Genomic DNA, 72,089 nt, shown 5'->3' with positions numbered 1-72,089 from the left:
CCAATGTCCATTTTTACGTACTCACGAGTCACGACTAATAATTAAGTGTATACGTACAAGTGTATCACCGTAACTTATTGACAATTAGTTCAACCTTTTGAGGGTGATGTTGACGGTAGTTATATTAGTGAAAGCAAATGGCACATGTAAACAATATTTATGTTGTTGAAATCATACGACGCTAATTGATATGGGGAAATTCAACATCAGAGTTGATATGATATTTATCACATAGTTTGTTTGATTGTTAAAGTCGACATTCTGGTAATAAATGTTGCATATACATACAAATTAAGATGTCGACTTGTGTTTTTGTGTATGTGTAAATAGCCCTTAGTTATTTTACTTGTTCCATATTTGTTACGTTACTATAAATTCTATACTAACTTTACTCATTTTGATATTCTGTATGATATCGGAGACCATACGAATGTACATTTTACATTCATATGGTATCCGGTTATCTGCAACTCTATCTCAATTTTCAATGCAACTTTCAGAGCACCCACAATGGGTGACTCAAGACTAAAGATAGTATTAGGTCGGGCTGGTCCAAAGCTCGGCACGGGCTAATAAGAAAAAAGCACGACACGGGCACGAAAAAGCACGGCATGACACAGTTCTGTTCGTGTAGGTCATGAGTTGGGCTTGAGCCATCTTTATATGGGAGAAACACGATAAGGCACGGCACAATAAAACATGCTAAAATAAATACAATTTCACTTAGGTACACAAGCCTGTCACGATGGCACGTGGGCTCTTGTGTGCCTGGGCCGTGCACGGGCTAACCTTTTGAAAACTTCGGCCTATCACATTGTGGCACGAAACTTGTTGGCTAAACCATGGGCCAGGCCTAACTAACCCCGAATCTTGTTTTTTTAACTAAAGTTGTCTTTTACGCTATGTTTGGATAAAAAGAAATGGAAGGAAAGGAAGGGAAAAGAAAAGGAGGAAGCATCATCCATTGTTTGGATATTAAATTCAAAGAGTGAAGGGGAGAGAATTAAAAGAATAATACATTTTCCTTTTTCTTTTAAAAAACGAGGTTTTGAAGGAAAATAGGTCTCCTTCTCCCTTTACTATTATTATCCAAACATAGTGTTAATTTAAGGAAAAGACAGGAGTCTAGCTTGTGAAATGCATATATAGAGTAATTACAGTTTCTTTCACTTCCTCTGTTCCTAAACGTATGTTTCATTTGCTTTTGGCATAATCTTTTACGAAGGTGAATATATATATATATATATATATATATATATATATATATATATATATATATATATATATATATATATATATATATATATATATATATATATATATATATATATATATATATATATATATATATATGGAGGGAGATGAAGTAGAGCATTCCATGGTTCAAAAATGTCAAATCCTGCCTCATAGCTGCTCATGACTCAATCCCTTGTTACTTTGAAGAGGAGGTATAAATGGCTAATATAAAAAAGTCCAATGATAAGAAGGCCAGGTATACAACTTAGAAAAAGCGTAAGAGACGGTGCACTTAAATTTGTACTAAAGAATATTTCCGATTGTCTTGCAAAATTTGCTAAGTTATTAAAAGGGACTAATTTTTTCATAAAAAGCCAAAACAATGACAATAAGGCAGAGAAAAATGAATAAGCCAAGATTTGCTAATGACATATAATGTAGCTGGGATTTGATCTTAGATAGCCGAGTGGTAGGTATTACCCTAATCTTTGATCAATTAAACTATTAGTTGACATCTTCTAAAAAAGGATAATCAGTATACCCCAAAACAGGATCATGAGAATAAAATGTAGTCCTATCATACTTATTCTCAATGGTGCGTCAATCTTCAATCTATGCACTAAATCAGGATTAGAGATAAAAAGACGTCCAAATGCAACCAAATCAGCATCCCCTTGAGCCACAGCTTCCATCCCAAGGTCCTTAGTATACCCACCACTACTCACAAAACTCCCTTCATATGCATCCCTTAATTTCCTCAACAATTGAGCATCAGCTTCGGCTTCTTCAGCTGGCTTATCAACCACGCCTTGGGCCGTGAACCTGGGTTGGGTTACATGGAGGTAGGTGAGCTTTGATCCCAAGTCGGATTGTAGCTTGTTGAGTCCATTGACAACGGCTAGGCCTAATGCTAGCGGGTTGGAATCAAGGGCGTCGAAGTGATCTATGGCTGGTGAGATTCTTACGGCTACTTTCTCGGCTCCTATGGCTTCTACAACGGCTTGTACTACTTGCATTAGGAACCTAATTCTGTTTTCCAATGGACCACCATATTCATCGGTTCGATCGTTGATTGCATCCTTGAGAAATTGGTCTATTAGGTAACCATGTGCTCCATGTATCTCCACTCCATTAAAACCTGTAATAAATATTCAAAACACAATTAATGTTAAGACAGAACCTAACTACCTAACTATGTACCAAATAAGGTCTTGTTCACTTCACCTTATCTTTGCTGAATTGAAACTGTTTTGTTAATTGATTTTTTATTTTTTTTATTTTTATTGAACTTGATTATATTTACTGAAATCGGAATATAATTTTACGGAAAATTTGCAAATTGCAGTCATTTAAAGTTCGTATTTTGCAAATTGCAGCCATTTAAATAAAAAATTGCAAATTGCAGCCCAAAAGTTCATATAAATTGTAAATTGCAGCCCGATTCAACTTTTTCATCGGTTTACAAGTTGAAAAATCTTCGATTAAGGTTTAAGGGCCATTTTAGCCCTTAGGGAATCGAATTGACCTCGGAATTAGCAAAAAAATAACGCAAGTATCTCGTTTTGCGTAACAAAAATGTATCGATTTGCGGGAAACTATAAATATGAGACACTTACGTTATTTTTTTGCTAATTCCGAGCTCAATTCGGGCCCTTAAGGGCTAAAATGACCCCTAAAACCTTAACCGAAGATTTTTCAACATGTAAACCGATGAAAAAATTGAATCAGGCTGCAATTTACAATTTATACGAACTTTAGGGCTGCAATTTGCAAAAAAAAATTTAAATGACTGCAATTTGCAAAATACGAACTTTAAATGGCTGCAATTTGCAAATTTTCCTAATTTTACTGAACATAAATTTTTGAATAGAGTAGTGTATACATACCAGCATGTGTAGCGTTTAGAGCTGCTTGGCGATAGTGTTGGACAACCTCCAATATTTGAGGTTGAGTCAAGGCTTGGGGTTGGGTGCATTTTTCGTGTCAATATACGCCACCTATCCGATAATATTTTGTTTGTTGATGATATTGGCGCTCGTCCCTCAGGTTGGTATACTACATCAAAATCAAACAATCATACAACATGAGAGTGTGAGTCAAAGATGCCCCTATGTCATTTTATACAATTTACAAGGTATGGAGTATTCTTTATACGTAGTATGTTGTCTAAACTATTAATTTATTATTTTCTTATGAGTATTATATATGAAAATTCACACTTGTAGAATGAAGTAATTGACATGCACTTTCTTTCAAAAAAAAAATAAAAAAAAATTGACATGTACTTGACACGTCAAATACGCAAATTAAGGCTTTTTTTATTTTTATTTTTATTTATTTTGGTAAGGAGAAGAGCCCTAGTAAGTTGAAGTTTTTCTCAACCTGAATTAACAGACTAGGTACTCTGGAAGTTGAGAGAAAGGGTAAGGAAATCCTCACCCCAAAGTGCCAGTGCCTTTAATGGGATTTGATTTCACAACCTTAAGGTTGTGAGATACGGAGATGCAATTATGCAAACCTCACCACTAGCATGCTTAGTAAGCTCGTAAATGTTATTGTGTGTGTATAAAATAGGAAAGATTGTAATGTTTAAGTTGCAATGTAGTACAAAGATGTGGTTGTTAGATTGATTGTTAGAGTAATGTAAGCTAATAAAATTCTACATGTTATAATTTTATAGGGTTTTTCTAATCTATGCCCTCAAGGTTATTGAGTTTCTAAGTTGTGCCCATGCTTTTTCAAAATTACAAGTTGTGCCCTCCAACTTAAGTTGTTTAATCAACCGTACCCTCTGACGTAAACTCGACGTTAGAATTGTAAATAAATAGGAAGTAATAAGAAGAGGATGAGAAAAAAGAATTAGAAATACACCGAGAGCTTGACATATCAATGGTTGCTTTTAGAAGAAAGAAGGAAAAACAGATGAGAAAATTTGAAAAAAAAACGTTAAATGTTAACCTACTTATATATCTCTAATCCAATTTGGGCGTGAAATTTCTCTCCAAAGTGTGGTAATGAACCGTTAACACAACTACTAACATTGGATTAACGTTATAGGGTACGGTTGAATAAACACCCTAAGTTGGAGGGTATATCTTATAATTTTAAAAAGTATGGGCACACCTTAGAAACTCAATAACCTTGGGGGCATAGTTTAGAAAAATCCAATTTTATAATTTAAAAAGTACACGAGTACGTATACAGTGATAAACATTTAAAAGTCAATTGAAGAGGATTATAGGTATTTACCTTGATTAGAAACTCGACCAACGTGCCACAATTGAGAGAAGAAGATAGCACCCTTATTACGAACCGAATCTACTATTTTCTTCCAAGCTTCCACTTGTTGTTCTGTGTAGATTCCTGGACAATGTGCGAACCTATGGCACGATTGCAGAATTTTAAGAAGCAGAGTTGTGTTATACAAAGTAATCCTCTTAGGATCAAATGAGAAGAATTAGAAGATAATTTGCGTATTTTTCATAAGAAATTACTCCGTAATGTGTACCTTTTCTAACACAAAGATAATGTGCATTTTTTTTAATTAATTATTTATGTTTTATTTTTATGTAGAATGGGAGTATTTTTACTTCTCTTAAAATTCAAAAATAATATTTCCTCAAAAAAAAAAAAAAAAAATAATAATTAATTTCAACTCAAAAAAAAAAAAAAAAAAAAAAGTACAAAGAATAAGTTCCATCCAATTTTAAAAGTATCCATGACCTCGTTTTAAGAATTATGTTCATCAGATTTTTTAATATATGAGTTGATCTGTAAACTTGTCAAATTATATAATTATATTTTAACAAGTTAAGTTAGGGTTGGCTTTTTATGATGAGAAGACATAGACAATAGCCTATCATGGTATACAATATACATATGTGTATTTCATTATTTAATAATCCTTAGATAAGCTAATAATGTTTGACAAAATTTGTTCAAAATTGTACAAGGATGAAAAGTTATATTTGTAAGGGGATATAATTAATGTATACGGATTACAAATAAGAGTTTAATACCATCTTCGTTACATATTATTGCAACGATTAGACTTTTTTAGTCTCTACTTTATGTCAAATCGTTGCAAATAATATGAAATGGATGTAGTATTATTTTTAAAAATGAATCATAATTGACAAAGCAATAGTATTGGTTTTTTTTTTCCCCCACTTATTTTTCACTTTTAACTTATTGTTTGTTGTATGCAATCTTTAAGGCTTTATATTATTTTCTTATTTTAAAGAGTAAATTAAGAATTATATAAATTGTTATGAATCGAAGTAGTGAAAGCGTGATGATTTTTATAGCAGGATGCATGCCAAGACATGTAAAATCATACAAAGTTAATGATCGTGTTTAGTGAATACCTGAAAGTTGAAAGCTAAAAAATGGTTGTGTTAATCAATTTCGACTAGTAGATTATATTAACTAATTTAATTAACTGGTTACTTTAGCCGATCAAATCAGCTAATTTTGCCCCATTAAACTTACTTAGTCACCCAAAGACTCTCAATGTCTTAAAAGACCACTAACACTTTTTATTAGTCTAATAAAAATCTAATTTGCTCTGTCTTTCTCCTAATTTTAAATTACTTTAATAAATAAAACTCATGTTTATTCAGTTCACACCTAAAAAAGTGTTCCTCGTGCTGAAATAATAGATACATTGAAGGATTTTTAAATAATTTCGTGACAATTAAAGTAAATTAACACAAACCATAAACACTGGGAGAATAAAGCAGATAAATAAGATAGAAAGGGTGATTAGTTGATTACCCTCCGGCAGTTTGCGAGATGAGAGTTCCTTCAGTGATAAGTAAGCCACCGGAAGTAGATCGTTGGTTGTAATACTTCTCTAGTGCTTCATTTGGCATTTCATCTATTGCTCGACATCTTGTCATCGGTGCCAATACTATCCTGTATCAATATTATCGATAAATTACTTGACAATTAGATCATATAATATGATGAAAGTATACATTAAAATGAATCTAATAAGATTTATTTAGTGTTTTTTTAATTAATTAGTTATAAAACGGTCGTTTGAAATATGATTACTTTATTATTTAATGATAAATAATTAATATGAGCGATCTATTTTTTCACACTATAAATTAGACACAATTAGTATTCTATTTTCTACAGTGCAAATATAATTTTTGAAAATTTTAATCCAACATAAAATAAATATTTTTCGAGAAACTATAAAATAAGAGTACAATTTACATAAATAAAACTTAAAATTTGATAAATTAAAAAAAATGTTGATAATAATATTTTATAGCAAAAATAGATTAATATAATTAAGGAAAAAGATATATGCAGCCCTTAGGGGTGCATATAAGAAGCTAAAAATGGAAAGAATTGACCATTAATAAACATTTATTACACGGTTTTAAAAAAAAAACATTTATTACACCGATTTACTCGTGAATTGTCGATAAATTCCCAACTTAATACTAAAAAAGAAGTATATTAAATGCTTATATGCAACCCTAAGGGCTACATATAACATTACCCTATAATTAATTACTTGGATAAAAATACGTTATTTATGAACTATATAATCATTAAAATATTATGATAGTCAGATTTCAAACGACCACTAGACAGATACATACTGCGTGCGCAAGCCAAAATGTTTACTATATATCTGTAAGATAGTACATTTTATAATAGACTCGAAAGGGTACAAGAAACAAACCTGTGAGACAGATTGAAATTACCCAATTGGTAAGGAGTACAAAGATCATCTTTCATACATTTGATGCCCATATTCATACCCATCCTTGCTGCAATCATCTTCTTTAGCTTCCCTCTTTTTTGTTTCTGTTAATTTTTGTTATTTCAATCTAGTTTCTTTAATGAAAGAAACATAAACGAGGACATATATTTATATGTAGAAATTTTAACGTGTTGAAGTGTGAATACTAAGGCACCGACGTTTATGGAGTTGTGGATCAAACTACCATTAAATAATTATTCAATTCACTAAACAATTATTTAATTCACTAAGCAATTATTGATAAAATAATTAATTCCGTGTTTTGTAACGACAATAATGTATGGTACTCCATATTATACTTTTTATTAGACACTAGACAGCACAGTTTAGCTAGTGTAATTTACTAATTTTTGAACATTTTTAACGTTGCTAAATTGAAATCTATTTTTAATCTACTTGATCTTACAATTGATCTCCGTCCAATCAGAAAGCATTATTTTAATCATGTTTTAATCAGAGTGGATGGTCTACTATTCTAACAGTGACACTCTGTAGTCTATATCATTATTTAATTACACTAGTAGTTTAGTTTAGATTTGTTTAACTTTAATTGATTTTTGAAGGTGGTTCTACGAGACTACATACATGTATAACTCAAATTCAATATCATATGGGGTCGAACAACTGAGCAAGTGGCCAAGTGCATGTTATTATGTTAGTTCGTTCCCACAAAGTATTCAAAGTTGGGTTAAACCCGGTAAATGGGTCGTTCAGGTCAAGTGAATTTCAGGTTGGGTATGTTCGGGTCGGGTCGTCATTTTCAAGTCAAGTATGTTTGGGTCATATTCGGGTTAATTGGGTCAACATCTGTAGGTCGGGTCATGTTAGGCTTGTCATTTGTAAATCAAGCTCAAATCGATAATTCAATATTTTGTTATTGCTATAATAAGATCTATTAATTTGGTTTATACGATTGGCTACAATTGAAGATGAACAACTTGAGTTATTTTGGCATTAGACATTTTTAGTTCAATTATAAGGTAATTTTAGTTCTAATCATTTCGAGTATCGGGTCTGTTTGGGTCAAACACTTCAAGTCATTTTTGGGTTGGGTCATTTCGTGTTCGGGTCAAATTCAAATCGAATCAGTTCGAGTATCCGGTCAAGATCGGGTCAACTCCATTTTGGAGTCGGGTTTAGATCGGATCGGGTTAAATTCAGGTCGATGTTTTGGGTCAATTTCGGATTATGGGTCGGGTCATTTGGGTCGGGTCATTAGGTTTGGGTCAAAAATGCTAGGTCTAGTACAGTTCAGAATGTGAAATTATTTGTCAACCCACATCCAATTTTTATACGAGTGTTAGTCTAACTCTAACACCTTGTTCAATGGAGAACAATAATTTTCAAACTATTTAATATTAGACCCTAAACAAAGGAGGTTCTCTCAACAAATGCTACTACAGTACATTTTTTGAGTATTCATATTAAAATCTTTAAGCTTAATACTCACTCATTCAAAAGATTTTGTTTAAGCAAGTTTTATAGAATTAAAAGTCGTGTTGATAGCCTACACCAATAAATTATGATACTATTAACCTTTTGATAAACGTAGGGCTTCTTCACTTCAACTTAATTTCAGTTCAGTTCAATTCACCTCCAATCAATTTAGTTTAGTTCAGTTCAGCAGTGCTCCTAATTTTCTTCTCTCGTAAAATATTCATTTCAGGTCGGTTCAGTTAAGTTCAACTCCAATCAGTTCAGTTCAATTACCCTTATTTCAGTAAATGTGGACAGGCCCGTAATCTACCATTAACAAACTTATTTTCCGTTTTATTTTGTTTCCTATAATTTCCGTACGGAACTTTCATAAATTCTTTCAAATAAGATAAATTTCACTCATAACTAGTTTTGCTTTGAACAGAAATATAGTCCTTATCTAATAAATTTGAAAATGAAAACTATCTATTAATATGTCAAAAAAGAAATTGAAAAATAGAGATTAGTCATTAGATTCCCCAACATTATTATTTTTTGTTCTAATAATATGTAATTGGCAGGAAGAAAACATACAAATTAGAACCACAACACAACCTCTTCTACTTCATAAAGGATTTAAAACTAATTAACAACAATAATGTACTGGTTATACTAAATTTTTTTAGTAGACAGCACAGTTTAGCTAGCTAAGCTAGTGTAAAGTGTAATATACTTGACTTTTTTTTTTTTAAATAAAAGGAGCTTAATTAATTAATTATGAAGATCAAAGTACACCAAAATTGGGTAACTAAACACAAGCACGTTTAGTCCCCTATGCCTATAAAGGCTGCTGATCTTCAGCATCAAGACAACGATCCAACCAATAACCAAATCAAAGAGATACCAGGTTACACTAATCAAGTTCCAATACTGAAAAACCGTAGTAAATCCAACTAACAAGCTGTACTTAAGGCTGAACCTATATGCTACCAGCACAGTCATCCTCATACACATCCTTCGCACAATCAGGGACTTCATCGAAGAACTTTGCACCACAATCGGTTCCCATAGCCGCTGCCATGTTCCCCATATCCATTGCCATTTTGGCAAGGTTATGAGCAACCCTATTAGCTTCTCTGGGCACGTAATGAAAGCTGAAGGAGCACCCTTTGTCAAGAAGCGCCTGCATATCAAGTAAGATCACAGCCAACTCGTGAGTTCCATGCTTAGCCACGCTTTCGATTGCTTCCTTAAGGGAGAGGGCGTCCGTTTCTATCATAACCTCCTTGAGTTGGGCATCAACCGCCATCTGCATTCCTCCTCTGATAGCCATAAGCTCCGCTTGTGAGGAGCTATTAGCAGCCACAGTACAAGCCTTGCCGAAGAACTAGGTACCATCTGCAAGCCTGGCCACTGCTCCAGCACCCGCAATACGGCCATTTTTGCGCCATGCTCCATCAGTGTTCATCTTGATGCAAGCTCCCTTTGGCCTTTGCCACCTAGTCTCACGAATTAACAGCGCAGGAATTTTTCCTTTCCCCTGTAAAATAGAAAGAGTTGCATCCAAGTCCATCTTATATTTATAGAACAGTGTTAGAGGATGATAAATAGCCTGCTGAAAAACCGCATAGTTCCAAGCCTTCCAAAGGTGCCATAATGCAACCGAGAAGGTGACTCTCCAAGTGACACTCATGTTTAGATTGTAGTTTACCCATCCTTCCCAATTAATGTTGAAAAAGGTGTGATAATTAAACTCTTTATCCATTTTTTTTAAGGAAAAAATCCTAGACCACAAAATTCTAGAGTTAATACAATCCCTAAATAAATGTAAGTGAGTTTCCACATCAAGATTACACCTAGTGCAACTAGTCTCAAAATTATCAATTCTAATAGCCAAAACCAAAGCAGTGGGTAAAATTTGATGACCAATGTTCCAAACAAGCATCTTGTATTTATAGGGGATAGGGATATGCCATAGTTTCTTCCAATTAATGGTGGGAAAAGAGTGGTGAGTTTTGAAGTTAGAGGCTAACCTATAGGCACTTCGAATGGTGAATTGGCCATTCGTTTCCATACCCCAGCAAAGGGTATCCTCCACGGAGGTACATGTAGGAAGGGGAGTGCCTTCAATGAGGCTACAAAGCCAATCGGGAATGATATGTTTTATCCTATTGGTATTCCACCTCCCATTTTCTATAATATAATTAACCCCCCAATGAGCCATGTAATTGGGAATAGGTTTGTCAATTACCAAGTCCATGGGTTTTTCCCCCACCCAATGATGATACCAAAGACAAATATCCTTTCCATTACCAATCCTATAAGATATTCCTTGCATAAGTAAGTCTTTCCCTCTTAGAATGTCTTTCCATAAAGGAGAGTCACTACTATTTGGGATACTATTAAGGAAGGAAGATCTTTTAAAATAACGGGCACGAAGGATCCTAACCCAAAGCTTATCTGGTTCATGAATGATTCTCCACCCAAGTTTGGCCATAAAAGCAAGGTTCCAATTCTTTAAATTACGCATACCAAGCCCCCCCAATCCCAACGGAAGACAAACCTTTTCCCAACTAGTCCTAGGGAGATAGTGAGTTTTGTCCACTTTATTCCAAAGAAATCTTCTACAACTTCTCCCTAAGTCATCAAGAATGGCATTAGGAAGAAGAGTAGTTTGCATGGCATAGAGTGGATACGAGTTAAGGACATATTTGATTAAGGTGCATCTCCCAGCCATATTAAGAAGCTTTGCTTGCCAACCCTTTATTCTATTTTTAGTTTTATTAAGGAGCTCGACGTAGTCCGAAATTCTAAGTCTATTGGGGCTAATAGACACCCCTAAATACTGCCAAAAGAGGGAGCTCCCTTAATATTAGAAATACTAAGGATGGTTCTCTTTAGGGACAAGCACATTTTGGGAGGGAAAATGATCTTAGATTTTGTAGGACTAATATAAAGACCGGACTTAGACCCAAAATCATGAAGCACCTCCTTAATAATCTCAACATTTTTAGCCGAGGCTTTAGCAAATAGAAAAACATCATCGACATAGAAAAGATGAGACACACTAACATCATGATCAATTTTTATAGGATCCCATTGCCCCTCCCCCACTCTTTCCTCTATCATTAAGGATAAACGCTCAAGACAAAGAACAAAAATGTACGAGGAGAGGGGGTCTCCTTGTCTAATCCCTCTTGAGGGAGTAAAACTATCCGTTATTTCTCCATTCCACAAGATAGAAATATACGGAGTCGTAATACAACTCAAAATAAGATTAACAAGAGAAGAAGGGAAGTTTTTTATCCGTTGGGACTTGTTATTCATCGCCCGCAAATCTCTACATAAAGCCCACATTTTATAATTTTTTGACAAATTTGCCCTTTTTATAATTTTAACCGAAGATAAATTTTTCGCACTAAAAAAATGTGGAGCAGCACCGGATCGCCGAGGATCACCGGAGAATCGCCGTCGTCATCGGAAAACGAGGTTCGTAACGCATCGTAAGGACGAAATGGTGGCTGGCGCCTAGCCAAAAGGCCATGCCGTGGTTGTGGCGCCTAGCCAGGACGCCGCCACCGTGGTAACGGCGCCTGGTGGAGAAGCCTCGACCATGGTAGTGGCGCGTGGCCAGGACGCCGGAGCCACGGCCAGGGCGCCTGGCCAGGACGCCGCCACCATGGCGGCGGCGTCCTGACCAGGCGCCCCGGCCGTGGCTCCGGCGTCCTGACCAGGCGCCCAGGCCGTGGCTCCGGCGTCCTGGCCAGGCGCCACTAGGGGAATATATATTTTTTTATTTTATTTTTTTATTTTTTAATTTAATCCCTTTTTTTTTTTTGTTTTTTTTTGTTTTGTTTTTGTTTTTTTTTATTTGTTTGTTTGTTTTTATTTTTGTTTGTTTTTCTTTTTTTTTTTTTTTATTTTTTAATTTAATCCCTTTTTTTTTTTTTTTGGTTTTTTTGTTTTGTTTTTGTTTTTTTTTTATTTGTTTGTTTGTTTTTATTTTTGTTTGTTTGTTTTGTTTTTGTTTTTTTTATTTGTTTGTTTGTTTTTTTTTGTTTGTTTGTTTTGTTTTTGTTTTTTTTTTATTTGTTTGTTTGTTTTTTTTTGTTTGGTTTTGTTTTGTTTTTGTTTTTTTTTGATTTGTTTTGTTTTTTTTTTGTTTATTTGTTTTGATTTGTTTTTGATTTTTTTTTGCTTGTGGTGTTTTATTTTGTTTTGTTTTTTTTTTTTGGAATTTTTTTGTTTTTGTTTGCTTGTGTTGTTTTATTTCCTTTTAATTTTTTTTGGAGGGAATTAATTTTTTTTTAAAATTAAGTTTTTTTAATGCATCTTTTATTTTGTGTTTGTTTTTGTTTTATTTTGTTTTATTTTGTTTTGTATTTGTTTATTTTTTTTTATTATGGTTTTTTTTGTTTGTTTATTTATGTTTGATAAATTTGAAATGAAATGTGTGTTATTATTTTGTTTTTTAAATGTATTATGCGTTAAATATAAAAATGATATTTAGAAATTTAAAATTTAGAAATTGCGTTTGTGATAATTTTGTGTTAAGTGTATTAATTTAATCTTAATGTAATTATATTTATACGTTATATGTTATTGTTACAGGATTATGGTGGAGACGGAAATGATTACAGTGGGATTTTTGTAAATGATGGCCTGTTCGAAGATGCTCAACAAGCGATTGATTGGGCAAAACAGGTTGCAATTAGATCAGGCTTTTGTTTAGTAGTAGCAACTCATAAATCTCAACGGGATGGTAGAATGGATCGCATTTTGAGATGCGACCGTTATCGCAAAAGAGAAGAACGAGATTTCAGTAAAGCGATTCGGTTTGACTCAAAGCGGAAAGGTTGTGGGTGTCAGTTCCGAGTTAAGGTTCGACAACATCAAAGGCGTGACGGTTGGGAAGTGAAGGGTTACGGCAAATGGGGATATCACAACCATGAGCTGATAGCATACAAAGTGGGGCATCGGCAGTTAAGCGGCCTAAGTCCAGCTGCGAAACTAGTTGTAAAAGAAATGAGTGATGCTCAAGTGAAGCCCGCTAAAATATTAGCGTCTGTGTTAGACTTGTTCTAGACCAACTTTTATGTCCAACATACTTACATGAATCCTAGAGCAATATACTTCTATTTCTCTGTCTTCATGTTGCTTCTCTGAAACGCTTGTTCTGGAATCTTGTAGTCTTGATATATTCTGGATCTTAGGGTTTGCCCCAACATTACACCGGAACCAGGTCGTTACGACCCGTTGATATGTTCCTGTCAGGAAACACCTTTGCCCCAACATTACACCAGAACCAGGTCATATACAACCCGTGGTATGTTCCTGTCAGGGAACACCTTGAAGTTCTATTTCTGGAACTCTTCTTCTAACTTTACTTGTATCCTCATGGATCTTCTAAAGTTCCTCTGTTTCAGTTCCTTCTTCAACTCTCATAGTTTACTAAACCTGCAAACATCAAAACACTAGAAATCATTATTAAATGGAAGTTTGCTCAATCATAACTATCATCATCAAAACCTCATAAGGGTCAACAAGTTTCCCCTTTTTGATGATGACAAACTGAGCAAACTTCTGAGAATAACAAAGTAAAGCAGAAGGTTAGTTTTTTCATTTATAAAAACAATAAAGAAAACTAAACTAAATTAAAATACTCCTACACATACATGACCTATATATGCATAGGATACTTACCTCGTGAAGCTAACATATGTAAATACCTATTTACATAGTTACGTTCATGGTTCCTTAGCCATCATCATGCTTATAAACCATAACACTTCTCATTGTTCTTGTTCCTTTATTGCTTATCATATATTACTCAAGTTCCTTACATATGTACCTGTCATTACTCAGGTTCCTTGTACCCTGTTCCAAGTATAACTTGTTCTATCTATGCACAACTAAACAAACACATTAAATAGATAATCATCATTAGTTTATAATCATCAAAACCTAATTACTCAACAATTTCCCCTTTTTTTATGATGACAAACTAATGATGCTTATTACATATTAAAGGATAATCGTTGTACATTTATTCCCCCTTAGTTTTTCAAGGAAATAACATTTGAACAAGTTAGGAACATACACAAGAACTTAATATAGTTAGGTACTTAGCAATACACATCATTTATGATCTTTAGACTCACTACTGCATACCATAAGCATCATACATATTCTTCCCCCTTTTGTTATTATCAAAAAGGGTATTGTTCCATACGTTTTCTTTTCGTAAATTATGCACACGTAAAGTCATATGTCACACCTATCACCATATAATAAGTAAATATATAATGGTTAAACACTTGTTGTTCCTAAAAGTCTCAAGGTACTCAATTTTCAAACACGGATACCATTTCCACACTAATTTCCAACTCACAATCCAAAGGCCCAACTTCAAAACCCTTAATTGAACTCAACAAATAAGAAGATAAAAATCAAGTAAAGATCATAGCTAAAAAGTTAGAAATGGATTGCATTAATAGGCAAATGAAAGCGCAAGCTCAAAGGATGTATAGAGAAGCATATGGAACAAAATACGTAGAGGGAACATGAAGTGGAATTTGTGCTCTTCGTTTAGACCTTTTATGATGAGGTTCACTGCATTTGTTCTTCATTTCATACTCTTGAACCTCCTTCTAAACACAACACATTATTCATCTTGCCAATTGATAACCAAGTTCCCTTACCTCAACCACCAACTTCTTTGAGGAACATTCTCCATACTGGAACTTAAATAGATTTCAGTTTCATCATAGTCAAGTTCCTTCATCGTTTATTATTGTTCCTTCACTAGCTCACCAAGTATACGAGTACACGACATCAACATAGTCAACATTCTTCATTTATAGATATCTAGGAAATTAAATATTTGATCACCCTTTTTCCTTTTCTTTCTCCTTTTTTTTTATTTTTTTTTTCACAAAGGGTGTCATTACACAAATTTTGCATGATTTCCTAGTATTACACATTTTAAATTAATGAAGAAAATATTTACTCATACACTTGAGTTCCACAACCAGATCTGAACCATTTTGAATTCTTGGTTCCTACCTTATTCCCCCTGAGTCCCTTACCATTCTTCTTCCTTTTCAAGTACTTACTTATTTCTTTTTCTTCAACTTCCCCCTCAACATGTAATCACCCTTTTTCACGTTTCATTGAACCATAAAAAGATGGTGAACAAACTTAGAGCGCATGGGAATTAAGACTAAGATGTAGGGTGTAGACACCTAAAAATGTCTCCCCAAAACCAAACCCGATGATGAACAACCTTTCACCACCATTATTGGTCGGGTTGATTATTTAATCTTGGAGTGCTTAAATCCATATTTTCATTTCATAAACCAACCCAACTTCTAGTCAATTTCCCCAAACCATAACTTATTTTTCTCTTTTCGTGCCTTTAAACCCAAAATAATTCATTTCGTGTCCTCTTTATAAAAACGTTTAATCCAATTTATTTTGGTCCATAATATGGGTCCAATGATTGAATAGTTGGATGGGTCTTTAAAATAGCTTTACAACGATGTATTATAAGCCCAAATCCGAGTTATAACGAATAAGTTATGGCCAAAATATTAAACTGAGCCCAAACCGAACCTAAGCCCACCTTACCTACGACCCAATGATCATGTAGAGGGTCCAAATTATTTAATCCAATTCCTTAACCAATTAGGATTTATTAGAAGCTTCTATAAGTTTCTAAAAGATCTTGATTATTCTTTTTTAAAAAGATAAGATTAAAGAATTTGAAATTGTATAAAACTCCTTTTTTAGAAAGTCCAAATTTTATCTGAATTGAAAGATATTCAAATATAGACAGATATTAGTTTTGTGCCTCATATTTTATCTTAATTTTATATTTTTGGATAGCCCTTGAAAATATCTTTCCAATGATATATTATAAAATCAATTCCGAGCTATAACGGAAAAGACATAAATAAAATATCAAACTCTATCCAAAACTGACATCGTCTCACTATTTCGACCATATCGTTTATTCTATAAAATATTTTAATCTGATTTTAATTGGGTTAGAAATTATACTTCAAGAGCTTTCCAACCATATCTTATTTATCTTATTCCTATTTCTGGATCAAAAGATATGATAAAAACAAAAATCGCAAAAACTGTTGTCTATCGAGTTTTATTCTGATTTAATTCGGATCTTATCTTAACTTTTCGACCCTTATTTTTTCGCTATAAATAGAGGTCATATCTCCCATTTTCCAATCATCAACAAGCTTGATCATCAAATAATTTTCTTCTCCCTCTTTAGCCTAAACACTAGCCTCCCCATTCTTTCACTATTCCTTCCTTTAAGCACTCCATGGAGTCCATACAATACCTGAAGTTCTATACTTTAACCAAGGCGTGAAAGGTATAAATAACTGAGGGTTTGGACCAAATCAACTCTACATTTATTTAATTTAATTGTTTCAATTTGATTTATATTTTTATTGAAGTTACTAACAGTTTATTCATGATGTAACAATTCAAGATAACGCAGAAAGTGAGTAATTAATCACTTGATTACTCTTATTTTTATTCTTGTTGCTAGAATCATGATTAGATTTATTTATTATTTGATTTGACTAACACTATTATTGTTGAATTTCTTCCAATATTAATGGTAATTCTATTATTTTTATTGATCACCATATTGCATGTTTAAAGGGAATATGTAATTGAAATCACTCGTAATAAGATAATTTAGACAACCGGTTTAGATTCCTTTTTAATCTTATTGTTTAATCAAGTGATCACAATATTTTAAAATTATATGTTGCATTAATATTCAACCAATTTAGCTTAATAATAGTTTGGAGCAAATTGAATTTTATTTGTATGCCTTTGAGATATCAGGAATCACTTTTCACTATAAGAATCGAGTACAGGCCAATACGGGCGAATGTGACTCCATGACTCACTTCGTACCATCATCCCCGATCCTCCTTTCGTGGTTCGAACCATATGGAGTTAGTAATCTCATGGATTATGAATGGGGTGTAACCTTCACGGGTCAATCGTTGTTGCCTTCGTTGTCCCTTTATCGTGGTTTCCTTTTATGATCCGTGAACGGTTTACAAGTTCCTTATAAACTTGTTGGCGGCTCCCTACTTTCCTTGTCCCTAATCGTGTCCCTTACCGTATATGTCAATTCCCGCTTCCTGTGAGTGCCAAGCATATTCACCACATGCTTTTATGTAGGCGCACTTCGAACGACGCCTACAATTTGGCGACTCCACTGGGGAGGATTCTTGGTTATTTATCGATTTGAGTGATCGGTATTTAATTGAGATGAGTGGATGAGACTTGAAAGATTCTTGAATTGTATTCCTGCGATTTAATTGGCATTGTCACATATGCATATGCATTTTAGGTCACCTATTTTGCCACAATAGTACGTGTTCTACGTATGTGGCTAGCCCAGGGGATTTAAGCTCTATCAACCCGAAAACATTCATGACAATAAGGGTTCATCCGAGTTTTTAAATCCACCCAAACCATGGAATCGAGTTCGATTTCATCACGAACTCGCGGAGCCGCCCGTTGGCATACACCCTCAAGGGAGGCTGCCTTGCTAATGCGTCCAAACTCTTAACCATGGCACCCTTTGACACCCAAAAGCTTGACCATAGTGGAACATAGATCTTGACTCTAGGTTGCGAACTTCATTGCATCATTCGTGACGACGTGCTTATATGTGCATTTTTTTTATTGATTTTTTTTTTAATTTTTTTTTTATTAAACCCTTTTTATTTTTTATTTTTTTAGAGTCAAGTCATAGATTTTTTTTATAATTTTTGAGTCACCCGGATTTTTATTCCCGTATACTGCACAAGAGTCAACTTGTTTTGGTCATAGCCGGAGTTCTAGAAAGAGTTACGTGTAGTACAACCTATGGATCTGTATCCCCGAGATTTATCTTTCATTTGGAGCTGGTTTCGTCCTAATCAGAGTCACAGATCAAAAGTTATAACCAATATACTACAACCTGTCCAGTTTAGGTGTCTTTTTAACGTTACCTTTTTATTTTATTTTTTGAAAAAAAAAAATCGTGTCAAGCTAGTTTTAGCCAAATCCTTTAATCCTTGTCAACTCGTATAACATAGGATTATAGATTTTTTATTTATTTATTTATATTTTTTTTATACCCATGAATCATAACTCTTGTAGAATTCTAGTACTCTTCCTAGTTTTTATCGATTTTTGTGCTAACCTTAACATGTGTTCTTTGTCTTTGATTGTGGTTGATCTTATTTATGACTAACGATTGCCAATGGACCGTTTTCACCTAGTAAATAGCATAAACATTAAAATTGGACAAAATTAATCAAGTTAGTTTGTCTTTTAGTCTTCCGTGCTATTTGGTCATTAGGTCCTTTGTTTTTCACAACGTCCTCATGTCTAGCCATGTGATCATACCATGAGTCTTAATAAACTCACCTAATCACACATGTTGAGTCATTGCACACACTTTGTCTTCGAGTAATGCACTATATTGTTTATGATCGTATATTAGGACCATGCATACGTCATTTTCCGTCGTAACAGGAATGAGTGGAGTATTTCCCATCAGATTTCAAAATTGTTTCATATACTCTTCCTTTCCAATCCAAGTATTGAGTGAATGCATTAAGTGAAATCATCCTTATACAGTACTTGAGTCTAAAATCTCTAGGGAATAGTTGGAAGAATAAGGGGAACGTCATTCCTTCCTTCTTTTCTTCTAATCAAATCATCAACAACAACAAATTTCTTGTCCCCCCTAGCGGTAACAAGTAATTCATAAGCAACCATGAAGACGAAGTACAAGACAAGTTTCCATACAAGATTTCATGCTTTTTTTCTTCTTTTGTTTCAACCCTCTCCCCTAATAAGTCTAGCATAGGTTCCCGTTATCCATGTGTACTGTCTATGTGTCATATTTCTTACCTTTTCCATCAATGAGCATTCCTTTCCTTTGCAATTGATCATCGAATTCATTCGCAAAAAAAAAAAAAAAAAAAAAAAAAAAAAAAAAAAAAAAAATTACCGAACTAAACACAAGGTACACCAATGACTTGAGGCACCTTTGCAACCCTGTCATTCCCCATTAACAGCTCAATAACATATTCATTTCTTCGTCAACCAATTTGAGCATCGTCTAACGTTTGGACTTCATTTTTTCAACCCACATTCACTTAACCCTGGGATGGGAAGGTGAGCAATTTGTGTAACAGTCAGAAAGCAAGTTCAAATTAATAAAAAAAAGGGAAAAGAATAAGTAAATAAATAAAAAAAAACAATGTCTAAAGGCAAGTGTTCCAATGTCTTTGATATGAACATGTCTCAAATTGCGTCTCTCATCGAGTGCTTGGTACCGTTCCTGAGAAACATGACTGCTAAGTCAGTGATGGACCGCATGATCTGAGATTGCCTACATTGATTCAAAAGAATGAAAAAAAAAATTAAAGAAAAAATATATGAAAAATAAAACTTGCAAAGTTTAATACACAATTGCATATCTTGGGGGCTTCTCTCGGGTCTTGAGCCTTTTACCCCTTTCTTCCTTAAACCTTCAGCTTAACCACATTACAACCCTTGAAAGACCTCTTTGAGGTGTACGCACACTTGTGCAAAGTTCGGTTAGCGCTACGTTCGGCCTGATTCCTAACGGATACGTAGGCAACCTCACATCGAGGTGCGACCACATTCATATTCATATCTATGCATGATCGAGTCAAAGAATATCCAATGCTTATCTCTATATCCCTACCCATTTAGAGCTAGACTTGGGGGCTTGAACCAACATCATTTAGCCTACCTAGCCTAAAGAGTCATCATCTTTAACTCTTCTCACATATATTTCCATCACCATAACCTTTGCAGCCAGCCTTAGTATCACATTCACACACTTTACTCACACATACATAGTCATATCATCTTTCCCTTAGGAACCCTTTATCATGAAATCTTGTTTCCCTACCGCGCATGCTTGATCATCTATTAAGACAATATTCATTAAAAGAAACATTGTATACTTGCTTAGCATCCTGACCTGAGCAATGTTCATTGTTTCATGCATCGCATAATGTGCTGAGCAACATTTATATATCAATGATTTGTAATCATACAAAGCATATCGTTCTTAGCTCCTTAACCTAAGCAACTTTCATTATGCAATAATCACTTCATCTATATAAGTGCTTAGCTTCAAGACCTAAGTGACGTTCAAGATCATTTCTTTACACCATATATGATGTTTAGCTCCATGAACTAAGTTTATTCATCTATCGTGTCACATGATGTAATTTTCCTTAGCCTCCTAGCCTAAGAACATGCATCATGCATACATTATACTCAAGACGAGAAGTTCAATATGACAAGAAGAAAATCCATGTGATTCATTTCGTCTTGCTCAACAAGGAAGTTCAAGACTTCTTCCCTTTTTTATCATGACTTTTTTTTTGGGAAGTTTAAAAACAAAACCTCATTTTTCACGTCTTTCTTTTTCGGGAGAAAGTCGGTACCCTCCACTCATGACAAAAATGACGGAAATTTTTTTCTTTTTCATTTTTGATTGCTTGTGTCAGTGCACAAACTCACTCAAGACACACACGACCACAAGTTATACACATGTCATGTCATGTCGTGTCAAGTCAAACTTGGTTAAGTCAGTTGGTCAAGTTAATCATAGTCTATATGAGTCCGTTGGCAAATTTTATTTGCAGGTCTCAATTACAGCCCACGTCCGGGGACAAGCGGACCATCTACAACCCACGTCCGGGGACAAGCGGACCATCTACAACCCACGTCCGGGGACAAGCGGACCATCTACAACCCACGTTCGGGGACAAGCGAACCATTTACAGCCCACGTTCGGGGACAAGCGAACCAACTACAGCCCACGTCCGGGGACAAGCGGACCATCTACAACCCACATTCAGGGACAATCGAACCACCATAATTTCATGATGCAAGGTTCTCGATACACAGAGACTTGTAATCTCATCATATGTCGACTTTCCTCAAGCATGGAAAGTATTATCGGTGGATTTCTTCAAGCGTATAAAAACGCCAAAATCATATGTCGACTTTCCTCAAGCATGGAAAGTGTCATCCGGTAGGTTTCTTCAGGCTTAGAAAGCTACCAAACTCAACTATCGGCTTTCCTCAAGCATGGAAAGTGTTTCAAAAAAACGTCATACGGTGGATTCCTTCAAGCATAGGAAAATACCAAACTCATTTTTCACCGATACACTGGTGTCAGATAAGCGTTCTATCCCTTTACTCTTTTATCTGTGGAATTAACATTTTTTGCAGGTATCGGCGTATACAAAGTGATTTAGGATCGCAGAACATCTTAAATCATTCTCCGTCCCAATCGACTACTTTAACTATCGTTTTCGAAACTGACGTTTCTACAAACTCAGTCAAAGTGGGGGCTTCTAAAGACACCTAAAAATGTCTCCCCAAAACCAAACCCGATGATGAACAACCTTTCACCGCCATTATTGGTCGGGTTGAGTATTTAATCTTGGAGTGCTTAATCCATATTTCCATTTCATAAACCAACCCAACTTCTAGTCCATTTCCCCAAACCATAACTTATTTTTCTCTTTTTGTGCCTTTAAACCCAAAATAATTCATTTCGTGTCCTTTTTATAAAAACGTTTAATCCAGTTTATTTTGGTCCATAATATGGGTCCAATGATTGAATAGTTGGATGGGTCTTTAAAAGAGCTTTCCAACGATGTATTATAAGCCCAAATCCGAGTTATAACAATAAGTTATGGCCAAAATATTAAACTGAGCCCAAACCGAACCTAAGCCCACCTTACCTACGACCCAATGATCATGTAGAGGGTCCAAATTATTTAATCCAATTCCTTAACCAATTAGGATTAATTAGAAGCTTCTATAATTTTCTAAAAGATCTTGATTATCCTTTTTAAAAAGATAAGATTAAAGAATTTGAAATTGAATAAAACTCCTTTTTTTGAAAGTCCAAATTTTATCTGAATTGAAAGACATTCAAATATAGACAGATATTATATTTGTGCCTCATAGTTTTTATCTTAATTTTATATGGTTGGATAGACCTTGAAAATATCTTTCCAATGATATATTATAATATCAATTCCGAGCTATAACGGAAAAGATATAAATAAAATATCAAACTCTATCCAAAACTGACATCGTCTCACTATTTCGACCATATCTTTTATTCTATAAAATATTTTAATCTGATTTTAATTGGGTTAGAAATTATACTTCAAGAGATTTCCAACCATATCTTATTTATCTTATTCCGATTTCTGGATCAAAAGATATGATAAAACCAAAAACCGCAAAAACTGCTGTCTATCGAGTTTTATTCCGGTTTAATTCGGATCTTATCTTAACTTTTCGACCCTTATTTTTTCGCTATAAATAGAGGTCATATCTCCCATTTTCCAATCATCAACAAGCTTGATCATCAAATATTTCTCTTCTCCCTCTTTAGCCTAAACACTAGCCTCCCCATTCTTTCACTATTCCTTCCTTTAAGCACTCCATGGAGTCCATACAATACCTGAAGTTCTATACTTTAACCAAGGCGTGAAAGGTATAAATAACTGAGGGTTTGGACCAAATCAACTCTACATTTATTTAATTTAATTTTTTTAATTTGATTTATATTTTTATTGAAGTTACTAACAGTTTATTCATGATGTAACAATTCAAGATAACGCAGAAAGTGAGTAATTAATCACTTGATTACTCTTATTTTTATTCTTGTTGCTAGAATCATGATTAGATTTATTTATTATTTGATTTGACTAACACTATTATTGTTGAATTTCTTCCAATATTAATGGTAATTCTATTATTTTTATTGATCACTGTATTGCATGTTTAAAGGGAATATGTAATTGAAATCACTCGTAATAAGATAATTTGGACAACCGGTTTAGGTTCCTTTTTAATCTTATTGTTTAATCAAGTGATCACAATATTTTAGAATTATATGTTGCATTAATATTCAACCAATTTAGCTTAATAATAGTTTGGAGCAAATTGAATTTTATTTGTATGCCTTTGAGATCTCAGGAATCACTTTTCACTATAAGAATCGAGTAGAGGCCAATACGGGCGAATGTGACTCCATGACTCACTTCGTACCATCATCCCCGATCCTCCTTTCGTGGTTCCGAACCATATGGAGTTAGTATTCTCATGGATTATGAATGGAGTGTAACCTTCACGGGTCAATCGTTGTTGCCTTTGTTGTCCCTTTATCGTGGTTGCCTTTTATGATCCGTGAACGGTTTACACGTTCCTTAAAAACTAGTTGGCGGCTCCCTACTTTCCTTGTCTCTAATCGTGTCCCTTACCGTATATGTCAATTCCCGTTTCCTATGAGTGCCAAGCATATTCACCACATGCTTTTATGTAGGCGCACTTCGAACGACGCCTACATAGGGCTATATGAAAAGATAAGGAAATAGGGTGGATAAGAATCTTCGAATATATGAAGATATGAAATAAGTATAGCGCAACACGGACACACAACTAAAAGCTGTAGAATAATGTTGCATTCGAAGATATATGGCGTGGATGCTTGAAAGTTGGCTAAAATATAGGTTAGTTCCCTTTGAAATTATAACAAGTGAGGTACAAACGGTTTGGGAACTTACCTGTCTTATTCCATCAAAGTTTCTTCTGTTGTTCCTTTGGCAACTTAGGAACTTCGTGTATGACAACATCCATATGAGACCTTTAATACTCTTAGACAAGTGAGTATGTCTTTTACAACACAATAACTAAGTGTGACACATAAACAATAAGCGCACATTCTTTACTTTAAGTTTAACATGCATAGGAACCCCAACTTGATATAATTTAAGGAAAATACTTTATACTCATGTTATGTTTCATTAAGTCTTGTTCCATTAAGCAATAAACAAGAATATGACAAGTCAAGACAAAACCATAAGAGAATCAATTCACAGATTCACATATTGCATTCATACCAAACATATATCAATTCAACTCATCTAATGCAGACATGAGAAAAGGAATTTATATTTTATGTAGTCTTCTACCAGTAAAAATGTAACTTTTTATACATTGGTTGATATGATGGCTTACCTTGGAGTTCTTGAAGTGGCGTGGCTGTTCCTTGATGATCTTGAATCTAATATGAACTTCCACTTCTAACTCAAGTTCCATTGTCAGTGGTTAATGCTTACAAATATATTTTCTTGTTATAGAATCATCAAAACCAATGCACAATGGTTCGTTAGTAGTAACAGAGATATATCAATATAAACAAGTACTACTAATAACTCAGTCCATCTTGAAAACAAAAATTGACACATTTAAAACTCAATTTTCGAGAAGGAACTTGGATAGCAATCTATCCTAGAGTATGTTCCACATAGACATCTATAACAGAAAGTTATACAAAATAAATCCAAGACATCCATGTGGTACAACTCTAATCCCATATAAACAGCAAGAACAAATATTATTCAATTTGCTTCAAGTCTAGCTACACACGCAACAAGTTCCTCAAAGACAATACATACCTTTGTATTGGTTGTTTCTTTTAAGAACCAACCTGGCCTTGTTCCATTCACGTGCCTTACTCAACAAGCTTTTTCCAAACACCCTTTTTAATCTCCGACCCTTTTTAGGTGTTCTAGAATAAGTTCAGAATGTAATAAACATCTTCTTCCTTTCAAGCTCATTGAGTTCCTGTTGCACATCTAATCTTCAAGCTACCTCCTCAAATCCTTCAATATCGTGAGGCTCGGCCTTGGATACATATGCATGAAAGACACTATAGTTCCATAGTATGTTAAGATTTTGCTGGTCGGAACAAATATTATCTCAGCTCTGGGACTTTGTCAGAACTTGCTTTCTTGTATTGAGATTATTGAACTTTGCTGCATGAGTTGGAACTTAACATCTAAAAGTTCCTCATTATATGTAGCTAGCCCTTGTTGTTATCCTTAGTGACATATTTCTTTACTAGGAACTCAATTAGTTCTACAAGAACATGTGAGTTCATCTTTTATAACCTGCTTGATGGGAACAAACCTGTTAGTCTCAAAATATGTTCACTTATTGCACATTAACCATGATAATGTCAACTCTATATGTTTTACTAGTCTAGGAGTTTATGGATAAATCGCCTTGGTACTTCTATCATCAAACATCCCTAAGTAGAACATAGGGTGTCTTGTTCATCAAAGATCTATTGCTTCAGTGTGATGATGTAGCAAGAGACATTGAAAACTATTCCAAAGAACCTGCAAAGACCATTAGTATATAATTTTGTTCTCTTCTTGTCTTTCATGATTCAAAATTGGAAACTCGTTGTCAATCTTGTGTTCCTGCAACAAACACTAAACATGACTGGAACTAGGTTCCATTGTTAGATCTATAATCTCATAAATGATTAATACTTAGCCACATACCCTGTGATAGAAAAGACTTTCAATGATTGTTCATCATCTCTTCTATTAAGAAAAGTAACCAAGTATTCATTTGCTTTCATTACTTATAAACAAGACATCTCTTTCAATTAGTCTCTACATATCACATGGTAAACATATCCATATCACTAAGATCCAATGGATTAGTGTTGCTTACCATCTACCTGATGTTGAAAGAGAATGTAACATGTGTTTCATTCTCACGCTTCTCGATCTTAACCTGTTTGGAACTTACATATACATATACCTATTATCGAGTTCCTACTAGGTTTATCAAGCATGAAAATATTAACATGTTCACAGTTTGAAGCATAGAGGTATCTCATCTTCAATAAAACCTAGAAATGTCAGGTTGTTGTTAGGAATCACCTTGAGATCCACAAATGATGTGTTCCCTTTTTGACTCCCTTCATATGTGACATTTCCACTCTTTATTTATGATGTCATTTTGAAGCCATAAAACAACTAGAGTTACAAGCAATCGAAAACCAGAATGTGCATTAAAAACTCGACAAGAAAAATATTCACAATGGGATAGGAACTTGACTTACTAACTTCCTGTTATGTAGAAATTTTACCTTTCGTGTTAGTATTATAAGTCAAAGTTCTTCCATTGCAGGTTTATAGCAAGAGATACCTTGATTTGGCTATCATCATCTCTTTTGGATCCTCGCTGTCGAGATAATGCGAGTTCCCTCCTATTATAAACCTTCAACTCTTCCATGTTCCTTTTGACATAAAGTTGGAACATGTCCTTTTGGTCCTTTAGACCGTTGTATCTTGGGTAGAGGAACGTGTTGATTTAATCTCAAATTCTTCAACACCTTGTCAAAGTCCCTCATATTATCATTCAAAAGATATAACCTGAAAGTTCACAACCCAAGAGATTCCTTTATGCCTTTAAAATGTCAGTAGGTTAGTCAAAAGAGGTAGATAAAACCTAAAGCATAAAAGTATTTCAGCATAAAGTTCCTGTAAGAAATACTCCCTTTTAGATGTTGCTCCATGAAAGAAATTATGAATCTTCAACACGCAGTCAAAGATAATCATCTTAACCCATCATCCTTCATGAGAGTCTGCTACAGGAATTAATGCTTTGTTCCAGGGAACTTTAACAATAGGAACTTGACTGGAACTTGAACAAGAAGCTGAATAGAAATTTATACTCTAACTCCTATAGAACCTTGATATAGAAGCTTAGTTATTCCTGTATCCCTAATCCGTTTTATCATTTCAAGTTCACCAAGTTCCAACTCCTTTCAGCATTGAGTTCATAAAGGAACAAACTTTTATGCCCCGATTTATCTGTATGGACAAACCTACAAAACAATCAATAATAACTTGCACAAAACTAGAAGAGAAGTTAGTTTGTCATGATATACATTATAACTATCAAAACAACCTCTCTTTACATCCATTCACAAATAACCTTCATAAGAATAGAGAATTGAATTTCAATAGGAATTTGTGAAGGATTAATACATACCAAAAGCACATGACCAATATTTACAGAGAGATGTATAGGCGACTTACACACTTATCCATATTGTCGCTTCACCTACTTCAAACCTCTTATAAAGGCTTTCTAGTGAGAGGAACTTGCACATAATTCCTTATATACAAACCACCAAAGATCATTGTTATTAATAAGTTGTCTCCACTCACATAGCCTGCAAAATCAGTCATCTTTTGGCTTTGGTTTCCCAATATATATTGGGTACCTTCATGTTAGTAATAGACGTCAATAATCCATAATTAAAATAACTACGGTTAAACTAACTATCTTTACTAACAATAAACATCATGTGTCTACATAATAAATATTCAGAATAATACATACACATGATAAGGTCATTCTTTGGCAAATATTCAAAATATACATTCATTACCTTGCCCAAAGAATTAAGTTTCCATACAGGGATAATCCAGGTTCCAAGAGACCAAATATGCATAATTCTACACAATACGTTCCTTGAACTATTTTTAGTAAATCGATTCTTTAAAAATAAATCAATTCGTAAATCTGACAAATACTTTTCACGCTATAAATCAGATTAAAGGTTACACAAAATTGATTTACAAACTTTCAAAACAAAATCCAAAGTTTAACTAGAAATACTGCAAGGAACTTCTACACATAATAACATGCATATTAAGGAATTCAAAGACGAGACACTTACCTCAAAGATGTTCATCTTTGATTCACTTTTGCTTCACAAGCAGACTTTGGTCTTCACGTGGTATGGGAACGTTCTAGGGTTGAGTTCCATTCGTTGCATTCCTCGTAGATATCCATCTTAGCCTGGAACTTGCTCCTCGGGGTTGCCCGGTTTATCAAGAGCACCCGCTCTGATACCAATTGTTAGTTTAGATGAACTACTACGAGGGGGGGTGAATGGTAGTAGGTTCCAATCGTGAAACTTATGCGGAAATTAAAAGACTACCACAAAATAGGGAATAAGTAACACATAATACACAACGGTCAAGTTGTATATGCGATCTCTAGAATTATACAGATCGCCTATGTAAGATAGGCGCTTTGTATGTTAAAACCTACAGAGCGCCTATCTAAGTTAACCGTTCTATATGATAAATTCAAATTTACACTAACAAATATAGAGCGCCTCCTTTGATTAACCGTTCTATCAGTATAATAATTTTTTTAAAAAAATAAAATAAATTGGAAGTATCATGTATGACAACCACAACCCACCTAACCCTAAACTACTTCGTTTCAAATTGTAGCCGCCCCCTTATATCTTCTTTTCTTTCACACTCCTTCTCTTTCTAGATCAAAGATCATCCTCCCCTTTCTTTCCCCTCTTCCTCTCTTTCTCTCTCCTCAAATTCCCTGCCCCAGCAAATACATCTATAGGCTTTATAATTTTTCCAAAGATATTGAAGTCAAGTTCTCAATTTGATTCACTTTGCAGCAAAGAACATAATAGTAGATTAACATCTATGAATTTTAGAATCTCACGCCCCTCTTCCTCTCTGATTATAATTTATTTTTTGTGTAGTTATTATTTAGATCTGATTTTACTTTTTATTATATTTGATATAATCGATTATGTTTATTTTTGTTAATTTTGGGGCGGTGTGCGAATTTCTGTTTATAGTGGGTTTTGCAGGTGGTGGTGTGAGTCGTGGGGGGTATTTGGTGGTGGGGGTCGTGGGGGTGGGTCACAGCGGGATACGGTGGGTCGTGGTGTTGGCCGTGGGTGGTGTGCGATTTGGGGAGTGAGCTTTCATTTTCTATTATTAATTTTAGATCTCAAATTTCATATTTTTATCTTAAGATTTAGTCTTATTTTTAGATTTTCTTAATTATTTTCAATACAATATGGTCAGTTCCAGTTAATGGCTCTCTTTTGCTTATGAGTCTTAGGGAGTAATTATTTGTTTTTTGTATCTTTGTAATGTAATTATGGAGGAATTAAGTTTATTGTAATTGAACTATTGTATTTTTAATGTATTTGATAAATAAAAAGTTGAGTATCATAATAAATCATGTTTATTTCATTTTACACGTATGAGTTATTATTATTATTATTATTATTATTATTTAATAATAATAATAATAATCATAATCATAATTTTTTTTTTTAAAAAAATAAAGAAAAGAGAGCACCTATCTATGGTAGGCGTTCTTTTTTTATATTGTTATAGAACGCCTATCTCAGGATGACAGCTCTATTTTCCTTGTTTTTTATTTAATTTATACCTAGAATATGAAGCTCCTATCTAAGATGAGCGATCTGTATTGTGTTAGATATAGAACGCCTCAAAGAGGCGTTCTGTAGACTTTATAGGGCACCCCTCAGAAGAACGCCTCTGAGGCGTTCTATATCCCTTGTTTTAGGCGTTCTGTATTCCCTATTTTGTGGTAGTGAAAACAAAACATAAAAGGAACTTAAAGAACATAGCAAGATTTACGAGGAAACCATCCAGTGCTTAGCTGGAAGTAAAACCTCGGCCCTATTGGGACTTATAAACAAATTCTACTATAATAGGCAACTCTCCTAGTACAACCTATTATACAGACCTTTGCTTCGCAAGTTCCTCCTAAGACACTTGCTAATTGATAAGACCATATCCTATCAGACCTAAGACACACTCAGACACCTTTTTCGACCCAAGACACACTCAGGTTCCTTTCTCGACCTAAGCCACGCTCAGGTTCCTTTTTCTCACTATGCAACCCAAGACACACTCGGGGTGACTAACTACCACTCGAATTTTAGAGAATTCAAACTCATACACTCAAACGTGAATTTAAGAGAATTCACAATCTCACCCCCAAAATACAAAACACTCAAAACCCTTTTTCCCGTTACAAGATCTCATTGAATATCCCTAAATACATATCTATGAATAAAGAGATAAAACTAATATGTTGAACACTCAAGATCTGTCTGGAACTCACTGGACGTACTGTAACCAAAACCTGATAGGAACTCTGACCAGGAGAACTGACTTAGCTCCGTGGTGAAGGATAAAACCATTAAGCACGACCACTACACTTTGTCAGCCTCAACTTTGAATGAATACATATGAGCATATTTATAGTACACTCGAATTATTCATTTCATCTTGAAAAAGATAAGTTTTCTGAAAAGATAAGTTTAAAAGATATTTTCTAAAAACCAGTTTTCCGAAAATATATCTTTTTGTTAAGGATAAAATCTGTTATGAATAATAAGATATAATTAACATAAAATCAGATTTTATTCCAATCTTATCTTTTTATTTAAAAATAATTTTTAAACAAAATTATCTTTTTCCAAAAGGGATTTATTAGAAGATAAATACCTTTATTCAGTAAAACCAAATCCCTAAACGATAAGCACGTATAAGGTAAATATATATATCATTAAAATCGACTGTTAACGACGTGCATACTTAAGTTCCTATTAGGTTCCTGAACTCTGACAGTCTCTGAGTTCCTGACAAGTCAGTCACTCGTACTCTAATTTCATTGACTGTTTGGAGTTCACCTTGGTTCTATATAGACTTGTTCCAGACCAACTTTTATGTCCAACATACTTACATGAATCCTAGAGCAATATACTTCTATTTCTCTGTCTTCATGCTGCTTCTCTGAAACGCTTGTTCTGGAATCTTGTAGTCTTGATATATTCTGGATCTTAGGGTTTTCCCCAACATTAAACCGGAACCAGGTCGTTACGACCCGTTGATATGTTCCTGTCAGGAAACACCTTTGCCCCAGCATTACACCAGAACCAGGTCATTACAACCCGTGGTATGTTCCTGTCAGGGAACACCTTGAAGTTCCATTTCTGGAACTCTTCTTCTAACTTTACTTGTATCCTCATGGATCTTCTAAAGTTCCTCTGTTTCAGTTCCTTCTTCAACTCTCATAGTTTACTAAACCTGCAAACATCAAAACACTAGAAATCCTTATTAAATGGAAATTTGCTCAATCATAACTATCATCATCAAAACCTCATAAGGGTCAACAAGTTGCCCCTTTTTGATGATGACAAACTGAGCAAACTTCTGAGAATAACAAAGTAAAGCAGAAGGTTAGTTTTTTCATTTATAAAAACAATAAAGAAAACTAAACTAAATTAAAATACTCCTACACATACATGACCTATATATGCATAGGATACTTACCTCGTGAAGCTAACATATGTAAATACCTATTTACATAGTTACCTTCATGGTTCCTTAGCCATCATCATGCTTATAGACCATAACACTTCTCATTGTTCTTGTTCCTTTATTGCTTATCATATATTACTCAAGTTCCTTACATATATACCTGTCATTACTCAGGTTCCTTGTACCCTGTTCCAAGTATAACTTGTTCTATCTATGCACAACTAAACAAACACGTTAAATAGATAATCATCATTAGTTTATAATCATCAAAACCTAATTACTCAACAAAGGTGGTGTCTAGGAGACTATGAGTACTAAGTGTAACGTAAATCAATATCATATGGGGTCAAGCAAGTGCATGTTATTATGTTAATTCGTACCCACAAAGTATTATTGTCTTGGTTGTTACTTATTTTTTTTTTCGATATTTTGAAATTTGCTGGTTAAATAGTTTTAAGAATCTTTCCTATGAAAAAGCTAGTTTCGAAATGAGAGATATTTAGGATCAGTTTCGATTTACTGAAAACAATTGAACTGGACTAAACTGAACTGATTGGAGCTGAACTGAACTGAACTGAATAGAGATGAAATGAATTGTTTATGAGAGAAGGAAATTAAGGATTGAATTGAACTGAACTAAACTGAGCTGAATTGAAATGAACTAAACTAAAATTAAGCTAAACAGAATAGGTCCTTAATCAACCTCTTTTATTTTCCAACAACTTTTGTGTGTGGCTCGCCACATCGTTTGGCCGGCTGACACACACCAAGTAACCCTTGATCGACTAGTAACCTTTAAGGCTCTGATCGACTTAGTAACCCCTGATCGAGTGAGTAACCCTTGATCGACTAGTAACGTTTGAGGCTCTGACCGACTTACTAACCCCTGATCGAGTGAGTAACTCATACAACAATAACAATAACAAAGTAACCACCATAATGGTTGGCCACACGGTGTGGCTGACCATTAATTTCTTTCGAATATGATAATTTTCTCTAATAACATATTTTGCTTTGAACAGAAATACCCTTATTTAATAAATTTGAAATTGGAAACTAAAGATTAGATTTCCCAACATTACTTCTTATTGTTCTAATATGTAATTGGGGAGAAAAAAAAAATCATACAAATAAGAACCACAACACAAGCTCTTCTGATCTGTTTCATCATGTACGATAATGCGACTACTTTCTAAAGGACTTAATTAACATATTCGTCACCTAAAAAGGGATAATCAGTATAACCCAAAACAGGATCATGAGTATAAAACGTAGACCTATCATACTTATTTAATGGTGCATCAATCTTCAATCTATGCACTAAATCAGGATTAGAGATAAAAAGACGTCCAAATGCAACCAAATCAGCATCCCCTTGAGCCACAGCTTCCATCCCAAGGTCCTTAGTATACCCACCACTACTCACAAAACTCCCTTCATATGCATCCCTTAATTTCCTCAACAATTGAGCATCAGCTTCGGCTTCTTCGGCTGGCTTATCAACCACGCCTTGGGCCGTGAACCTGGGTTGGGTCACATGGAGGTAGGCGAGCTTTGATCCCAAGTCGGATTGTAGCTTGTTGAGTCCATTGACAACGGCTAGGCCTAATGCTAGCGGGTTGGAATCAAGGGCGTCGAAGTGATCTATGGCTGGTGAGATTCTTACGGCTACTTTCTCGGCTCCTATGGCTTCTACAACGGCTTGTACTACTTGCATTAGGAACCTAATTCTGTTTTCCAATGGACCACCATATTCATCGGTTCGATCGTTGATTGCATCCTTGAGAAATTGGTCTATTAGGTAACCATGTGCTCCATGTATCTCTATTCCATCAAAACCTATTAATAAAATGTTCATAGCAAAAATTAATATTTTCATTGCCCCAAGTGAAATTTTTGTTTTGCATGATTCAATCTAATAAAAAAGTATGATTACATATGCTAGGGATAAAATAGTATATGTCACATGTTCAAATCCTACCAATAAAGGTTTATTTAAAGGAGTCTGTTACAATAGGATTAAACAGCTTAGTGTTTACTAAACACGTTTATGTAGAAAAAGAAACACTTTAATCAACAATGTACATACATCAATTGTTGCAATTTAACAATGAAAAAAAAAAATCATATTAGGTAAATCTTTAAGTCGTGCGTAGTCATGTCATTATTATGCAATTTTCTCTCAATAATAATCCTACGTATCACACTCAATGTGTAAAAAAAAAATCGAAAATTGCTAATGTAAGTGCATAAGTAGTGTAAAATGAGTAGAAAAATGTATACCAGCACGAATGGCATTGAGAGCAGCTTGGCGATAGTGTTCGACGACCTCTGATATTTGAGGTGGAGTCAGGGCTTGTGGCGGGGTGCATTTTTCGTGTGAACCATCGGGCATTAAGATACGCCACTTTTCTGATAAAACTTTATTTGTTGATGATATTGGCGCACCTCCATCAGGTTGATACACTACACATAGACAATATACAAGTACATAACATTGTTAGATTTAGCCTTTTCATAATAAACCCCTTAGCATTTCCTCATTCCGAAGTTGAAAGTAGACAATTTTGTAACGATTTTATGGATTGTAGTGTCAATGTGTACATAGTTATGGGAAGCTAGGCCCAAAGTTCAGATTAGTGGTGCAAAATTTTCCTAAAATTAACATGAATGGTGATTATAATTGGGTGTTTGGATGAATTGGAGAGGAGTATAAGTTGTTACCTTGGTTAGAAACCCGACCAACGTGCCACAATTGAGAGAAGAAAATAGCACCCTTAGCATGAACTGAGTCTACTATTTTCCTCCATGCTTCCACTTGTTGTTCTGTGTAGATCCCTGGACAATGCGCGAACCTATAACATAATTAAAGAAACTTAATAAACACCCCCGTGTGGTATAATACTTTGTATAACATAATCATTTTTTTAAGCTAGGGTAATAAGGAGAATTCCCTTGCAAGTAGGGGGGGAAATTATAGATCCCACTTGCTTCGGGTGAAAATCGAATTCCAGGAGGGCCTCCAGCCACTAGGCGTCTAGGCCAACCTTGATTCTCAGTGCAAATCACCATATTGACACACAATTTAAGGATGGAATATAAAGGGTATTCGATTAAGTATAACCAATTTACTAACGAGTTAACAACAAGTGGAATGATTACCCTCCAGCAGTTTGGGAGATGAGAGTGCCCTCAGTAATAAGTAAGCCACCAGGAGTGGAACGTTGGGTGTAATACTTCTCAAGTGCTTCATTTGGCATTTCATCTATTGCTCTGCTTCTCGTCATTGGTGCCAATACTACCCTGTTACACAAAAAAGTTTCAAGTGAAAAAATATTCATTGCTACTATTAACCAAGCAACAATTAGCTTACACATTTACTTATTTACTTTATCATGTTAATTTTGTATATTGTCTAAAATTCTAAATGATTCATGTGTAATCATGTTTTGGGAGAAATGAAGAAATTGTTACATTTATTGAGTAAGTAGTTGTTTGTAAAAATTGACCATTTGGAAAATGGCGTGTATCACGATTTATACTAACAGAGTATAAAACATATTCCTGGACCTCAACCATTAGCTTAACGATAAACGAGTTAGCTACAGCATAGTTACTTACCTCAACTTTCATTTTAATAAGCCTTGGGCACGTGAGAAATAACGATAAAGAGCAAGTGAAAAAACACACTAAAAACATATGGAGCAAACTCAAAAGAAAATCCATAAATATATAAACCTTATTTTTCCCTTTTATCAACCCAATTACATCAGAAATTTCAATCTAAAATTCAATTATCATAGTGATCATAATCCATCATATTGGGTTTTAAGTTTTTAACAACGCTTTCAGGCCAAGCTCAGGCCGGGATTTCGGATCTATTGAAAAATTTTCGGGTCATGTGGGCCAAATGGGTCGGGCTTTTTATTCACCTCTAGTGTAAGGTAAAAGATTGGAATATTTTCTGGAGTAATAAAATTTCTCACCATATGGTTTAAAAAATTGTACAATCTCTCCTTTATATTAAAAATAACTTTGAAAATAATATGAAACGAAAGTGGTACATATTTTATGTTTTAAGATTCTAATCATTAAAATTCGTAGAAATTTCTAATGGTCTATGGACTTATTCTCATTTATTGAACTGAGATAAAATTAATATTTTATAATAGAAGAAAATTAGAAACTAAACTGAAATAAACAAAAAAGAACAGACTCTATCTGATAACAACAGTTATAATAAGTAATAACAGTAATTGACTTAATTTAAAATTTAAATGTAATTTGACAAGCAAACAAGCAAAGTTACATTTTGATACAAACATTGTCATAATTTGATCGAAAATCTAAATAGAAGACAATGAATGAAATAAAAGACAAACCTGTGAGATAGATTGAATTTTCCCAATTGATAAGGAGTAAAAAGATCATCCTTCACACAACATTTGATGCCCATATTCATAGCCATGTTACTTGTGACAACCATCTTTCCTTCTCTCTTTTCTATTTTATGTTTTCAAAGAAATATTGTTAATAATTTTCTCACAATCAAGTTTGTTTATATAAATTATATAGAAAGTAGAAGGTGATGAGAAGACATTTATTATGATGGTGTGAACAAAAATGGTGTAGCCTACCAATAATAAGCAGATGAAGAATGTGCATAAGTAGTCAACGTCGTAGAACACTTGTGTGGACGAATCTAAAGTTCCGCGTCTTGTAAAAGGCATTTATGCATGCATTAGTGGACTTCACACTTTTTTTTATGTGTTTCATGTTTGACTACTTTTATTTCTTGCCATTTAATGTGGATTTCATCATGTCAATTAATAACTGCCTAGTATTCCTCACTTCCACAGTGTATTTTTATTATTATTAATTTTTTTTTTATTTCTCACGTTTTAAAATAAGTACTACATCTATCTTATTTTACATGCTTTTATATATCGTTTATTCTTATTGGATGGGTGTTTCAATTTTTTTTTTAAAGATTGCCCACATAGTGCACCGAAACTTAGCTCCGGATTCTTGATCCGACTTGAGTAGCACACTTGGCTTATGATGGGTGAGTTTTCCAACAAGACTTTTTGCATACGGTGAGGCTTGAACCCGAGACCTCCCTTAAGCGAAACCAAGTTGCTTACCACTTGAGCTAACTCTTGTTGGTCGGTGTTTCAATCTACTTGCCTTAATTTTTTCACAGGAAAAGAATTATTTTTATGCCCTGCCTGGATTCCTTGAAATAATTAGGGGATTAAAATCTAATGGGGAAAAAATTAGTAGAGGATCAGTTATAGGGTAAAACTTCATTTTCCTAAAGTTTGGCATTAATTCTAGAGTAAGGATTTCCTCCATTACCTGCACTAACTTGAACGGACCTTGGTAAGCTCATAAAAATTGGAGTATAAATAATTTTTTGTTGGACTTGGCTTTGGTGGAATAAAGACGGTGGGAGTTGGAAGGTTGAAGGCAGGTTGGTAAAGAGGAGAATGAGAGAAATGGAAATCAGGCGGTGATGTTGAGGGGGAAATCATTTCACTGGGGGGGGGGGGGGTCTGGGTAACTTTTACCCCCTTTTTAGGGGAATATATTACTCCCTTGCAATTTTACTTTCTATCCAGGCAAGTAAAAGTACCAGAATATTTTACTCCTTTACTCTTTCCTCCATCTTTACTGCCAATCCAGGCAGGACCTTAATAAGAGTCATTATGATATTATAAAGGCTATAAGAGGTTATTTTATTTTTAAAATATTATTTTATATACAAGTCAATATAAATAAGAAAAAGTTACTTAAACTAAACTCAACTTTAGATTATTATTAAATATAATTCCAATTTTGGGGTTTATTCGTTTTCTTTGGTCCCTAACGGTTTACTAACCTATTATAATATGTCAAGCTTACACATGTCACCATGTGATTGGTTGAAATTTTTTAAAAAAAAAACTTACAAGATTTGGGGAAAAAAAAAGCAAAAAAGAGAACAACTTAAAAAAATGTCCAACCACCACCCATAAACCACCTTCCCCACAACAACGAACTGTGGTGGCCAAAACCCCCTTCTTCACCCACGCATCGGCCATAACCCCCTCCCATGCATCGGTAGCTCCCTTTCCCCCAAAACCACCAATCCCGCAGCCCAAAACCCCCGAAATCCCACCTACAACCACCCGAAACCCTAATTCACCTCCCCTACCACATAAAAACCCATAGTCTCTCCTCCACCAATATCGAAACCCTAGTGCTAGGGTTCTGGTGGTGGGAGAGGGGCAGTTGGGGGGCTTTTATACGGTGGTGAAGGTAGTTTAGGGCTTTCAGTCAAGTTTAGAGATGGGAGATTGATTGTTTGAGGGAAAAGGTCGTCGGTTAGGGTGGTGCCGGCATGGGGGGAGGGGGTCATATGGGCACAGCAGGTAGAGGCCGGGGACTTGGGCTAGGTCAGTGGCAGGCCCAACGCCAGTGGTTGCGTGGTTGTTGTGGGTTGTGGGCTAAGGTTGGGTTTTTTTAACAAAATATATTTTCAACAATTAACGCGATGACACGTGTTAATGAACTTTTAAAAAAAATTACATAGTTAACAGGTTATTACTAGTCATATGGAACTATTTTGAGCGAATGACCCCCAAAGTTGGGATTATAAATAATAACCCAAAGTTGGGATTATTTAAAGCGAATACGTAAAAGTTGATATTCTTTTTAGCAATTTTTCTTATAAATAATAAAGGTTAATATGTTAAAATTAGGGTCATTATGTTTAACATAATGTCGTACTTTAGGTTCACAATAATATTAAATGTCACACAACTTTTAATAAAGGTTACTATGTTAAAATTAGGGTCATTATGTTCCATATAACAATAAAAGTGTGAGTAAATCTCGTGTTCACAAGACCTATTTCCTTAGCCAACTACTTCTTAACCCTTAAAACATTAACCTCTTTAACTATTAATTAAATTTTAAGTAATCTAATTAACATCTATTACATCCTTAACTAAAATACTTAATTTGCATTTATTCATCTAGTATCGCATATTACAACTATTCATCAAAAAAATTGTTACCTCCTGTTAACTTTTAGTTGCAACTTTTTGAGGTATTATTTATGACATATAAATATAAAATATTTCAAAGTTGCAACTAAAAGTTAACGGATACAGTAATAACAAATATTATTACAAACTATTAGGGGCAGCTAATGAATCCGGGCAAATTTCAATGAAAATAGGGAGTCTTGGCTTTTTCTTTTGCAAAGGACCATAAAGAAAACTATGAATATGCTCATCAATAGTTTTTCTTAAAGAAGTCCCATTATTACTCGACGAAGGTAATTGTATTGTAATGTCGTCATCCAAGGGAGACCAATCTGTGTTGCTTTGTTCAAATTGGAGATTTGGTAATAACTGAGTTGCCATTATTTCGTTCAGTATTGCAATATCACGGCTAAGTGAACTATATGTGCTTGATAATGGATTGTAATATCGATTATACAATAAAAACTGCAAAAAAAGAAACAGAAACGATCAGTGAGTGTTCGTTGCTCATGCTTTTATCGTAATATAAAGATCGTTGCGAATACAAGAAAATAATTTATCAGTTTTACTAAAGCCTTAGACGACACAAGAGGTGATATACGACTACACTTCTACAAAAGGTTTTAAAAAGATTATCCTATTTACTTGAAATAACATACTTTTTTAGGGTCTATTCTTATTGACTGAACTGAATTTGAATAATTTATGAGAGAAAGAAATTAAGAATTGAACTGAACTTATTAAAACTAAACTGAAAATAATTGGAAAAGAACATGCCCTTAAACTACTAACGGCCTTATTTTTTTTATTTAGGTGTAAAGAGCCACAAATAATTGATCCCAAGAACTAATGGCCTAGGATGATATTCATTACAATTTTCATAATTATAATGCAATTATATCTCTTAATTTAACATAGGTTTTTACTTGTTAAAAAATCATACAATCCTCTAAATAAACACAAACCATTCTTATGTATATATTTCCTCCGTTCTATTAATATTGTAACAATGGACTTTTTGCACCATTCATCACTCTTGTTTGACCATATAATATGATATATACATTATCAACTTGTATATAAAATACTTTCACAATATCAACTTTTTATAATTTTTACTCTTACACAATTATAGGTATTTAGCATATAAAATGTGCTTTGGGATGCGTAATTTCATCCTTGTTGTAATATTTATAGAACGGAGGAAGTATATACTACGGAGTAGTACTTTCCGAAATACAAAATTAACACAATAAATTTAATGCTTCTAATTGAAGTTGAAAAAAAAAACATCATTGAAAATCAAGAAAAATAAAAGGAAGAAACAAAAGATTATGATGAGTAATACGAAGTATTAAGTATAGAGTACCAACCTCATGCTCAGCGGGTCTTAATTTCTGATGACAAGCCATTAAAAAACTTATAAGGTCATATTTTTGCTCCATATTTTCTCAAACTTTTACAAAAGGTTAATGATTTTTTTTTTTTTTTTTAATTTGTGAAAGAAAGTTCTTTAATTGATCAATATGAAATACATCTATTTCTTTGATCAAGGATGTAATATATACGAAGTATAACAGAATAGTAGTGCAAATCATAGGATTATTAGGACTTAGTTTCCTAATCAAACTAAGGTTCTATATTGATAAGATAATTTTTTTTTATATTTTTTTGTAATAAATAAAATATCTAAGTATAATCATTTACTCTGTATTTTGTTTTCTGATCTTTTAAGACTTCAAACTTGTAAAACTTTAGGAAACTTTTAATTCTCATGCATTATCCTTATCGTTTAAATAAAAAAAAAAAAGATAGAATAACTTTGTATTAGTATATTTTATAGGGTTTTATCTGATTATTTGATATCTATAAGATAACAATGGGTAAGATATAAATTACGAAGTAGAATTTACTTAGCTTCACTTTTTTTTATGGCAAAATGCACAAACAATAATGAATATTGCAACTAACTATGTTATAACATAATTTTATAAACGTAATTTTAGGGCATGGCCGCATGGTCCGACAATTAGTATCTATAAAAGTCCATATGAAATTTGGAGTATTTAAGCATATATGTAAAAGAAAAAGTGCATATTATTGTTGAAAATTATATTGATCGGATAGGATGAGATGAGCAATTGCTTAATCTGTTTTAATTTGCAAGGATCTGTACGTATAGTAGTTTTTACCAATTCAATAATCAATTCCACTACGTATGTCTCTTCGGTTAAAAAAAAATCTGGTGAACAAAACACGACCTTATTTTCTTTGCTACTAGAAACCATAAGGATATAACGTACCTGAGGACTAGACCCTTGGAACTAACAAAATGCATATATTAGTGAAACTTAGAAACTTATACAGTATTATATATACACAAAATATTAGGCTCTATCTGTGAAGATCATGCCTCCAAAAGTTCATGTGCTAATGCATACATGATTAAATTGCATGAACTTAAAGTACATTTAATTACAAGGCAAAAGATTTAATTTCATGTTCATTGAACAAGCTGTAGTCCTTTTAGGCGTTGTTGCATGAAGATAAACAGAAGACGAGAACTAGTTGATGACACCGTTTACTTCACCAGGTCGAGGGGTGGCTGCATCAAACTCTGCAACAAATTCATCCTGAGTAATGATGGCTTTTGGTTCAATATCAGCGTCAAATTCTTCCTGTGTTATGACTGCCCCAGCTGGCTTGATGGCAAGAGCTTCCTCATTATCTGATGTTTCTAAGCAGATTACAGCGTCTTCATCAGGTTCAATAGCTGTCGGACTTCTGTAAGTTCTGTTTATGCTCAAATGAATCAGGTACTCAGACACGAATTTGAATTCCAACATGTCACCAGTTCTTATACCGTATCCTTTGTAGAATTCAGCCCAACCTTTTGCTAATACAACACGGCCACCTGACAAATTTTTAATCTGAAGAGGCCAGCACTTTCCTTCTGGATCGCGAAGCACAATACTATCTTTCTTCATCAATTTCTGGACTCGAGCAATTGCCTTAGGCATATACTGTTAGTTAAAAAGCAAATTATAAGTGGTTCTTGATTAGGCCAATATACAACCAGTACAAACTTAAATCCATGGAGCGGGGCAAATAAGAAATCGACAACCTTCAACATGATATGAGCAAGTGCTCAAGATAATGATAAATCGGAAAGAGAATAACATACCAGATATGTTCTGACACCGGATTCTTTCCAAGTTATGGAAAACGAACTTCCAGACTCGTAGATATGTTTCTTTGTAGTCATCCTAGTTTCAATTTCCTTATCATTTGGGGTTTGAGTACTTGGCTTATTATCGTGTTTACCTACATACATGTGGATAGAAATGCTTGAAATAAATCGATAAACTTTCTAAAAGGACTAGAACAAGTAAAACAGCCATACGTAGCAAATTAGCCTTCACAAGAAATCAAATGCTGAGTGTCTGACTTACAATCCATATCTAAGGATCCAGTTGCTTCATCAGACTGATGCTCATCAACCACTGACGCCTTTGTCACATGAACTCGAACTAGTTCATCTGACATGAACTCAAATTTTAATTTATCCCCGTGTTCGATCTTGTTTTCTTTCATGAATTCTTTCCACCCATGACAAAGAATTGCTCGACCATCTCTTCTATGTCCAAGTGTCACAGTCCAACACTTCCCCTGGACATCCTGAAATTTTAGATCATCTTTGCTTGGTAACTTCATCTTTAGTGAAATAGCCTTCGGAATAGTCTGCATATTTTAGCACTCACCAAGCGTAATAGAATAATCAAGTCATTACCATATAATGCAGGAAAACATCAACGATTATAAATATTTTATCAAGACAGTACACAAATAAGAACAAATTAGTTAAATGAACTAAGATTTACCAGCTGGTGAAACTGATGCTTCTTTGAGAAGTGAATTATTATTGAGAAACACAAATGGTTTTCGCTAACTGACAGCTTGGCAGTTCTTGTATATGCCCGTGGAACAGCACGATTCCTTTTATATATGCCCCTTCCATCTAGAAAATATAATTTAGCATCGAATTATTTGATCAAAACAATAGATTAAGAGTGAAGCCAATGAGCTAAACTAGTTAGCCAAAGATAACAACACTGACTTACATTTCCTTGGAGCTAATCTAGTTGGTTTCTTTCGATTACTTTTCACTAAAACCGGTTCATATTCCAAGGCTTCACTTTCTTCTCCTTCATCATCTATAGTCTTTTTAGGCTGTTGCTGACCTCCACCACCCTTACTGTCCACGAGTATAGATCTTTCACACCCATTACGGTCATAAATTCTTGCTTGGAAAATGGATTGCTCCTCATACTCAAAGAGCAAGAAGTTACCAACTCCTAAGGAATGCACTTCTACAAAATCAGCCCAACCATCTCGAAAATACATCCTCCCATCTCCATCCTTTTCCACTCCTACCCTCCAGCATTTCCTTGTCGATCCACTTTCAATGATGAACCGATGTGGAATGTAGCCGTTCATATTTGCAGTAAATTCTTCAGGTATTTGCTAAAAATCGACAGATTTATTTATAAAGAAAACATAAGCAAACGCGATCATGTATTGATCAAAAGCAGGGGATACAAAAACAGAACATGATCACTAAATAAGCCTTACGAAAGAAAGACAGACTAGTACCAATTGCTTGGAAAAGTCGCGGCCAAGAACCTTTATAAACGAAGCCCCATTCCTTGAATGCTTCGGCTTGTCACCAATTTCATATTGCTTTGTTGCTGCATTTTAAGTAAAGAAGTGAAAAAAAATATGACAAGTACACTATATAGAATCAAATTGAACTTTTAGTGCAACCAATATAAATAACAAGGTTTGGTTTTGTAACTTTGTAAGAACTATTATGAATACACTACCTACCATTTAGGAAGTACTACCCCCGTTACATATTATTTGCAACGATTTAACATAAAGTAGAGAGAAAAAATGTCTAATCGTTGCAAATAATATGTAACGGAGGTAATATATGTTTCTTTGTGAATGCAATACTGCATTGACTAACTACTCATAGATCATGTTTCGAAACCCAACCTCTACCGATTAAACCCAAATTAAATGACAAATTAGACTTGAACGAACTAAAATTGACTTGACTCATATGCTTACAATTCAATAATTCATAGATCATATATCAAACTCTTGTGATTAAACATGTAGTCGTTCCAAATGACGGTCATTATCAATTATCATTGCAAAACTATTGTATTGTCTCCGTAATTTTATTACTCTCTTCATTTTCAAATAAATGTCTCATTTCACCCAAAATCCATGAACCTAAATGAGTAATAGTCTCGTTTCATTTTTATGTATTTTTCTGTGCACTTTTAATCAACCAAATCTCACTATTTTTTTTTATGCACTTTTAATTTCTAATCAACCAAACCCTTAGAGTCTGTGACTCTGTTGTGATTGATTGAACTGAGCTGAACAGAACTTATAGGAGCCAAGCTGAACTGAATATTTTATAAGAGAAGGAAATTAAGAACTGAATTGAACTTAACTTATTGAAGTTTAACTGAGCTGAACTGAAAATAATCTGAAGAGAACATGCCCTTACTGTATTCACCTTTAATCAACCAAACCAAACCACGTAATTTTTTTATGTTTTAATCTCCCTATAAATTTTCGTTAAAGACAAATGAGACTTTTATTTGTAGACATGAAATAATTGATAACTAAGCATATTGTATACATTATACAGGATATATGATTTTGTATAATACAGCTAACATTGCTAATCCAGTACATGCAAGATCAAAATTGATTAAAATACAGAGAAAATATTGTTAAATAAGAGCAAAACATAAACCATATAATACAAGTAAGACATAAATACACGCAAATTACTGACTAATTTAGAAGTCATTACAAGTTGATTAGTTCATTTAATCAAGAAATTAAATTAATTACCTGAACTTGCTTTGTTCAAGTGCTTGTGAGATCCGTCACTTTCCATGTCTCTCTTTCTATCTATGTTCTTTGTTTGTGTTGGTAATGGAACATGGAAATGAAGTGAAAGAATATTTACAATATCAATTCAGGTGGTCAATCCACGTGGCAACACTGTGGGCCGTGACCAGAAATAAATGTTATGCATGCAATTACTGTGTATTGTACTGTTAGTCCATTGTTTTGGTAAATTTTTTAAAGTTGTACAATCAAGCAATTATTGGATAGTTTCTTCGTGGGCTTCTGAGGAGGGTCATATAATGTTTTACGTACGAATTATATAAGACGGTAGACAATTTAGGCTATGTTTGGATAACAAAAAATAGAAGGAAAGGAAGGGAAGGGAAAGGGAGGGAGACAAACTTTCTTGTTTGGATAATATGTTGGGGGAGGGAAAGGGAGGGGGAGGGAGGGATCCACTTTCCCTCTTCCTTTAATAAAGACCATCCCTTCAAAATTGGAGAGATTTGGAGGGAAAATGGAGCTCATTATTTCCTCCACTTTCCCTTCCTTCCCCTTCCTCCTATTTCCCTCCCTTTCATTTCCCTTCTAATTTGTTATCCAAACATAGCATAAGGGACTTTTGCTTATGGGTGTTCATAATTCGATCTCCAATTCAAATCGAATTATCAATTCGAATCGGATTGAGATTTTTTGAAAATTCGGAATTTTGAATTAGATCGGATTAACCTTAATTGGATCCAATCCAAACTGAAAACTAAATTGTAAAATTAAGCTTGTGTAACTATGAATTTCTTTATTTTTTGAAGTTTAGCTCATACTGACTACTAATAAAATTAATTAGAGAGACTTTGTATTAATTAATTAATGAGTTGATATTGAACAATTTATTTTACTCATTATTTACAAGACTTATATTTATATAAAAGCTTAATTTTTATAATCATATTAGGCTTTAAAAAATAATATATATTATATTTTGGATTTTCGGATCGGATCCAAATAACCGAATTTTAATTCGAATTGGATTGAGAGAGAAATTCGGATCGGATTGGATTGAAAAATTGAAAACCGAACGACACCCCTAATTTTGCTATTCTATTTTGCCAATATAACAATCCTAAAGGACCATAATTATGATTAAGTACGTATTCTATCCAAATTAAAACGGGAAAATATATAATACAGAGCAAATTATCTTCCTTTTTTTTTCTTATTGCAATAATAAGGATAAATTTATGTATGATGACTTAAAAGTTTCCTAAAGTTTTAAAGAAGTCTCAAGTCTTAAATTAGGAGACAAAATACAGAGTAAATGATAGATTTTATTTTCTTACAAAAATAAATAAATAAATAAAATAAAATAAAATAAATTTATCTTATCAATACACGGAGTAGAACCTTAGTTTGATAAGGAATCAAATTCTTACTATCCTATGATTTGTACTACTACTCTATTATACTACTATATATATATATTAATTAACTCCCTTCATGATTAAAGGAATAGAAGTACTCAACTACGTATTTCATATTGAAGAATTTTCTTTCGCCAAAAAAAAAAAAAAAAAAAAAAAAAAAATCTTTCATTGATCTTTACTAAAAGCTTGAGAAAGTATGGCGCAAAAATATAACCTTATAAGATTTTTAATAGCTTGTCATCAGAAATTAAGGCCGGATGAGCATGAGGTTAGTACTCTATACCTTAACATTAATCATAATTTTGTGTCTTCTTTTAATTTTTCTTTATTTTCATTGAAGAATTGATTTTTTTTGTGCACGATTAATTATTTATCTAATCAAAGGCAGAAATTTAATTCTGAATTTCTGAAAGTACTAGTACATAGTATTTGAACAAGAATTGATGATACTAATATTTATTTAGACATGGTACTCTTTGATGTTATATATACATACTTTTTTCTTACCATTATAATTTTGTTTAAGTTATTATAGTAACTTTCACGGTATAGGTATTTTGTTAATGAGTTGGAATCTTAAGATCAAGGTGTAAGACACTAAGAGCTACTCGTAATAAGTATGGTCACATTTTCACTAACCAAAAACAACATGCAATCACTTCTATTTTTAGGTCTAAAACGTACTTCCGTGATCATATAAACATAACCTGAGAATTTATAATGCATCAATTATTTTGGGTGACATTATTGATCGCTAATCATAAGTAATCTATTATATATTTATGATTTAGACTCCAATGTTAAAAATAAATGTTATGCATGAAACTTGTCAATTATTTTCTTGTACTCATTTTTTATTTAATTAACAAAACACTCATTTATTTTTATATTTTTTTTATCTTTTCCTTAGCTGGTTTTGTATGATCCATACAACAATCCTCTGTCAAGCACATCTAGTTCAATTAGACGCGATCTTGCACTTATGAATGCACTAATGGAAAATCTCCAAGTTGAACAAATGAGCACAGATTGGTCTGCCTTAGATGACGGCATTATGCAATTACCCTCGTCGAGCAAGTCTCCTTCAAGAAAAACTTTTGATGACTATATTCAAAGTTTTCTCATGCAAAAGAAGAACACAAGACTCCCCGTTTTCATTGAAATTTGCCCTAATTAACAATAAACAAAATAGGTCAAATAGAACAAGTTAAAAAAAAAAAACAAAAAACAAAGTCATATTTGTACTCGGTACTCCCTTTGTTCCTATTTATTTGTCTCGTTCCAAAATATTGGGTCAAACTTCAAAACCTTTGACCGTAAATTCTTATTAATTTGTAAGAGTTAATATAGTCAAATGGGTCTTATTAGATTTGTTTCATTGTATATTTTTTTAATATCAAGTTTTTATAATTTTTATGCATATAGAAATAAAGTTATATGCATTTTAAAACACATTTTGGAGACTATAAAAAGTCAAATGGGCCAAAAAAATCAGTGACTTAAGGAGTATAAATTAAAATTTAAAAGGGTCATTTGCCCTGAAAAGATAATGATAGATTGATGATTGAGTATTATATTTCAAATTTTAGAATGAATCCAAACTACTAAAATCTAATTCGTTCCATATCAAATAGGATTGGATTTTGGAAAATTTTGAACTTGATAAAAATCAAGTTTTCAAAAACAAATTTAACTCGAATTGGATTGAATTAGACCCAAATCCAATCCAAACACCAAATAAACACTCCAAATTACTCCCTTCGTCCCCTAATCCAAAGTCTCTTTCGGTTTTTGCGAGGAAATTAAGAAATTTGTAAATTTTTTGAAACTAATGATTAAATGCATGAAGGGTTAAAGAGAGATAAAGAGGGAAAAAAAGTAGTTGAGAATAATTGAAGAGAAAGTATAGAAAATTGATGTTAAAAAATACTTTATCCTTTTTAGTACTTGCTCCATTTCTCATGTGCGGAATTTTAGGAGAAATTATAAAAAAAAAGTAATTAAATATAGATGTAGTGCGGTAAGAGCAAGAATAAAAATTTGTAAAAAGTAAAATAGTTGAGGGAATTAGAAGAGAGAGAATATTAAATTAATAAAATATGAATTATATTGGGTTTTCTAGGTGAGAGAATTAAATATTGTAAAAAATTCTAAATAAGAAAATGAAACAAGTATTTAAAAACGACCGAAAAAATAATGGAGCAAATATTTAAAAACGGAAGAGGTACAAAAAAATAAAGTAAAAACGATGACAAATCATCAAAAAAGAGGGTAATAAGGTAAAAAATACTCCCTCCATTTTTAAAAGTTTGATCCATTTTCTTTTTGCGGCCGTTTTTAAATACATGTTCTATTTCCATATTTGGAAAGCTTTTATAATATTTAATGCATTTTTCTCAACTAGTGGGACTCAATTTTATTACTTTTAGATTCTCTCTTCCTATTTACCTTCCACTAACTTCACTATTTCAATATTTTATTGTTTTCTCCAATTTCTCATAAAACTTCGCATATGGAGAAATGTAGAGGTGATAAAAAAAAGCGAGTCGGGTCAGGCCTTAACACAATTTCTCATGCCCAAACTCGTAAAAAAGTAGCGGGCTTGTCGAGCCAAAATGGGCTTTTTAATAATTTAGACGAATGGAGTATGGGATACTAACACGTGTCAATAAGTTAATCAGAATTTTGACCCCACACAGTGGCAATCTGACTTCCTGTCTCAGGTTGGGCAGGACTCAACCTTCCATACCTCACAAATAACGTTAACATAAGAGAGAGAAAGAGAGAGAGAGAATAGGAGCTTTCAAAATTCAGTGCTACAGCAACCAGTTTAATTGTTTCAGGTAATTAACCTCATTGTTTAGTTGTATTTTCTTGATTTTTTTTTTCTTCTGTTTCAATTGACATGCATTTTGAAAACATTTCTAGACATTTGTGTTTTTTTTTTTGGGACATTGGAGATGTAACATTTTATTTATGGAGTATGGACTGAATAATAGAGTATTTTGATTATAATCTTGTTCATAAATTATTGAACTTTGAATAAATTTTGTTTTGGTGGAAAATGATTCACAAAAATGTAATGTCAGGAATTTGGATGATCTGAAGGTAGTTTTTTTTTTTTTTTTTTTTTTGGGTGTTTAATTAGTAGTTTATTGACTTGTTAATGGAAAGATTTAGATATTTTGTTATACCTAATTAATTAATAATGTAGTGGGAAAAAACCCAAAAAAAATAATTGAAATTGGATTAATCGGTTGAGTTGTGCATTCAAAAGAATCAAAATACAGGGTTAGACTCTTTTGTCATCACTTGATCTGATTTTCAGTAAATTTGGGAATAATAAGTTTAGATAAGTTCGATTCAAGAAAAAAGAAATCAGGTGAGTCAAATTTAGGAAAATTACAGATTTTGAAGTTCCAATTCGCAGCCAAATTAAGTTCAAATCAGATAAATTCAAGTAAAATAAGTTGATTTCGTGGCTAAAAGCTGAGATAAATGAAAATCAGGTGAAGAGAGCACATCGTGAATTTCCTTAGTTGTGTATGTCAAAACATAGCTTGTTAGGAAGGTAGTATATCTTGGTCAATCAAATTTGTGTATCTTTGTTTACTGTTAGTCATTTTCTGCTATTTCACCACCAAAATTAGCACTAAATTGACTCAATGTAGTTTTGACACTTCTAAGCAATTCTGACTTCATTTAAATGAAGACGATGGATTACCAATAATGCAAGGCATGATGTTACAATAATTTATAAACATGCTCTATACATTCCATTCGATCCAGCCTTCTTGTCTTTCATGAACACTAGTTAGAGGTAGAATTATTATCCAAACGTAACATAGGAAACTTATAGTTGAGTTAAGTGATAGAAATTGGCTCAGTATTTTAATACTTTGGTTTGCACAGTTACCATCTTACCAGACTGGCTGCGAATTGCGATGGACAACAAGCGTAAGCTTTCATTTAAGAGAGCGTCCTTTATAAAGGTTCTCGAGGATGAGTTCACCAAGAAGCTGGTACTTCTCTTGCAATGGATTCCTCCATAGTAGTTTTAAAATGTGAATTAGCAATTAGTGCTACTTGTTCAGCATAATTAATTATGACATGCTTATATAGTGTGAAGTTCTTAAAGGTCAAATCTATCAGCCCTTCCATCAAGTTATGATTTTTTGTTGATAAGGTTATGAAATGCTAATTGAATTTACTAAGTGTAGCTAAAAGTAACCTGAGTTCAGGCATTTAAAGTTTACAGACGCTCTCTAGACATTTTAGCACAATTACTCTCACTTGTCGTGTATATATAAATCCTTTTTATTTTTTCGGGGAGATGAAAATAGCAATGATTTAAAATGAAATGACTTTATATTCAAATAATTTTGTTGTGTTAACAAGATAAAATGAATACTTCACATTAGACAGCTACCTTTTTAACAACTCAAAGCATTTAAATTTAGATAGCACAATTACGAGAGAGTTCTGAATTATGACTCTGTCCAAAAAGAATAGTTGATTGAAATTTTGATGATTCTACATTTTTAGTTAGATATCTTGATTTTATAGCATCAAATTCATGCAAAAATCTCTAAGGAAGCTCCCAATGGGATAAGGGGGATGAAATGTTTGGATATATGCCTCCTTACCCTTCCACCCAACCCTGAACTGATTATCTGACTTTCTGCTAACAGTAATAACCATGGGTGTCATGAACCAACAATTATTATAACTTTACATTACTATAACTTAACATTGCTTCAAATCTGTTCTTGTAGCCATTACCGCCCGCCTTCGCTAAGATCTTTGAAGATTACATACCACCATGGCTCATCTTAGAGATTTCTGGAACCAGAAAATGTTGGAGGGTAGACATAGAAGAGGATGAAAATGGCAATTTGTGTCTCAGTTGTGGCTTTGACTGCTTTGTGAAAGCACATTCTGTGGAAGTTGGAAACTTCTTGCTTTTCGAGCTTGAAGAACCATCAATTCTCCAAGTGAAAATCTATGAGAAAGATGGGTCTGAAAAAACAGTAGGAACAACTCATGAGGCAGGGTATGAAGGTGGAGCCTTTGAATCTCCAAGAAAAACTCCGTCAACCCATAAAGAAGGAGAAGCAAGTCCATGGCCTACAACACCTTGTAAGTCAATTTATGCTAGCAATTCTGTGTAAGAAGCAGCTCTTGTTGTTTTACATGTTTTGATTTTGATGATCAAAGAATTGTTTTGGGCTTTTGGCGTCTTGGTGTATTGGTCTGAAAAATTCAGTAGGAACAAATTTTGAGTCAAGGTATGAAGTTGGCGCCTTTGAATCTCCAACAGAAACTCCGCTAATCCATAAAGAAGCAGAAGCAAGTCCATGGTCTAAACCACCTTGTAAGTTGATTTACTACTAGTTCACCTTACATTTCCGAGTAAGAAGCAGCTCTAATTGTTTACCTGTTGTGATACTGACCTAAGAACTGTTTCGGTGTCTTGGTGTGTTGTAAGCTGTTCAAAATGGAGCATATCAGATGCAGCCGTCCTTTATTGACAGGAGCACGAGGAAAAAATGTATATTGTCAACTACTAAACATGGTTTGTGTTTCTCTCTGACCTGGAGAAAGGCCAGTCACTTAACTTATTATCTGGTAAATTACTTTCATATTAAAACTGTATCAACCCCATCCCCATTCTTTTAGCTTGTAATCTACATTTTAGGAAATATAAAAGAATGAAGAAGTATTTAGGCAAAATTGGTTGAAACAACACAAATTTTTACTTGGGTGCTCTCAACAACACAACTTTAAGTGGAGCAATGGGGTTGGGTGCCGTAAATGACACAAGTGTTTTCCAGTGCCAAAGATTCAACCAGATTTCAGTTTGTTTTATTTATTATTATTAAATTAACTCCCGTTCCCCTTCATGTGACTATTCATATGAGGAAAAAAAAACAGAGAATTGAAGATGTTTCAGTGCTTATAACTGATCATTTCATTAAAGTTGTGACTTTACTTGGGAAGAAAGGATTAAACCAGAGGTTTTGGGGTCCTACGTAGCCTACTGGAGCTTGGTTAGATTTGATGTTTTGAAACTTATTTGATGATGAAAGTGGATGTCGATTATTGTTTAATTTGAAGAAAAGAATTGCCTCAACCTTAGACAAATCCCAATTAGACAATCACGAAGAATATAGTAGCCACGTGAAGGGGAGAGGGTTAATTTAATAAAAATAAAATAGTAAAAAAAAACCGGAACGTAGTGGAATCTCTAGCACCAGAAAATATTTATGTCATTTGCGACACCCAACCCCTAAAATTCGTGTTGTTCATTGCTCCATTTAAAGTTTGTGTTGTTGAGCGCACCCAAGCAAGAGTGTGTGCTACTCTAGCCAATTTTATTAGTTAACTTTCGATAACAAAAAGTCAGAATAAGTGAAATATCGTTAAGTACTTAAGTTACTGTGACATAGTCATCAAACCATGCCAGTGTAACTTTAAAATCAACCATTTCAAAAAGTTGTAAGAAAATGACAGCCATATATGTGATTTTTAACCCAAAATTTTTAGTACAGTCATGATGGGGATAGAGGGACTATGATTTTATACAGCGTAATCTAAATTTATATACTTAACATTATTTATGAAGAATTGAGTAATGGAAAGCATAATTGAAGACAAGTTGATATGCAGACAATTCCAAAGGCGATGCTAAATGGGAAGCCTTTATCCAACAAAGACACAGTAACACTTCAGAACCAGGAAGGAAGTAGCTGGCCAGTGGAGTTGAGAATAAGGGCAGATGGTCGTGTAGATTTAGCAAAAGGATGGAGGGAGTTTGTGGTAGACAATGAATTAGTAACTGGTGACACACTGAAATTTGAGTTTGTGTCAAATAATGTGATTCAAGTTAACGTGGGACGGGCTTCTCAAGTTGACAATCCTTCTCAAAGAGAACAAGAATGCAAAATTGAACCCATGGAACTTATTAATATGACATGTGAGTTTTGTTGCAATATACAATCTTCTTTTTCCCTGAATTGATCCTATTCTCTCTGTAAGATTTTGGACAGTTATAATCTGCAAACAAAAAGACCTCTATTATCAAAATAGATAAAAGAATAAAAAATACAGATATGTAGAAGTACCTAAGAACGGATCATGTGTATTAGGTGAAAATGAGGAGCTTGCTGCTAACTGTATCATCAATAATGCACCTGGAACCATGGATAAATATGAGAGAGTTTCCTTGGAATCGAAAAGCCCTTCATTCTCTCTAACTTGGACGGAGAAAACAAGAAATTCTTATTTGGTAAGTTCTCTAAGTTTGCCCTTTTTTCTCAAGTATTATGTCAGAAACCTTGTGCATGCCATGGCATGTTAATTTTCTTGCTACAGTGTCAGCATGTTAGCCGGTCAGTTAGATGAATAGTTTGTCATCAGGTGTTGAAACGGATATGGTCATCGTTTGTGAAATTTTGGGTTTAAGATGACTTCCTCTGATTGTCTGATGGAAATTAATGTTGCTAAACATGTGTCTTAGGCATAGGACAATTTCTCTTTTTCTCTTCAACAGCATATCAGCCGAATTTGCTTGAAAACTTATACTCCCTTGATGTGCAGCATATTCCGAAGGCAATTGCCATCAGGCAGAAGCTGGAGAACAAAGACATAGTAGTGCTATGTGATCCAGAAGGAAAGAAATGGCTAATGGAAGTTAGAACCAGACAATCAGATGGTCGTGTTGGATTAGGCCGTGGATGGATTGATTTTACAAAATCATATGGATTTGGTGTTGGTGACACTTTGGTTTTTGAGTTTGTGACTAACCATATGATGAACGTTAATATAGTTAAAGCTGGTGGATTGAACCACGCTGTTACGGGAGATATTGATAAAGCAACAAGTGTTGAAACTTCACTAATTGCTCAGACGAGTCAAAACTCTCCATGGGATCCAATAAATGCAAAAAGTCTTTTCTGAAGATTGAAGTGATGCGTTTACACATTTGAACATGTAGAAGAAATTCATGGTTTCCTGTCATTTTGACATGTATATATACTAGGTACAAACTACCTTTTGAAGCACTAGTTTCCTGGGCAAAGACCTTGTGTCCTTGGGGCCAGTATTCATGGATAATCACTGGTTTTTTTTTCAGAGGACTTTGTACTTTGTTTTGGTGCTTCATGTTCAAAAACTTTAGAGGTCATTTCATGATGCAGCTGAATCTTGTTTATTTGGCTAATCAAGTTTTCATTTCGATTTACCTCCAATGTCACTGTTAACAGTTGAAACATCTAAATTAATTGTCATCGTCTCTACTACATCACCATGTCGGATGGAAAAAAATATTATTGACAAAATTTGAAAGATCTCTGGTAAATTGTGTTAGGTGTCTTAACTACTTTGTAAGTTTGTATATTAGCTGCAGTTGAGTTACCTAGAATGGATACTTAATTTTACAAGACCTAATATGTGAGACTGTGAGTTATCACTCACCACGGTAGTTTTGTCATTGTAATGCAAGAAAGATAAAAGAAACCAACAATTAAGAACTGTTGGGCTTGGGTCACCTACCTTGACGGGTTGTACGCACACTTCGCTCCACATTAGTATGGTATTGTTTGCTTTGGGCTTAGTCCGCATAGATTTGTTTTTAGACACCTTTCCAAAAGGCCTCATACTAATGGAGTGTGCATAAACTATCCTAACAAACCTCCCCTCAGACCAAGGACCACATATCTCATAGCCCTCCCCTCTAGCGAAACTATCTAGCACCGCCACTATCATCACTGGACACGCCGCCTGAGCCACAATATCAAGAGCACTGTTGACGCAAGGCACCACAATCACGAGGTCACACATTTAAGGAAATTGTCCCACACACATAAAATTCGTGTCTGTCTCGCCGAACCATTGACTCGAATACCACTTGTTAGGCCCGAGTCACCCACCTTGACGGGTCGCACACACACTTCGCTCCACATTAGTATGATATTGTCCGCTTTGAGCATAGTCCGCACGGATTTGTTTATGGACACCTTTCCAAAAAACCCATACTAATGGAGTGTGCACTCACCTCCTTACTCCTTCCATGTGGAACTTGGGATGAATTATCCCAACAAGAACACACGGATTTAGCATGGTTCACTAATGTGCATTGGGTAAGTCCACCAAACTAATGATAGTAGTTTTATTGATCTCGAGGAAAATTAATTACAAAAGTAGGCTAGGTTTAGAACAAGAGATTATATTACTCCCAAAACAGTCAGAATAAAACATTACATAATTGAAGATATCATTTTTGATCACATGGCAACGTTTAATATATATACTAAAATTAGTAAGTAGCTATTACTTTGATAAAGACTAAAGCAGAAATGTTGCCTATCATTTGGGACAATAGTAATATACTGCAAGACACTGTTCCAAATATCAAGGGTGAGAATTTGATGATAGCATTGCAGTTACTTCAGATTTCAGAATTGAAGCAGCATGAACTCATATAAGCTTATTTTGTCTGAATTACTTTCCAATTGCAAGTCTAACTATCATACAATACCAGAGATATTCAGAGGTACACTATAGACGAGCCAATACCTTATTATCGGTGCTATCTTTACCAAGAAAGGGGTAATCAGTGTAACCCACTACAGGATCCTGGGTGTAGAATGTTTTCCGAAGATATCTATTCAAGGGAGCATTAACCTTAAACCTTTCGACCAAATCAGGATTTGATATAAAAAGCCTCCCAAAAGAGACTAAATCAGCATCCCCTTGAGCCACAGCCTCCATCCCAAGTTCCCTGGTGTACCCACCACTGCACATAAAAGATCCCTGATATGCTTTCCTTAGAGTTCGAATAAGCTGAGCTTCCTCTTCTTCGCTCCCTTGTCTAGCTGACTCGGTTTGGCCATATGCAACATATCGAGGCTGAGTTACATGAAGATACGTAAGCTGTGAGTTCAAATCTAACTGGAGTTTGTTGAGACACTTGACCACAGTAAGTCCAAGTGCAAGAGGATTGGAGTCTGAGGCATCAAGGTGGTCTATTGCTGGTGAGATCCTTATAGCAACTCTATCAGCTCCAACGGCTGTAGCCACTGCATGAACCACCTGAACTAAGAATCTACAACGGTTAGTGAGGGACCCACCATACTCGTCCGTGCGATCATTGATACCATCTTTTAGGAATTGGTCAATGAGGTAGCCATGGGCTCCGTGGATCTCCACTCCATCAAAACCTGATAATGACAGTTGAAGTATTATATGGCTGAATTTTCTGCAAGTTAATCGACCATGATTGCTAAATTGTACACTGTATACTTCAAGTTGGCCTTGAAGACCATGACAAATTGACAAGAAACACTCTATAAATTGCAGTGACACAAACACACACCAGCTAAACAATCATGAGAAGAGGACGAACCTGCTTGAATTGCATTCATGGCAGCCTGACGATATTGCTCAACAATCTCAGGTATTTCATGGGAAGCAAGGGCTCGGGGAGCAGGATATTTTTCAGTAGACCCATCTGGCATCAGTATTCTCCATCTATTTGATATCGGCTTATTTGTTGAAGAGATTGGTGCCTCACCTCCAGGTTGGTACACTATATAGAGCAATGATATCAATGATCTTTGATATTTAATAAGAAGAAAAAATTTCGAAAATAACGCAATAATGCTATATTACTCCCAAGTAATTTATAACTATAGAGAGTTAATAGTGAACCTGTATGGGAGGCTCGACCAACATGCCACAACTGACAGAAGATGACTGCACCCTTGGCATGAACAGCATTAACCACTTTCTTCCATGCTTCGACTTGCTCATTAGTGTAAATTCCTGGGCAATGGGGAAATCTGCAGCATAATTCTGTTTTTGTCAGACAGACGGCAGTAATATGTTTGTCAGAAAGACCATAATATGTACACAGATAATGAGCTAAAACCAGAAGAATGTTACTAGCTAACTGTAAAAGCATAGGAAGGGAACATGAAAACCAATTTGGTTTTTCTAGTCTGGGTTTGTTAACTGATGATTTCTCAAGTAGCACAGTTGCTAGAAGAGAATGCTGCCATATGCCTTAGAGCCAGGGACAAAACTCAGAAAGGGGTGGAGTATGCCTAACTACTAATCTCCACCTCCCCATCTCAGCTTCATGGCCTATCTATTTCTTAAGATGGCACGAGATTAAGCCTGTACATTTCAAAATCCAGAAAGGCAGAAAACAGCAAAATGCTTTTTTTACCTCCACTCTTCATTCATATATTCACTACGAGTAATATATTTACACCAGCTTAGTTTGCAATTTTTCTGTACCATTCGCATTATAGCAGCAGGCAACAACAAACTCATATAGTCATATGTCAACCACAAATAGCTTCAGCCTTCAGGTAACATCCAATTAGCAGAATAACAGCATTATAAATTCTATTTTCAGCGGCTCTTAATGAATCTTCTTTTCAACTCTAGCTAATATTACCATATTGAATTATTCTAGCCAGTGTTGATTGCTAAATTTCTAAACATTAAGGTTTACCAAAGTCAAAGTTCTCAGCTTTTGTAACACTGAACTTTTTTCACAATCCTTTTCTTAATATATGCATCAAACCTCTTAAATTTCTAATTGTGCACCTACTTCAGACATGTAACTCATGTTTCCTCAATATCAAAATTCACCCTTAATGATCAAAATAATTATTAAGGAGTATTATTTGATTAATCTATACCTAGTCTATAAAAACACGAACCTACAAGTCATGTATCACTCTAGTAGCATTGCTACTAATTTCTTCCAGTGGTAGAATTGCTGCTTATTTCTTCTATTGGAAACTATGATTAATGGATGTCACTTTAAACAAAAACTTTTATTAATAATGTCAACTTATGTAAATAGTCAAAAATACATAAGTAACATAACTACGGATTTTGGTATTTAAAAAAATCCAAACTTGGCTATGCTATCAATGATAAAAGTCAAAAGCACACAACTTGGGGTGAGAATTTCCCAAAAGTAAAATGAAAACCAAAACTAATACTACCTCCGTTTTTTATTAGTTGAAACATTTTGACTTTAGCAATATTTACATACTTTTTTTTTTACCATGTTTTATGATTTATATGCGAAGAAAATTATAGTCAAGTGGGATCTTCTTAGATTCGTCATGTATATTTTCAAAATATCAACTTTTTATAATTTTTGCTTATCGGTAATTAAAGATATTAATGATTGAATTTGTGCATTGGCAAATGTGACTAAAGAAACATGTCAATTAAAAAGAAACGGAGGAAGTATGAAGTAGCTATGTTTCATCAATTTTTTTACTTCATATTATTCATTGCCTAGTTAATTTTGTTTTCTCTACTATTCATCACCTTTTTATTTTTTTTGACAGGTACTATTAATCACCATCCCTAATGTTATGTTGCCTGCTTTATTTCATAACCATTGCACAGTCATAAAACTAGTTAAACAAAAAAATGCGGAAAAATTCAAATCAACTACAACAATGTAACATAGTGCATCATAGATTCATAACAACAATCAACAAGCAATAAACTACTATTGTACTATTCAAATGATCTTCACATTTGTATGACAAATCATCACATGATTCATACTCAAAAATAAATAAATTATAAGAAAATTAAAAAATAAAAATGAAAAAAAAATACCCAGGAGCAGTAGGAGAAATGAGTGTGCCCTCAGAAATCAAGAAACCACCAGGAGTAGATCGCTGAACATAATACTCTTTCAACGCATCGTTTGGTATCTCATTTATCGCCCTACATCTTGTCATAGGCGCCAATACCACTCTACAACAAATTATAATAAACGGGTCATTACTCAAAACCCGAGATCATATCCCGTCTACATCATTATCAATACTCGAAGGGGGAAACTAGTTAAAAAAAGTACCTGTGGGAAAGAGAGAATTTGCCGAGTTTGTAAGGAGAAAAAAGGGATTCAGTTGAATCATTTCCTTCAGTCTTGTAACTTGCCATTACTGAATCAAGATTTCTAGGAGAGAGAAAAGTTGGAGAAATTGAGTCAATGAGTCATGGAATGATAGTCATAGTAGCAGCCAATTTTAATTGGTGGGAGAAAAGGAGGTTATATGGTGTGGTCAAGACTAGATTAATTATGTGGTCGGTGGGTAGTGATTTGATCATTGGACGGTTGAGATTTGATTGATCATGGTTATATGGGAATTTTAAGAGTTGAGATTTTAGATAGAGAAGGCGAGTGAAGTAGTGTAGTTATTGGACAAAAAAGTGGAAAAAAATAGTGCGTTGGGAATTATTACACGCATTAGTTGTTTTAAAACACGTGGTTTTACTTTTGTAAAATATCATTTCCCAATATCAATATGAAGTGTGGGAACTTCACAAAACTCGTAAGTCAACACTAGGGGTGGGAATATGGGGGTAACTAGTAGAGGTGTCCACAGTGCGAGTCGTGCGAGCAGTGTTAGGGTTAGGTGGGTCGCCGGTTGGGATTTTATGACACACGACACGACACACGTAAGGTAGGGTGGGCCGGGTCGGGGGTTGGGTTGGAGAAGTTGGACACACCAGGGTTAGGTTCGTGGGTTAGACGGGTCGTGGGTGGGTCGAGTTGGGTTTGTGGGTTAGAGTGAGTCGAAGGGTGGGTTAGGTGGGTTCGGGTTGAGTTAGGTTAGTGTGTTAGGGTCGGGTGAGTTCGTGTGTTAGGGTCGGGTGGGTTTGTGGATTAGAAGGTGTTTTAATTTTTACAAAATTAACAATTTGATGGCTTGCTCTTAACTAAGATGCCTACGTATCCCTATATCACAAAATAAGGAATCAAAGCCAACATAGTTCTTATATTGTACTTATTTTGGAATTTGGGGGAGGGGGGGCTTGGACCTATCTTTAGAAAATTAAAATTTAATTTTGCAATTAAATTCTAATTTTCGAAAAATTAGTTGCCTACGTATCTCGAAAGAATCAAAGCCCACATACTTCTTAGCGTACTTGATTAAGACTTTTCCAGCCACCTATGTTTGTTGCATCATCCGTTGACGACTCCAATATCATCACGGATCATCTTCATCGTCTTCGTCTTGCTTTAAACCTTGAGTTCTTCTTTCAGCTTGATCCCAATCTTTCTTACAAACACAAATTTGAATGCTTTGCGGAGTTAAAGCGAGATCTTTTTTCATCTAACACTCTTCTACCTGCACTAAAAGCAGACCCGGAAGCAACAGATGAAGCAGGAACTGCAAGTATATATCTTTTGCAATTCTCGCCAATATAGGAAAACTTTTTTAATGTTCTTGCCACCATTTTATAATTTGAAAGCTGTTGTTGGTGTAATACTCGAATAGTTTATGAGTTTATATTATATATTCTATATAAAAATAAAATAGTTTATTTTATCTATTAAATAACTTTACTAATCTCATATTTTTATTTTAGGGTTCGGAAAATTTTAAAACCCTATTTTGTTTAAATAAGACTCTATAATTTTAAGAGTATATAAACTATTTTAAACCCTACAAATATTATTAACCATCAAACATATTTTATCAAAGAAAAAAAAAAATTTGCCGATTCCTTTGTGCGTGAAACGAACCAAACCAACATTAGATATGATAATGATATGATGACGATGATGATTTACATCATTACATGGTGAGGTCAATAGAAAAGCTGCGCAATTTTTGCCTTGAATATTGCTATTTCAATGTACTTTGTCGAAGGTAATCACACGATTTTTGGAGTTGTTTAATAGTATAATTGTTTTATATAATTGTTGTATGATTTGCTATTCATATTTATGATTCATGTATATAATTATATGTTTTGATCAAATTTAATGTCTTATTACTATTGTTGTATATGATTAATTGTATTATTAATGTTAAGGTTTTTAATGTTGTCGCTCTAGTGAGTATTATTATTGCGGCATTAGGGTTATTAATGTAGAGTATTATTTTTGGGTTGAGATTTGATTATATTTGATTATTAGTATTATTTCCCTAAGAGTTGAGATATTTATGAATCGAATTATTATGTTATTTTATTTGGGAACATGTGCCATTATGGAGATATGATCTATTAGTTTGTTAATGATTATTTGATCGACGTATGAGATCAAAAGGTTGAGAATTATTATTTTATTCTTGGTTTGAGGCTCGGCGTTATATACCTTAATCCTTGGCATGTTGGTAAGAGGATGATAATCATGAGTTAAGAATGAGGTACAATCTTTATTATTTATTTTTCTATGGTCCCCTACAGTGGGAATTGACCCATATGTGGTCTAGTTTAAGGTGTTTTTCTGGTTATTGATAGTATTCAAGTTTTTATACTTATTGGTTTGTTATTTGAATTACCCGTGTCCAAGGCTAAGTATAAAAACAAAGAGCGTGTCACACTTTAAGGGATAGATGAGTTGAGTAAAGGTTCGTATTATTATTCGAGGTTGGGTTTGACAAAGGTTACTTTCAGAGTACAATGTGTAATGTAGTTTTAAACTACATTATTTAATTGAGCTAGTATTGTTAATTATTCTATTATACTCTGTATTTTGATATGTGATGATTACTCAGCTTTTTGCTGACATGTGTGTTGTTTGTTTTGTTGTGCTACTCGTGTTTGTGGCCATGTCTTTTTCTTATGGTGGTCCTGCGACGATCTATTTTGGAATTTGTCCTTAATGGTGAGCAGTCAAGATTTTCTAAGCAGATTTAACAAGTGATCGTAGCTAAAGGAGCTCAAGTGTTTCGATTAGTATGCTATAACGAGTCTATAAGGTTGTATAAATAGCTCACCTAGTTTATTAATTGAGTTGTAATTATTGGGATTTTATAAGCCTTAACACTTGACAGGTTGTTTAGTGTGGCGGTAATACCTCCTATTTAGCTTAGGTGTATGCTTCCGTAAATTTTATTTAAAGGTTGTTTATTTTTCCTTTGATTCTTATTTATTATTAGTTAGTAAATCGGGGGTGTTACAGTTGGTCTCGTGTTGATATGACAAATAATCATTAATAGCAAGTGTTGAAGAAGATGATGATGAGAATGATGTAGATGCTTTGTGTTTTTTTTTTTCATAACTTTATCAAGAAAACCAAATCTAGAATCGGAAGTGCTAGTATTAGTTGGTGTTGCTAAATCAAAACCATAAATAAATGCATAATGATCATAAAGGTCTCCCAAAACAGATTTGCATTTGTTAATATATTGTATCATACAATTATACAAATTAAAGTAATCACTAATTTTAGTTTTGAATTTTTACACTTAGTTTGGATTTTTGATACAAATTGTATCATACAATTATACCGTTAGATTAGGCGGGGTTGGGTGGGCTGTGTTGGCAGGTTGGGCGGGTTGGGTTGGTGGGTTATGCAGGTTGATGGGTTGGGTGGGCTGGTGGGTTATGCGGGTTGGTGGGTTGGGTGGGCCGTGCATGATGAGTCGAATGGGGTGGGTTCGTGGGTTGGGTGGGTTAAATGAGTTGGACTGAATCACATGGGTCGAAATGGGTTGGGCTACATTTTTTGGACCCACGACACAACCACCTTTGCAGACGGGTTATGCCGGGTCAGATCCGGGCATGACCCATTTGACCCACTAGCCGTGCGGGTCAGGGTGGATTGGGTCCAACCCGACCCACTGGCCACCTCTAGGGGTAAGGGTACACATAGATATAATCTATGTATATTCCACATAGACAACACTTTAGTGATATTCTATTGATGGAAAATTTAGCTCCATCTTGGCCCACCTCAAAAATTTTGAAAATTTCATTTTCAAATATTTCGCAATTGAAAAATTTAAATTTCAAATTTGGAAATGAATGTCGCTTTATATTTGACATTGAATCAAGAGTAAGGAGAAATTTTAGGAGATGAAGGTGGTCTAAGGCCCCGTTCTTTAGAGCTGCTCTGCTCTGCTGAGCCCAGCCTTGCTCTACTATGCTCTGCTTAAATCAAATCTGCTCTGCTTTGCACTATTTTCAAATAATTAATAAGGAAATTTTGATTTTTAACACCACAAAAACTCCCAAAAATGGCTTTTAACACCACAAAAAAAAAAACTTTTATTTTAACACCACTTAAAAAAATAAAATTTAGAAATTACCACCTAAATCCAAGTTCCGTTAACGGAACAGTTGCAAGGGCCCACTCCAATGGATACTTTTTTTTATTTCTGTTATAAGTAGTCACGATATTCTGCTTCTTCTTCCCTTTTGCGCTTCATCTTGTCATCGAATCTAAAGTTCTTACGAAATTTGCAACAATCCAAAGAGGGGAATTCAACCAAGCAATCGAGATTGTGTCTGGTATTAGGTATGTATGCAAATAATTTGATTGACAACGTTAATTACTGCATATATTAGTTAATTTGCACAATTTCAGAATTAGGGTTCATGTAAATTCAAAATTGGGGATTTTTGTATTACAAAATTATTGTCAAAATTAGTGTTGTAGACTTACAATTAGTTCATATATACATCATTAAATGTGTTTTTCTGTGTGAAACGATTGCAGATTATGTCAATTATAAGTTCATCTCCTTCAAAGGAACCAAAATGCCAATGTGGTGTTCCTATGGGCAAGCTAACTAGCTGGACAAGGGAGAATCCAGGGAGGAAGTTCAGGGCATGTAAGTTTTATGATCCAATTGCAGAAACAAGGGGGTGCAAGGCGTTTCAATGGGTTGATCAACTTGATGGAACAGAGTGGCAAACACAAGTTATTAACAACCTGTTGTTGGACAAGAAGTTGTTGAAGGCTGAAGTAAATGAATAAAAAGGGAGGTTGATGATATCAGTGGACAAAGGAGGTGCTTGCTGAACGAAATTGACAATCTTAACATGAGGTGTAAGGCTTTAACTGCTGATAGGAAGAAAATGAACAGAGAAGTGAAGCAAGGAAAGAGGTCCTCCATTGGGTGCCTTGTTTCTGTTAGCATTATTATTGTCGTGGCAATGGTAGTCGGTGGGCTAGGTGTAGTACTTAGGGGTGTTTAGTTTTTACATCTAGTTGGAAGTTGTAATGAATTTAAGGGTTGTTTAATCTATGTACTTTGTTTTATTTGCTTAAAACAATGCAATGTATGTGAATTTTAACTTTGAAGCTTTGAATTGCATAAAGAACTTTTCCAAACAACACTTTCCCTTCAAATATATGAATTGTAGTGGCATTCAATACCTTACAAAAGTAGTGTTGTGCAGATGTTCAAAAACTATGCAATTAAACTACTATTCTTCAAAAGCATGTGTTACTTGGCATTCATTGCCTTACAGAAAATGATAATATTGTTCTAAGCACTGAATTCAACACAACATCACTGAGTCAGACTCATATTGCTCCTAGTTTGCAGCTTTTCTCTAGTAACAGGATCACTTGGTACAGTAGTTGGTGGTGGTTGACTTGATGGTGTTTTGGTTTTTTCTTTGGCTTTGCTTTGTTTAGGTGGAGGCTCTTTCAGGGGCTGACTTGACTGTCCTGTAGCAGCAACTTGTTTTCTATGAGGTAGGCAACCTGGCTGCTCCTGGGGGAACTTCTTATTGCCTATGCTATTTGATCCTGCTCCAACTGCAGCCTGTTAAAACCATGCACAAGGCAATGTTAAATGTAGTTTAGGGGAGAAAACACAAACACAAATGTGAGTACAATAGCTATACCTTTTTAGCATCCCTTAGCTCTTTCACCTTTCTCTGCTCTTCCATCCAAGTTGTGTTAACAGCTGGTCTGCCTGCTGGCTTTGGGATTTCTGTGTCATGTTGAGTAGGGAGCTTGCATGTCTTTGCATAATGTCAAAAGCCACCACAGTTCTTGCATTGATTTTTCCTTTTACTTGTGCTTGGCCCAACAGAAGATCCCTCCCCATGTTCTAGTTTTCTCTTCTTACTCTTTGGTCTGCCTAGCTGAACCTTGAGTGCAGGTGGCTGTGGTTCCCTCATCTTAACCCTATCCCAGTGTTTTGGTCCAGGCATAGGCTGGAGAGCAGGTTCATATGCTTCCCTGCACTTTTCCAGATTGTAGTACTTATGCACATAGGCTTCAATGTCTGCCCTGCTGTCCAATACACAAGCATAAGCATGCACACATGGGATTCCAGTTAAATCCCAATGGTAATAGCTGCAAGTGCCTTTCCCTAAGTCAACTAACACCTAATCATCTTTGAGCTGCACCTCATAAGTATCCCCCCTAGATGGCTACACTACACATGATCTAGCTACATACTCAATCCTCTCCAACAACCTTCTCACATATGGCACCAAGTTCCCAATCATCTCTTTTGAATTCTCCCACTTGTCCTTATTTCTGTTCATCATGTATCTCCTCATCCATTCCATCTGGGTGAGGATAGGCTTGTCCCTTGCATCCCTTATCACTGCATTGAAAGTCTCACATGTTGTTTAATAACATGTTGGACTTGTAGTTTGGTGTGAAAGCATGTCTACACTAATGATGAGTTTGGAGTGGAACTTGCAACTGTTCCGTTAACCGAACAAAAATCTTCCTAAATACTATAAAGGGAATCCGAAAATCTAAGCTATGGAAAGCTCAAGATTTTCGACCCTCTTGTATTATTTTGGGGGAAATTATTTTGGTAAATTATATTTTTAATTATCTCACAAAATCTCTTATATTTTCCTTAATTTTAATTCTCCATCTTTTTAAAATCTAATCATCATATTTTCTTGCCATTCATTCTTTTTAATTATTCCCCAAGTAATTCTAATTTCCTTATTATTTTTCATGACATACATACCTTCCATATTCAAGAATACACAATCACCTTAATATCCAAACTTTCCTTAATTCTTTTACTCACTTCTCCAAGTAATCCCATAAACCCTACTTGTAATAATTCTTCCCACATTCTCTTGCCATAATTCTTGCATGAGCTAGCCTATAAATACCCCTTCATACCTCTCACATTCCTCACACCAATTCTCTTCTTTTCTTCTCCTCAATTTTACACAAATCATCCCGTTTATCTTTGAAGCCAATTTTCGGGCACTTTTGATCAGTTTTTGGGGTATTGACGTTTCACAGAAGATTGTTCCTCTCGAACAATACTTGAGGTTAGGCTCAAGAATCATCCAATTCGAAGTTATATCAAAGGAGTTATAGCCTCTGCAAGTTCTGCCTATTCTTTCCAACGCAAATCCAATTCTTCTCTTTTCCTTAGTTTCTTATCTTTTCTTATTCTCTTCTCTTATTCAATTATTATTATTATTATTATTATTATTATTATTATTATTATTATAATTATAATTATTATTATTATTATTATTATTATTATTATAATAGTTATTATTATTATTATTATTATTATTATTATTATTATTATTATTATTATGGAGGATTTATAAATAATTATTATGAGTAGTTTTAATTATATAAAATTATATTTTTAATGATGTTTATGAGAAATTAATTTAAAAGGTTCATGTACATATAGTTGAGGGTTTTTAATTATTTGTTAATCTTATATTGATTAAGGTTATATTTTATTTTTAGGGTGTGTTCGATCAAGGTTCTTGAGGTTCTTTTGTGTGTTTTTTCTAGCAAGGATCAAGGTACGTTTAGGTGGCTAGATACATACCTTTGAAAGTGATTGGTTTGAATAACATGTTTTACATGATTTGATTGGCGATTGACTTAAATTGATTTAAATTATGATTTTGAAATAAATTATGTTTGAAGGTATTGATTTTAATAAAAGTATTTGTAATGATTGATTTTTAAATCATGTTTTGAATGGTTTGGATTGCTAATCGTGTTTGATTAGGGGATTTTTATCCACCAATCACCGTCTGACAAGTGGACCAACCAGGTTCCGCCACGTGTCCTTCACGAAGGCCAATAGGAGCCTGCCACGTGTCAATCACAGATACGTCCTCTACGGACCAATCGAGGCACGCCACGTGTCCACCCATGCCAAATGGGAAAACCGGCCAACAAGGCCCAATCCTGTCTAGAGGCCCGGTCAGCCCTAGGTTTACCCTAAACCTAGAGAGTGGCACGCTTCTCAAGACTATAAATACTTAATTAATCCTCATTAAAAGGGATCAAGCAATTGAGAGGCAATTGATCAAGCAATTAATCTCACCTGAAGAACAGAGAAGAACAGAAACATTACGGAACACTAATAACCGGCTAATCTCGCTAACAAAGCAGATTACCAACATTAAACACTCTCACCTAGAGAGGTCTTATTACTTTAATTTCCGTATTAATTACTCCTTAATCAGGTACTAACTTGACCGTTGGAGGCGGAGCTCTCAGGAGTCTCCGTTATTTTGCAGGTACAGGCGTCCGGTTCCAGTCTCGGAATTGTAACTCTCCCGCAGGACATCAGAAAACCCCGAAACATTTGGCGCCGTCTGTGGGGAGAGTACTTCAGAGATGGCATCCAAGTCTGTACCGACTCCTGAAGAGAGGCGTCCCCTAAACGACCCTCAAGTTCAGTCGGACCATGACACCGAAAGTGAATTTGAAGTGGAAACTCATACAGCTCTAGACGGGACCCTAAGGGCCCGACGTACCCGTCATACCGAAAGGAGGGAACGGGAGCATCTTCAAACAGGAAGCGAGCCAGCAGGCGCACCGCCTGCTCGGCAACAGCCGACTGATGGGTCTGCTCCCATCACAAGGAACGAACTCATGACCTTCATGAGGGACTTCAAGGGAGAGATTCAAGAGTTGATCAACAAAAAGCCGCCTGCTTCAGTCAAAGAGCAGTCGGCCAAAAAACCTTCCACTTCACTGAAGAGGAAGCCAGTTCAAGGGCGAGAGGCGACTCCTCATCCTAAATCCAAGAAGCGGGAGCCACCTGCTCTTGATTTCACAAAATTCCGTTATCCTACGGGAAATAGGAAACCGGTTCGTCATATTCAGGCGGACGGGTCAAAGCAAACGTTCACAGATGCTCGGCTACTGCTAGAGCAGAAGAAGAGTGACCGATTGTCAGAGTCGGCTTCTACTTCAAATTTTCAAGACAGTTTGCGAAATGCCTCGATGAGGCATACTCATTCGTACCATGAGAGTTAGTCAGGCGGCACCTCCCGTCAGTCCGGCTTTCATAGTGCCCAGGCGGTACCAAACTTACCATTTGTGCCGCAACAACAGTATTTTATGCAGCCACCTCCATTTGGTGGACCTGCAGCAAAAAACGTCCAACCTATGGACTGGCAGCTACGGTTGCTTAGACTTGGTGAACAGCCGTCGGCCTTCTCCAAGGAAATTACTGAAGCCGCTCAGCCGGCCAAAGTAAAAAATGTACTAGTAGGCGCCTATGACGGCACTACTAACCCAGAAGACCATCTGATGGCATTCACCAACCTGATGTACCTTCAAGGGTTGGATGATCCCACTTGATGCAAGTGTTTCCCAGCGACTCTCAAGGGAATCGCACAGCAATGGTTCGGCAACCTGCCGACTGGTTGTGTAAACAGCTTCAGGACGCTTGCTTACTTATTTGCCTCCAACTTCGCCATGAACATCCCTGCGAAGAAAACGACCCTTGATTTGGGAACAATTCAGCAGGGCGAGAAGGAGGGGCTTCGTTCTTACATCAGGCGGTTCAACCTGATGAGAATACAGATTCAAGGGTTACCGGATGAGGTAGCTTATACTGACTTTTTTAGAGGTCTCAAAGACGGGTCTACCTTCAAATTTGATTTAGTTCGAAAAAGGGTGGCGACTCTTCAAGAGGCCTTGATTGAAGCAGAAGCCTATATACAGGCGACTGATCTGTGTACGATAAAACAGTCGGACGGGAAAAGGTTCGACAAAAGAGAAGGACGACAGAAACAGTCGTCTAACAAAGATGAGAAAAGAAAAGGGGTCTGGGCGGTTGATTCCTCTAAACAGCCGGCCCAGAAAAAGAAAAAAGAATTCAAACCATACTCCCCAAAGTATGTGTTTAACAAGGATAACCAGTTTATCCTAAAAGAAATAAAGGGACGGTTCTCAATTGAGAAGCCGGTCCCCATGAAGGGTTCTGCAAACAACCGGAACCAAGACAAAATCTGTGCTTATCATGATGACGTTGGTCATCACACCAATGACTGCATCAGTCTCATGCGGTACCTAGACCGCTTGGCTGAGCAAGGTGATCTTGACACTTATGTCAAGAAATCTACGGGGAACACTTCCTCAAAAAAGCAGTCGGCCAAAAAGAATCAACAGGCCGACAGTTCCGATACAGATGATGCAGTCGTCTACACCATTGCAGGCGGCTTCTCAGGAGGCGGCCCCACTATTAGGGGCAACAAAGATAATATAAGGCGGTTAGATGTAAATTCCGTTCACCAAGAACGGCCGTCCAAATATACATTTCCTGAGATTGTCATCACTGAAGAGGATCTAGGAGGGGTAAGGGGGCCGCATGACGACCCTCTCGTTATTGAATGTAAAGTGGCCAACCAGAGAGTTGGCCGAATCCTCATAGATACCGGGAGCTCCTCAGATCTCATCAGCAGCAAATGTCTGTCAAAACTGAAATATCAGACGGACTGCATACATCCGGCCTCCCACCCTTTAATAGGGTTTGGAGGAGGAGTCGTCCACCCACTGGGACGAGTAGATTTACCCATCCGCCTGGGCGAAAAAGGGGAAGGACGACACATGGTAGTCCGGTTCCTGGTAGTAGAGGAACTCTCGGCCTACAACATGATTCTGGGTCGACCTACCTTGAATAATTCCAAGGCTGTTATAATCCCATCTCTTATGTTGCTCAAGTTTGAGAGGGATAATGGAACAGTCGGCTCCCTAAGGGGAGATCAGAGGATGGCCCGAGAGTGCTATCTCTCGGATGTCAAGCCCACTGTTATGGCCACTGGGTCAAGTGGAGAAAAAACAGACCTTGACAATGTCAAGGAGAGTGCGCCTGTTCAAGAACCAGGCGACAAAAAGAGAAAGGCGTCCCAGACAGAGTCCGCAAGAAAAGCAAGAAAATAGCAATCATTGGCAGAGGAGCGGCCGGATGAGTTCCGCCCTCAGCCGGCTGGTGAGCATGCGGACCTGATCTTAGACGACTCACGTCCTGACCGAACAGTCAAAGTTGGGACGACTGCTCTGAGAAACCTTGGTGACGACTTTTACAACCTATTGAAAGAATACAAGGACATCTTTGCATTTGAAGTCCATGAAATGCCAGGCATTAGTCCTGATCTGGCAGTACATAAACTCGCTGTGGATCCGAAAAAGAAGCCGGTACGGCAAAAGAAGCGGAACCATGGCGAAGAAAGAAGTCAGGCGGCAGCCGCCGAAGTTAAAAAATTACTTGATGCAGGGTTCATTCGGCAATGTTACTTCCCAGACTGGGTTGCAAATGTGGTGCTTGTTAAAAAGCCGAATGGCACCTGGCGAATGTGTGTAGACTACACAGACTTAAACAAGGCGTGCCCCAAAGACAGTTACCCTCTGCCTAAAATTGATAACCTGGTCGACTCAACAGCGGGTCATGCCTTGATGAGTTTTATGGACGCCTATTCTGGTTTCCATCAAATCCCCTTATGGAAGAAAGATCAGGAGAAGACGGCCTTCGTCACTGATCAGGGGTTATAGTGTTACACGGTCATGCCGTTTGGTCTTAAGAATGCCCCGGCTACCTTCCAACGAATGATAAACACAGTGTTCTTTGATCAGATTGGGAGAAACGTCGAGGCATATATTGATGATAAGATTGTCAAGACTAAACTTCAGAAAGATCATCTAACGGACCTCCGAGAAACTTTCGCCACACTCAGGCGGCACCATGTCATGCTCAATCCCAAGAAATGTGTATTTGGAGTTGAGTCTGGGAAATTTCTCGGATTCCTTATCAATCAGAGAGGAATAGAGGCGAACCCTGAGAAGGTGCAGGCGGTCATTGACATGCAGTCGCCTCGTACCATCCGAGAGGTTCAGAAGTTAACAGGTTGTCTGGCGGCCTTGGGGAGATTCCTAAGCCGATCAGGCGACAAATGCCTATACTTTTTCCAGGCAATTAAGAAAAAGGCAAGGTTTGAATGGGGGCCGGATGCTGAGGCCGCCTTCCAGAAATTAAAAGTTCACTTGCATTCCTTGCCGAGGCTGGTCAGCCCTTTGCCCAAAGAGGATCTCTACATGTACCTGGCCGTCTCTGATCATGCGTTAAGCGTTGTGCTCCTTGCTGAAAGGGACGGCTGTCAGCTCTCGGTCTACTTTGTCAGTCACGTACTGAAAAATGCCGAGTTGAGGTATCCCCTAGTGGAGAAATTTGGTCTTGCACTCTTCATGGCTGTTAAAAAATTGAAGCCCTACTTTTTGGCACATGCAGTCGTCGTGTATACCGACCAACCAATCAAGCGGCCCCTTACCATCATGGAGTCGTCAAGACGAATGATCAAATGGGCCATAGAAATACAGAGCCTCGAAGTTACTTTCGAGCCTAGAAAAGCAGTGAAGGGGCAAGCCTTTGCTGACTTTATTGTAGAGATGACTCGTCCTCCTGACTCTCATGTTCCAGACCAAGTCTTGAAGGTATATGTGGACGGAAGCTCTACTTCAAATGGTTGTGGAGCAGGCGTCGTATGTCAATCTCCAGAGGGCGACAGGTTCGAGTATGCTCTACGCTTCAGTTTTCAGGCTTCAAACAATGAGGCAGAATATGAAGCTTTACTAGCCGGGATCCGCATGTGCAAGGCGGCAGGGGCAAGAAAAATAGACGCCTGTTCTGATTCACAATTGATAGTGAGTCAGTACAATGGCGAATACGAAGCAACCCATCCGGCCATGATCAAGTATTTACAGGCGGTCCGACAAGCAGTCGGCTCCCTTGAGGATTTCCATCTGATCCAAGTGCCGAGATCAGAAAACAACCAGGCAGATGCACTGTCAAAATTAGCATCATCCGCCTCCTCCGATACTCCTCGAACTGTTTTTTGGGAAGTAATGGAGAAGAGAAGCATCAAGGAAAACCCTATTGGAATCCTAGACAGAAGCTCAACCTGGATGGATTCAATCAGGGCATATCTGACAAACGGTACACTGCCGGATGATCCTCAACAGGCGGCAACACTGAAAAAACGAGCCTCCTGTTTTGAAATGATACAGGGAGAACTTCACAAGAGGGGGTACCTTCAACCCTTCTTAAAGTGTGTTACTCCTGAAAAGGGACGAGAGATACTAGATGATCTTCACTCTGGTTAC

General features: G+C 35.2%; 5 protein-coding genes and 1 pseudogene across 5 annotated transcripts; 2 read left to right on the top strand and 4 right to left on the bottom strand.

The window, feature by feature from the left end:
- Nucleotides 1-1,522: 1,522 nt before the first annotated feature.
- Nucleotides 1,523-7,096, bottom strand: LOC110715946 (annotated as a pseudogene).
- A 25,492-nt stretch (nucleotides 7,097-32,588) lies between these two features.
- On the bottom strand, nucleotides 32,589-36,167 carry LOC110715921 (12-oxophytodienoate reductase 3-like). The gene is made up of 5 exons (XM_021894540.1): nucleotides 35,934-36,167; nucleotides 34,714-34,854; nucleotides 34,276-34,406; nucleotides 33,835-34,017; nucleotides 32,589-33,390 (listed from the first exon to the last, which is right to left on the bottom strand). The coding sequence occupies exons 1-5, from the start codon at nucleotides 36,035-36,037 to the stop codon at nucleotides 32,753-32,755; spliced, it is 1,197 nt and encodes a 398-aa protein (XP_021750232.1). The 5' UTR covers nucleotides 36,038-36,167; the 3' UTR covers nucleotides 32,589-32,752.
- Nucleotides 36,168-40,926: 4,759 nt separating this feature from the next.
- On the bottom strand, nucleotides 40,927-44,606 carry LOC110715941 (putative B3 domain-containing protein Os03g0621600). The gene is made up of 7 exons (XM_021894559.1): nucleotides 44,520-44,606; nucleotides 43,236-43,330; nucleotides 42,704-43,106; nucleotides 42,464-42,600; nucleotides 42,035-42,323; nucleotides 41,767-41,906; nucleotides 40,927-41,605 (listed from the first exon to the last, which is right to left on the bottom strand). The coding sequence occupies exons 1-7, from the start codon at nucleotides 44,563-44,565 to the stop codon at nucleotides 41,147-41,149; spliced, it is 1,569 nt and encodes a 522-aa protein (XP_021750251.1). The 5' UTR covers nucleotides 44,566-44,606; the 3' UTR covers nucleotides 40,927-41,146.
- A 3,954-nt stretch (nucleotides 44,607-48,560) lies between these two features.
- On the top strand, nucleotides 48,561-54,182 carry LOC110715850 (B3 domain-containing protein REM13-like). The gene is made up of 8 exons (XM_021894467.1): nucleotides 48,561-48,783; nucleotides 49,853-49,962; nucleotides 50,716-51,079; nucleotides 51,207-51,314; nucleotides 51,429-51,568; nucleotides 52,610-52,916; nucleotides 53,089-53,228; nucleotides 53,540-54,182. The coding sequence occupies exons 2-8, from the start codon at nucleotides 49,885-49,887 to the stop codon at nucleotides 53,897-53,899; spliced, it is 1,497 nt and encodes a 498-aa protein (XP_021750159.1). The 5' UTR covers nucleotides 48,561-48,783; nucleotides 49,853-49,884; the 3' UTR covers nucleotides 53,900-54,182.
- A 968-nt stretch (nucleotides 54,183-55,150) lies between these two features.
- LOC110715756 (12-oxophytodienoate reductase 3-like) lies at nucleotides 55,151-59,091 on the bottom strand. Its single transcript, XM_021894364.1, has 5 exons — nucleotides 58,842-59,091; nucleotides 58,598-58,738; nucleotides 56,651-56,781; nucleotides 56,346-56,528; nucleotides 55,151-56,160 (listed from the first exon to the last, which is right to left on the bottom strand). The coding sequence occupies exons 1-5, from the start codon at nucleotides 58,925-58,927 to the stop codon at nucleotides 55,499-55,501; spliced, it is 1,203 nt and encodes a 400-aa protein (XP_021750056.1). The 5' UTR covers nucleotides 58,928-59,091; the 3' UTR covers nucleotides 55,151-55,498.
- Nucleotides 59,092-63,446: 4,355 nt separating this feature from the next.
- LOC110715874 lies at nucleotides 63,447-63,925 on the top strand. The gene is made up of 2 exons (XM_021894496.1): nucleotides 63,447-63,692; nucleotides 63,782-63,925. Exons 1-2 carry the CDS (start codon nucleotides 63,447-63,449, stop codon nucleotides 63,923-63,925), a joined length of 390 nt encoding a protein of 129 aa, XP_021750188.1.
- Nucleotides 63,926-72,089: the final 8,164 nt, after the last annotated feature.

Source organism: Chenopodium quinoa, unplaced genomic scaffold (genome assembly GCF_001683475.1).
Source record: "Chenopodium quinoa cultivar QQ74 unplaced genomic scaffold, ASM168347v1, whole genome shotgun sequence".
In the NCBI taxonomy this organism is placed as follows: domain Eukaryota; kingdom Viridiplantae; phylum Streptophyta; class Magnoliopsida; order Caryophyllales; family Amaranthaceae; genus Chenopodium; species Chenopodium quinoa.
The sequence above is the reverse complement of the archived record's forward strand: the minus strand, read 5'-3'. Positions and strand labels throughout refer to the sequence as shown.

What these genes read in the sequence shown, in the direction of transcription:
- LOC110715921 (XM_021894540.1), bottom strand. Translation starts at nt 36,037, where the DNA reads ATGGTTGTCACAAGTAACATGGCTATGAATATGGGCATCAAATGTTGT. An exon ending in AAATTCAATCTATCTCACAG is followed by an intron (nt 34,855 to 35,933) that starts GTTTGTCTTTTA and finishes TTTGTGTAACAG; the next exon opens with GGTAGTATTGGCACCAATGA. An exon ending in ATCTCCCAAACTGCTGGAGG is followed by an intron (nt 34,407 to 34,713) that starts GTAATCATTCCA and finishes ATTATGTTATAG; the next exon opens with GTTCGCGCATTGTCCAGGGA.
- LOC110715941 (XM_021894559.1), bottom strand. Translation starts at nt 44,565, where the DNA reads ATGGAAAGTGACGGATCTCACAAGCACTTGAACAAAGCAAGTTCAG. An exon ending in TAGATTAGCTCCAAGGAAAT is followed by an intron (nt 42,601 to 42,703) that starts GTAAGTCAGTGT and finishes TATATTTTCTAG; the next exon opens with ATGGAAGGGGCATATATAAA. An exon ending in AGCATCAGTTTCACCAGCTG is followed by an intron (nt 42,324 to 42,463) that starts GTAAATCTTAGT and finishes TAAAATATGCAG; the next exon opens with ACTATTCCGAAGGCTATTTC.
- LOC110715850 (XM_021894467.1), top strand. Translation starts at nt 49,885, where the DNA reads ATGGACAACAAGCGTAAGCTTTCATTTAAGAGAGCGTCCTTTATAAAG. An exon ending in GTCACTTAACTTATTATCTG is followed by an intron (nt 51,569 to 52,609) that starts GTAAATTACTTT and finishes GTTGATATGCAG; the next exon opens with ACAATTCCAAAGGCGATGCT. An exon ending in AAACAAGAAATTCTTATTTG is followed by an intron (nt 53,229 to 53,539) that starts GTAAGTTCTCTA and finishes CTTGATGTGCAG; the next exon opens with CATATTCCGAAGGCAATTGC.
- LOC110715756 (XM_021894364.1), bottom strand. Translation starts at nt 58,927, where the DNA reads ATGGCAAGTTACAAGACTGAAGGAAATGATTCAACTGAATCCCTTTTT. An exon ending in AAATTCTCTCTTTCCCACAG is followed by an intron (nt 58,739 to 58,841) that starts GTACTTTTTTTA and finishes AATTTGTTGTAG; the next exon opens with AGTGGTATTGGCGCCTATGA. An exon ending in ATTTCTCCTACTGCTCCTGG is followed by an intron (nt 56,782 to 58,597) that starts GTATTTTTTTTT and finishes ATTATGCTGCAG; the next exon opens with ATTTCCCCATTGCCCAGGAA.
- LOC110715874 (XM_021894496.1), top strand. Translation starts at nt 63,447, where the DNA reads ATGTCAATTATAAGTTCATCTCCTTCAAAGGAACCAAAATGCCAATGT. An exon ending in AGAAGTTGTTGAAGGCTGAA is followed by an intron (nt 63,693 to 63,781) that starts GTAAATGAATAA and finishes ATGAGGTGTAAG; the next exon opens with GCTTTAACTGCTGATAGGAA.